Here is a 60948-nt window from a genome sequence, read left to right on the forward strand (position 1 = left end):
TTATAAAGAAAAAATGTCATTAGGGGTTGGGTTTGTAATTAAAACCTGAAATATCTTGCAATACTCTCGTAAAATATTCAGTAACCATAGTTCCAAAACTTCGTCATTAAATTAATACTCATTCTTGTCAACTGATGTGGGATCCGTTGAAATTCATTTAAATGATTTGAAATAGAAGAATTCTCCATGGACCTCAAATTAATCAAGCAATTCAACAAATCTAATTTGTTATTGTTTGACTTAAAAGCATACAAAAACTAAATATTCTCCCATAAAGTTATAGCATGTGTCTCATTAGCAATGTGATTATAAACATTAGTTTCTACATTTTCGAATAAAACAACATACATGTTGGTACTCAAAGTATCATTCTTCATTAGAAAAAAATTGACTTTTGTGTAGCAAAGAAAAGAAGATGTAATTTCATCATAAACATTAAATTTTTCATCTTTCCCTTCCATAATAGATAATTTGTACCATTTAAAACAATCGTCTTTATATTTATCTCCATCATTCATGTAAATAGAACCCCAAACCAAATAGTTTTGATGCCACTTAGATGGAAGAAACAACAACAAAAAGTATCAAAGTATGATGTGGAAATAATTTCTCCAAACTTGCAAGAATCTATGAGAAGAAATAACAAAAGAAAATGAAAAAAATAATAATAACAAAAGAGAACACCAATATTTTTAACATGGGAAAACTCTTTCAATGTAAGAAGTAAAAACCTACATGCAAATACAGTAAATCAAGCTCCACTAAGATCACATATAGGTACAAGATATTCAAATAAAAAAGAACAATAAATTGCCTACAATAAACTAATACGCCAAAAAAATACTGCACTCTACTACGAAGAACAAAGAAAGAGAAATCTAAAATGGAGGAACAATGTAGAACTAGTTTCTCTAACCTTAGACCGTTAATTGACGAAGAACCATATTCACAAACCTTTTATCAAAGTTTATGCTCAATCCAACGATGAATGAAATGAGATTCACAATTTTACTAAAACAGCTCGGTGAAAATGCCAACAACTTTTCTTCCTCTTTTCTCTCTTCGAAAGGTTGCGACTTACATACTCTCTCTTGACCTAAAAGCCCCCTCCACTTTTTAGACACATAGTTGAAAGTTAAAAGCAATAAATTTAAAGTTGTTTAATACATACATACACATATACATATACATACATACACATATACATATATACATATATACACATATACACATATACACATATACATATATATATATATATATATATATATATGTATATATATATATATATATATATATATATATATATATATATATATACATATACACATATACATACATACATACATACATATATATATATACATATACATATATACATACATACATATATATGTATATGTATATATATATATGTATGTATGTATGTATGTATATGTGTATATGTATATATATATATATATATATATATATATATATATATATATATATATATCATGAGATGTGTGTAAACTCTTTTTCTTCGACCAAATTTTTCCCTATGTTAGGTTTTGTTGGGCAAGGTTTTAATGAGGTACAACTTGATTTCTAGTATCCGAGTACAGAAACAACAGTTGTTGGGTACAGAGGAACTCAACATCCCAATATCTGAGTACAAAAGAAAAACAACATTACAATACCTGGATCACCTCCTCTTAAAAAGTTAACTTTGTCGACAAAGCCACTTTATTCCTTTGCTTGTTGGAATTAAGAAACCATCCCGTCAGGTTTTTGGCCAACCTCCACACACAAGCTAGTTAAGTCGTCCATCTTGATCTTCCCCTTTGTCACTTTCACTTGAAGATTCATTTGAAGATTTTTCCTCGATCCCTTTATGTTGGTACACCTTCACGTTTTTGCTTGTCAGTTTCTAGTCGATCTCCAAACACAAGCTAGCCCAATCAATTAGTCTTCACCTCAATCACATTCACTTCCTTCTACAGTAGGCAATTTCAAAAAAGGACAAGAAATAAGAGGACAAGCAAGTTAAACGTCATAATCAATTCGGCCAAAAATAACACCAAGGATCTACCCAAACCAACAACACCTAATTGAACCTGCTTGGGCTGACAATCTAGCATAAAACTTGCTTAAAGTCATCAACACAAGATGGAAGGGTTATTCTTACACAGTAGCTTACGAACAAAGCCCGGTTGAATGACAAATTCACCAGCAAACTCAACTGAATGGCCAAACAATATAAGAGCTTGGTCAAATGCCTAATTCACCAACAAGTTTGGTCGAATGTCTAAACGATATAAGAACTCGGTCGAATGGCTAATCCACCTGTAAGCTCGACCGAATGGCCAATCCACCTGCAAGTTCGTCTAAATGGTCAAACGACAAAAGAGCTCACTCAAATAGCCAATCCCTTTGAAAACTCTACAAGTCGGTAGAATCCAATCATAAGAACGATCAAGAGCATCCCTAAAGCTAAATCAAAATTTCGATACTATATAGATTTATGTACATACCCAATTCAAATATTCTAGGTAACACGTCCCAATAAAGATTCATTACTAAAATCTCGACAATTGTATTATATTTTTTAAATAACTATTATTGTCTTTTAACAACATGCCTCTAATAGATATATTTCTTATTTAAATTACGTAAACGACATTGGATCCCAAAACACTATAAATACATATATGGTCTTTTATAAATAGATTTCTCCACTTTTCAACCTTCAGGAACACACATATGAATTCTCTCAATCCAATAATCTCCTGACACCTATATAAAGGTCACGCTACAAATTTGGGTAAAATATTATTGATTATTTTTATCAAAATTTCGTTTTTTTTTTGTAAATATTTGTGTTCTTTTAATTGAAAGATCCAATTTCAAATTCTTAAATCTTTTGGTTTAATTTTGGTTCCGTGATGAGATCCAAGTGAACAAAAGTTTTTTTATCAAGAAAAGATGGTTCTCTCTAAGTCTTGTAATAATATCTTTTATCCGTTCCATCTATTATGAAGAAACGTTGTTGGATTATTTCACTTGGAAAGATTGTTTCATTGAAGGCGTGTTCAACAACTACCTTTCACTGATACAAAACAAAAGTGCTTGTTGTCAATTTATTCACTATACACAGTCACACATTTTCGTCCTAAGGAGTCCACCCGTGACATTTAAATTTCAATAATTGATTATTTGTTTCAAGATTAGCTCGCTTGATTGGAGATACTTACAATGAATTTAAGAAAAAGCATAAAGCGAAGGAATGAAAAGAAATCAGTGATCTTGTGAACTCAACTATGAGATTTTCATCTAACTAGGAAAAAGTTAAATAAAGAGATATAGGGCAGCTCAATTTAGAAGGGTAATAATGAGAAGGACGATAACCATGAACAAGCAAAAATAGAAAAAGCCAATATATATCATATCACTCTGTCCTTCCTTTCCATATTTTCCATCATGATATGAGTTGCACCTAATTTAGTTTCCGTGTTTTAATTGAGTTGTTTTTCGATGAAATTCTCTACAAAAAATATCGAAAATAAAATTCAGTAAAAATTAGTCAATTTGTGTAAATATTTTTAATTTGAATGGATTAAAGAAACAACACAAATGTAAATATTTTATTAGACTTGCTACAAATATTTAAAAGTGGAGATGTTCATGAGCCCATTTAGTTTTTATAATATTATTTTTAAATTTATTTTTATAAAAAATATTTAATCTTAAAAATAAATATTTAGGTGATTAAATGTATTTTTAATATGTATATATATATATATATATATATGAATTTTAAAATGTAAAATAAATGAAAATTAAATTTCAAAACAAAAATTAGAATATCAACAACTAATATTTAATTTGTTTTTTTTATCAAATTAATATTTTAAATATATTTTACTATCATCAGCTAACTTCTATATATTACTATCAAATTAATCAATTTTATTATTCTACTTACGATTATTTAATACTTTAAATATATTTTAAATTTCTTAACATACAAATTAGATTTTCTCTATTAAAAATTTTGAATATTTTTATTTAATATTAAAAATGTTTTTATATGGTAATCAACGTTGACTCACATATACTAACACATGAACGCAAATATATTAAGAACATTTGTCACATAAACAAACAAAGATCACAATTATATTCATTCATTAACAAAATTTAAAAGTAAAAATAATTCAAAATTTATAAAAAAGATAAAATCTAATTCCACACAAAAAATTTAAGAAACTCAAAAAAATATTTAATCTTTCTTCTATTCTACGTTATCCTTATAGTGATATACACATAATAGATACAACTTTTACGTCTAATAAAACTTTTGCCTAAATGAATATTTATTTTTTTCGAACACGTAATCATTTTTTCAAGCTTTCAAATAATAAAGTGTTCCTTTTTAGCATGTAATCACTTTTGGAACATTCAAAAAATGGTTTATTGTCTTCTCAAATCACATTCAGGAATATAATCCTATATTTCTACCATACTTCAGTATACCTCTTTTAAATACAATAATATTTATCATTATATATTCTTAACTTAATATATTTTTAAAAAGGAAAAAATAAACTAAATATCATATAGATGCAGTTATATAGTAATCAAATTTCACCCTATATTTCATATTCCCTTGACTTTTTTTATTTTTTTTATATATATTTTTACTTCAACGATGTTATGTATCATTCATAACACAACGATAACATGTAAAATTATTTAAAGGGGAATATCCACTATAGGTAGTATACGTTATGTATTTTTATATTTAAATAATAATATTTATATAAAAATAAGGCAGAGACATAGATAATAGAAGATGTATCGAGTTAAACAATAATAAAAAAATATAATACAATTACAATTGAAGAAAAGAATAGAAATAACCTACACTAAGACACTGTCCTTAGATAGAAAACACTGTCATTAATAAGAACAACAAAATTATATGTTTTTTTTCTAAGATATAGCAATCTATCGTATTGATAGAAGATAACAAGGATTTCAATCTATCGTATTTTTAAACACCAATTAATGTTTAAAAGACGATATAGAAGATTGAAAACATTTTTTATGAGTTGATATGTTTGTTATATATTTTCTCCATGTAAATAAGAGATATTTATAAGTAAAAGAGACACTTAGTAATAATTGTAATAAATCTGATTTTAAAATAAAATAATGTGTAATCAATAAAATAAATGTAAGAAATTGTTTATCCATAAATAACATTTACTTATAAAATTAATATTGTATAAAAACATTAGTAACAATAGTATTTTATTTTAATTATTTAATTTTTAAATTATATTAAATATTTTCAACAATCCCCACATAATTTAAAAGGTAAAAATAAAACAAATGTATTTTCGAAACCAAATATTTTATTTCAGCAAGAAACCTTTTGGGTTTGAGCATTACACATTCTTCTAAACTTCCACCGAAAAAATGTAAAAACTTAATTTTCTTGAGCTACATCTCTTCTAATTCGATTTTAGTAAATAACATATGTAATATCGATGTTCATTTTAAGTTTTAATTAGTAATTTATATTACGATCTTGTGTTTGTATATTGTATCATGAGTATCACTTAGCGACTTGTCAATGTCTATGACGAACGACTTTTATACTCATTAGGTAAACCCTTAAAGGGTGGTTTGTAAGTCACACTTGTACAATAATTTTCATTAAGTTTATTAAGAGGTATTTTAAAAATAAACATGATAGTGCACATACCTCAATCTTATTATTGTTCCAATTTATAGTACACCTAGGAATGAGACATAACATTTCATCAAATTAGTTGGTGTAATTTAGTCAACAATTTTTTTTTATTATCCATTTAACTTCATTCCATGAGATCATTATTCACGCAAAAATGGATGTCTATTGTTATAACTAATTTATGAGCTTTAGTCTAATTCCTCTCAATGAATAATATTTGTTAATGCATAAACTATTTGGTTACACATCCATAGTATTTTTTCTAACATGACGAAGTCAAGAAAATTAATATAATTAGTAATTATAAGTTTCTAAAAAATTTATGTTTCACTCCTATATGTTATTTTTTCTTTCCAATTTCTTTCTGGAAACTTTATACATATAAACTTGACTGTCAGACTATATTAATAATGGTAAATTATATAGATAATAAAAAATTTTCACAATAGTATTTACAATGAGAATCTTTGCTTCCATGGTATATCAAACAACATTTTGTTTAGTAGATTTTCATGATACTGCACCTCTATCCAAAATAAAAACACAACCAGTAATTGGTTTTGTCTTACTGAAAACAAAATTCAATTTGTATTAATATATCATTCAATAATCTTAAGAAATTTCATATAATAAACGTCATAGAATATTTTCACTAGAATATTTTTCTTATTAAGAGGTATATTAACCATTACAAGACAATCTCACACTTTAAAATATTTTAAATGAGGGTTTCTTTTATCCATAACTCATAATGATTTTTATCACAACATAAGAAAGTTTATTTGAGAATATTACAAACAAAATATAAAGTTTCACGACATTGCTAACTTTATTATATACAAAAATAATATAATTTGTCATTACCAAAAACAAAATAACTCAAATATCAACCCATTTAAGTTATGTCATTGTTAACCTTTGCAACAAAATTTCTTTTTATACCAAAATACTGTAAATCACACTCATATTCGCTTATACACATTAATTAAATCACCAAAATCTAAAAAATAAAAGAGGAAATTAAACTTATACACATGATGTTGAGTAAAGTAAAATAAAAGTATTGCGTTGATGGATTTACAAAATTGAGTTTTAACAAGAGGAAAGGCATTCTTACCAAATTTTACAAGAGAATGTTTGTGGTGACATTTGATGGATTTGGTGTATTGCGAATTTTATTCACTAGTAGTATTGTTTAATACCCATCAATTTTCACATATTACCTTATTTTTTAGTTGTGCTCTTGCAGCTTAGTGATAACATATGCAAGAATCGATGTAGTTTTAGAGAGTATTTTTGAATGAAAAATTGAAAACTCACGATAAATAGTAAATAAAAACATGATACGAAGTGAATAATAATATTACACTACGCTCTATTGTTAGTGATCAAGACAAATATCTAAGAAAATATTGTTGTCTACATTATTATAATTACATTCTAAATTTGTTTTTTATATCATGACACGATACTTCATATTCCCTTTTCAAAATGGATATGGATAATATTTTGAACAGTGTGTACGGGTGTTGCTCCCTCCACCACCTTTTGCTTCCTTCACCTCCCCATTCATGTTTTATCTGTCCTTCCATTTTTCTATTCATATTTTATCCTTCAGTACAATTTTATTTTTAGGATTAATATTTTTTAACTTCTATGTTGGAAGTCCCACATCGACTAGAGATAAGGCCAATTTATAATATATAAGTGGGGTGCAAACCTCACCTTACAAGCCGGTTTTGTGGGGTTGAGTTAGGCTTAAACCCACTTTCTAATATGGTATCAGAGCCATGATTAGTGCCTATCCTAGCGAGTTCTAAGTGGGCATTCTATTCTTCTATTCCACCCGCAATCGGGCCGCTATTGGACCACCCAATTCTCAGAAGTAATAGCAACTGGTGAACCAAGGGGGTGTGTTGGAAGTCCCACATCGACTAGAGATAAGGCCAATTTATAATATATAAGTGAGGTGCAAACCTCACCTTACAAGCCGGTTTTGTGGGGTTGAGTTAGGCTTAAACCCACTTTCTAATATTCTATCCACTCCAATTCCCTACATGAATGTGATGGTCTAGTTTATGCTTAACCATCAAGAATTTGTTATTGATAGTTATGTTGTTTCTTTCTCTCTTAGATCTCATCACCCAAAGAGCACAACTATTTTAATGGTGGACCCATGTTTCTATGTTTCATTTTCTTTTATCTCTCTGTCTTTTATGCTTCTTTCCGTTGTTGTATCTTTTGAACTTTTTGATTATTTATCTTACTCACACCAACGTACGAAAAGTTAAGCAATCTCACGTAAAAAAATGTTGATACATGAGGAAGAAATATATGTCGTAATGTGTCAGAAAAAATATTGTGGAGGATAGTTAATTTTATAAAAAGGTTGAAACATTTTATATAATCATTTAAATAAAAAATTAAAATATTGAAACTTTAAAACTTTAAGAGAGGAATTTGATCATTTAAATTTAGAAAATTTTAAAATATAATTAAATAGTAAGAATTTTGAACTTTTGAAATTTTTTTAATTAATTCATGTATACATTTTCATTTTTTTATTCCGTTATCATTTTGAAATTGAGATACAGATACTTTAACATATTTTACTAATAATATGAATATTTCTCTCATGTTAACAATCGATTGTGGTTAATTTCTAGATTTATTTTGCAATCATTTTTTTTTACCAACATTAATGATATATGTTTCCATTGATGTTATTTAGAATTTTTTTATCAATGTCAATAAAATTATTTTTTTATGATGTTAGTCATAAAATATTCATTATTGTTAGTCATAAAATGTTCATTATCGTTTGGAACTGCTGCACTGTCGAATGACCACCGCAAACACCCCGCATCGCCGCACCACGAAAAGCCACACCACCACACCACAAAATCAAACGGATATGGAGACAGGAATATGAAGAAGAACCAAATGGACATGGAGAAGAGAAGTAAGAGTTGGGAGATGTGAAGAAACGGATCCGATTAAAGTTGGAGGGTGTGAGAATCTGGAAAGAAAGAAAGTGAGACTTGGAAGAGTGTGGGAGTGGGGTTGCGCGAGTGAAAATGGGTGAGTAAAAATAGGTAGGAATTTAGGGTTTCAAAATAAAGTAAATAAATAGGATTAAAAGTAAAAAAAGACTACTTTTGTAATTAAATAATATTGTAGAGGGTTGGGGAGGTGGAGGGAGCAAGGGGTGGTGGTGGAGGAAGCAACACCCCTTAGTCATACCATTATGCTAGGCTAGATTCCATAACGTAGTAATTTGTCCGTTCAACGTTATGACAATTAAAGTAGAGTATTTATTAGCATTTATGAAGAGTTTTCAATGTTTCTAAAGGTAACTAATGAGAGTCAAGTATATAAAGGAGGCCCAGTTTCAAGTAAAGGTAGTTTAATCTTTCTATTATCATTAAAGTTATCATATACTTTCCTATCATTGACTTGAACGTGAGAGTACTTCTATATACCCTCTTTGGTTCATTATAACCATATTATTAGACAAGGACATCCCAATTTATGAGACAAAGTACATCTCAATTAGCAACCTAGGAATAACACCATACCTTGGAGGAGAAATTGGTTCTATACAAAAACAAACTCAATTGAGTCTCTATATTGTTTAAATAAAGACAATATGGTTTCTTTCGTGAAATTAGTCTTAACATCGTTAATAATGACCACATGTGAATCCAAATCATTTTCTCGCTTTCCAACCCTTCTTTGTTGATGATACAATTTCATTGAGATTACCTTGTTCAAAACCAAAATCATAGATTCAAGATATTTGACTTTGTCTACTTTATTGTCAAAGAAGGACACATGAACCTAATTGTGGATTTTGGATTCGTTCCAAAATTCATGGAGGACAACTGAGTGCAAAAGAGACCATATTGTTTTTGTGTAAAAAATATAAAAACTCAATTGAATCAGAAAAAAAAAAAAAAAAAATATATATATATATATATATATATATATATATATATATATATATATATAAAACAAAAATTACTAACTAAGATTTTTATTGGACTAACACGTGATTACTTCCTGTTGAAGTTAATTTCAATTTTTACATTTATTTTATTTAATAAATGTTAAAATTTAAATAAGTCAAAAATAAATAGGGTCAAAATAAATAAAGACCCAAATATAATTAAATCTTATTTTTAATTTTGCTAACAATTAATACGATGTTATTTAAATAGTTCAGTTTAAGGTCATTGATAGAGAAAGATGGATTGATTAATTTTTTGTTTTTTTAAATTATAAATTAAAATATAAACTAATTTTTTGTACTGTATTATTTTTAAAATATAAATATGTAATGATAACTTAAGTTATTAATGCTTATAATTTAGAATTTTATTATTAACTATAATAAAATAATTTAGTAAATAAAAGTAATAATTATTTTAAGTTATCATCTAGACATTAATTAATTAATTAATTAATTAAAACTTTAAAAAAATCTATACAATACAGTGAATGGACCTGTTAATTTGTCATTTGTCCTTTGACAGGATGAAATAAGATTTTTAGTTTCTTTTGTTACTACAGGTTCCATACCTTGTTTTGGCTGACCAATAACGGTGGATCCACTTGTTTTACTACCTATAGAAAAGTGTTTTTTACGAATCTAAAATTTCAAAGATTAATTTAACAAATTTGTATGACATCCTATTAGGAATAGGCTATTTGTGAACCAACTTTCATGAAGGATATTTATTTTATTTTATTTATTTTTTAAAATGGATAAAGTTAAAAATGATTTAACTAATAAAATTTGATTTAACATGATCCTCTCGAAATTTAAGAGGTGGCCTTTGCTTGGTCAGTATAACTTTTTTTTGTCTTCTTTGAGTTGTTTTTAATTTTTTCCAAATAAATTTTAATTCTTTGTTAATTGTTGAAACTTTTAGTGATTTAATATTAAATTTTCACTAGCCTCAAACCAGCACAAAGTTATCCTACACTTTCCTTCTTAAAAAATCTCATAAGACATCGAACTCCCAAAATTCTCTAACAAAAAAATTCTCAACCATTTTCCAAAGATTGAATGATTCTTGTTGACCATCCTTTTATTTAAGAGTGATAAGCTAAGCTAAGAAAAAACTTAGTTTCTACTGCTTAATGTGCGTTAGAATCACACAACAAAATAATCATGTTTGAACAAAATCAAGAAAATGTTAATCGATTTCTTAATAAAAATTTTGCTTCATATTTTTTTCTATTTTAAAATTTGACTTACTAATAACTATGATTACTTTAATATAATAGCAGATAAATAAAGAGAATAGGACAAGAGAAGGTTCAGATCAAAATATCTTTTATCTAGTTGTTAATTTCTTTTACAAGAGAGATTAACCAAATACTAAAAAATACTAAAAAAAATTAAATATTACCATCACAGTAAAAAAATTTAAGAAAGAAAGCACTCTTTTTAAAGTTACAATGAGATGAAAGTGTTCAAAAGTCTTTCACATTCAAAATTAGGTTTAATTATTTTGGTAGGTCCTTTTTTCGTCCAAAATCTCAAATAGATCTCCTACTTATTCGGTATCTCAATTAGGTCCTTATTTTTGAAAACTTGAAACAAATAGAGGTTTACCGTCAAAATGGACAAACACCATTTAAGAGCCCTTACGTGGTATGCTGATAGTATTTTCGCCTAAGCTAAACCTTTTCGCCTAGACGAGATATGCACTGGAACATTTTCACTTAAGCTAAAACTAAGTTTACAGGTGTGAGGTAATTTGGTGCATTGTCCAGCTAAAAAGAAGTCCATCGACGGCGACGCAAAGAAGAAGAACGTGATGGGAGCGTCTCCGACAACGACGTCAAACACGGCGTCGGCAATGTCTTCGGTTCAACCGCAACGGCGCGGGGGCTGGTGTTGGTGTTGCTCCTTGGTTCTTGGGTACCCTCCTTTCCTTTTACAATAACGCCTATACATCAATTGGTTGCCACGTAATAAAAAATTAGACAGGTCACAACAGCCACATCATTACACCGTTAATTAGCTTTTTAACGCCGTAAGCAAAAAAGATCAACTCTAACTAGTTTTTACAAAATATGGGACAACTTTGAACTTTTTTTAAAATATAGGACAACTTTGAACAAACATCTTTATTCGAAGGACTAAAATATGTATTAAACCTTTTAAAAATTATAAAAAGAATATTTTTACTTATTTATTTTGGTGTTGGTTCGATTCGTATGTTATGACACCCATTTTCAATTTTTTTTCTTAAAAAAGTATAAAAGAGTTAAATAAACAATTTCAAAAAAAAATTAATGTGGTGAGCACTCGCATCATGTACACTCATTTTTAAATAATTCAAATATATACGAGAGTGATATCTTCTTATATTTTTTCAAAATGATTAAATAATGTTTTAAATGTATGAGTACTGTGTAACCATCTGTGTTGATATCGTACTTATTATCTTTATTTTTTTCAGTCATGTCAAAAAATACAAAATCTTTGAAAACTAAAAGACATCAACATTTTTAAACAAATAATCTTTTTAAAGAACTATTGATTTTTTTAAGAATATGTAGGAGAATGTCAATCTCTGTTGTTATTTTATAGTTAGTTCTTTTACTATTCTAGTAATAACAAATGACAACTCCAAACTTCTTTTAAAGTCATTCTTTTATTGTTTATTTTTTCCGTCACAGCTTTGGTTGCAACAATAATAAATGATAATCAATTCACATAAATAGTAATAATCAATTATTTTAGAAAAAAGTAGTTTTCTTTTTAAATGAGATTAGTTGTTATGTTGTTACATACTAAAACTAAACTTAAGATATTACAACATGTTACAAACTAAACTTAAGATATTACAACATATTACAAACTAAACTTAAGATATTACAACATATTACAAACTAAACTTAAGATATTACAATATATTACAAAAGAAATTTAGATCAAAAACAAAATACAAGTCTTTTAATTTATTTTTTACTTCTATTTCATTTTTATACTTGATATCATCATCAAAATTAACTTTCTTGAAGCAAAAAGTCCAAAAACTTTTTTTTTTGTCAACAATGTAAACCTTCCTATAACCTAGAAGTAAACCTCGTCCTAACCTAAAAGTAAAGCTAGTATCCTATAATAGAACCTAATATAATCTTATCATGTTTTTAAATTCAGTCAACTTTTCCATCAACTTTTCCATTGAATATTTAATATTAATGGTAAGAAGTGAGAAACTTTTATTAACATATCCACTATACCTCATGAAATTAAAATGTAAACATCTATACAATTATATAATTATTTATTTAAATTATTCAACACAAAACTTAAAGGAGAATTTTTTTTCAGTGACGGTCTAAATCATATATAATAAGATATCAAGCGGTGAAAATTTGAGGGAAAATTGTCAAACACATTAGACCATGACATTGATGTACAACTTTTGTACAATGCATTCACCTTTTCACACCTATGAAGATGATATTTGTAGATATATAAAGTATTTAGAATGTGTAAATTGTTAGACTTCGACGAGAAATGTTAAACATATTTTTCTAAAAGATGTTTGTATGCACTCTACTTTGTATCATTGATGCATATTTGACCTAAAATAGAGTAGTTTGATCTTTTTATGCGTATCATTATATTTTATATTAACTAAATTGTTAAAAAGTTCATTCTTCTAGTGAAAATGTTTTGTTTTGTTTTTAAAAAAACAAAATTATAGGTTCAATAATCATATCTATAATAAATAAATAAATAAATAAATATATATATATATATATATAATTTTGGTATATTATGGTAAATTTTAAGTAATAATTAATATTTATTTTAGATTATCATAAATATTAAATGACGTTTAATTAATAATTAATTTTTAATTTAAAAAAGATCACAAATAGTAAGTGACATTTTATTAATAAATCATGTTTAATTTAAAATTTATTAAAAAACTTAAATTACATTTAATTATCAATAGTTTTTACTTAAAAAACTTATCGTAAATCACAAATGACATTTAGTCAATAATTAATACTTAAGTAATCTTCGGTGCCTTTCAATTAATGAATAATACTATAATTAAAAGGTTATTACATTAAATTAAATAGAGACGGAAGGAGTAAAGTTATTTGAATATGAAATGTGAACCATGTCAAAAATAATTTATTATTTTATTTATTATATCTATTAAGAAACATATTATACATTAATGTGGGAGTGATGATTTTCTCTCTAGTTACCTTCTGAACATACGTAGCCCCATTGCATTAAACAACCTCTGCATGAGCCAAACTCTCATATTATATATAAAGAAGCAGCTTCAGAGAAATAGCTACAAAGACAAAGATACTCTAAACTTTGAATTAGCGAGAATTTCAACAATTTGCGTTCAATGGAGAGAAAAACCCTAGGAATTATGTTCTTTTTCCTCCTCGTCTTAACTGCTGGTAAGTGTGTGTGTATATATATATATATATATATATATATACATATTATGGTATAATTATAAGGTTTAATCATTGGATATATTTTTGGTGATTTATCTTAAATAATAATATTAATATTGTGTTAATGAATCAGATGTATGTGTAAAGAGAGCAGAGGCAGATTGTTATACACCAAGTGCACATTTCAAAGGAGCGTGCTTTCAGAGTGACAACTGCAATATTCAGTGTACGAGTGAAGGTCATCCCGGCGGCGAATGTCAAGGCTTCATCCCTCGCCGCTGCATGTGCATTTGTGATTAGCTTAATTCCATCATTAATCATCTTTCATTAATAAATGTGTGAGATGAAATACACATATACTTTTCATTTCATAATTAATGGAATACATTTTCACTATTAATCATTTCTTCCTCTTTCTCACATATTAAAACTGTTACTGCTAATTTCATCATATATTATTACCGAATATCAATTAAATTGTTGGATTGAATCTTTAGTCTAAAGAAATAATATAATTATATTTAAAAATTAAATATTAATTTCTATCACTTTATAACAAAGATTAAAGAATGCTAGTCAATCTAACAATACTCTTTTTCTTTATATAACATATATTTCCTTTATTTATAACATCTTGTATATAAATAAATCAATGGATTTTTTATTTTTGTTTTTTTTTAATTTTATCTCTTATATAATTTTTTAAATTAAAATAATTACTTTATCAAGTTTGCTCTTTAAATAATCGTTTCTTTAAATTTAATCACTTTTTTTTATTTGATACTTTTTTTTAAAATTCAAGTATGTTGGGTCAGATTAAATTGTCTTGGCTTTATTTATTCTATAATTTTCAAGGTCCGACCTTTTAAGTTATCAAGCCAGTTAAACTACATATATTTTACAATTTTGGTTCGACAATAAAAATCAATAGCTTATTGTTTTGCATATCGTGACAGTATATTAAAGTCGTTTAGTCGAGGTATCAAAATAAAAATTCTCGTCAACCAATTAAAAATTCTACTTTTAACCTTTTTTTATATTTAACGAAACATAATATATAAAAAGGGTTAAATATGTTTTTAGTCCCTAAACTATTAAGCGAATTTGTTTCTAGTCCCTCTTCCAAACTAAGGTACATTTTAGTCCTCCTCCTTCAAAAAAACCTTAATTTTTAGTCCTTCCGGAAGGATAAAAAATTAACGTTTTTTTTAAATAGAAAGACTAAAAGGTACCTTACTTTGAAAGAGAGACTAAAAACAAATTCGATTGATAGTTTAGGGACTAAAAACATATTTAACCCATATAAAAATAATAAAATCATAATTAAATATTAAAGATTTAATGTAATACTTAATACATAATGAATTAAATAATAAAAATATCATACTAATATACTAAATTTCTCGTCAACTCCAAAATTTCCAAGTTTTAACATTATTATTTTTTCATTAATTTTAATTTTTCCAATTTTTCGTATATTATATATATGTATATATAACTAATTAAAGAATTGAAATTTAATTTAAGATTAAGCTTACCCAAATAGAGAGATTTGCATTGGGTATAATTTTGTGATTCATTGTAAAATTTATTTCATCTTTAGCCTAGTTTAAACCCATTGGGTTGTGTGTTTAGATTTATTTTAACAATGGTAGAAAATAAGGGACAAAAGAAAAAAAAGTAGAACAAAAGAAAGATATGGAAAAGGGAAAGAAAAGAAACAATAGAAGATAGCTCAAGACATACTAAATATTAAAAGCTAAGTAAAAAAAAAGTAAGAGAGAATTAAAAAATGAGAGTGAAAAAAGTCAACAAGCTAATTATTAAAAATAATATTTTTATAAAATTGTTATCTTTTTGTTTACAAAGTTTAGAATTCAATAATTAATTAATTATTAGAGAATTTGTATTTTTTATCGCTTGGACAATTAAAATGAAATTTGGTCTCTGATAGAGTTATTGAGCCAATATTGGAATGACGTGTTATGATGTTTTACGTGAACACCTTTACATAGGTATTGGAAGAGGAAAAACCTACTAATTGGGTCATACTTATTACAATAGACCTATAAAAAGGACAAGTTAATACGAGAGAAATGAAAACCTCTTTCAACTAACAAAAGTCCCGTGCATATCAACATTGAATATCTTAGAGATCGTGTATTTCTTAGACTTTCACTTTACAATGGTATTGGAAGGGGTATCAAATTAGGAAAGTTGACACTTAAGTTCTTTGGACCCATCAAATATTTTTTCTTACATGGTCAAATAAATTGTTGTGAGCACTTTAAGTTTTACACTTTAAAGGTATTCATTCTTTTTTTGGAGTACTCATTTTTTTTCTTTTTTCGAAGTACTAATTCTTTATATCAAGTAAAAGTTATGTAGGCAAGTCAATCAAATACGCCAACAAATAACAAATGTTGTAATTAATGAACTTAATTAACATAATTAGTACAATGTGTTATTTATATCAGGTCCCTCCACCACCCCAAGTGTTTCTGCACTTCCCCACTATTTTTTTTATTCCAAAAATATTCTACACCTCCCAACTATTTTTTTTATTCCAAAAATATCCTACACCTCCCCATTATACTCAACAATCTTTCTCTTTCACTCTCCACATTAATCAAGGATTTACATGGCTCAGATTTAAACTTGTGATATATTGCAAAATTTTATTTACACTTTCCTTTAAATAAGTTTGATTCAATCTTATTTTCACTATTCGATATATATTTTTTTCTTCAAATTACTTAATAAATGGTAAAGTTTTGTTCTAAATTTCTAGAAAAATATTTATATATATGTGTGCTTTTTTACATTTAATATCTATAATTTTTAACATTATATTATTAAATACTTAAAATATAAAATAAAAGTTATTTGTTAAAAATTTGGAATTTATTTAGTTCTTTCGTCATTATAAAGTTAGTATATAATAATAATAATAATAATATATTATTTACTATTAATATTATTATGTTTATTATTTTGTATTTGCATCTAACTTTTAAGTTTATAAAATGGAAGTGGTAGAAGCACTAATATTGAAGTTTCCTCTGAATTTTATATTTTGCAATATATGAAGTTTAAATCTAAGTCATATAAATGCTCCATTAATGCAGAGAGAGAAAGAGAAAGATTGTTTAGAATAGTGGGGAGGTGTAGGGTATCTTTGGAATAAAAAAAAATAATGAGGAGGTATAGAGTATTTTTTGAAATAAAAAAAAATAGTGGGGAGGTGCATAAGAGTGGTGGAGGAAGCAACACCGAGTGTGTACAGACAGGCATTAGAATCTTCTTCTGGATCTGTATATATTTTTATTATCTTAATTACAATACTGCTATTTGCACTCCCTTATTTCTTCCTTTTAATTTTAGTTATAACATCTTCGATAATTTTCTATATAATATAACTTTTACAATTAAACTATGAATTATACTTGATTATGTATGTCAAATCATAGATAAACAAACGACACGATAATCAAATTTTATATATGTTTTAAGAATTATATTAGTTCAATTTAAATGAACATAAAAGGATGTCAAATAATTATAGATTAATATAATTTTTTTAATTTGTTTAGATACATAAGAAATTTCAATTCAAAAGTGAATTTTAAAAATAAGTTATGCAATAAAAAGTTATTAACTCATAATTTACATATTATTTTACTTCAATTTCTTTTCTTTCCAAACCTTCTCATTTATTTTTTCTTTTTCATCTTTCCTCAATTTAAATTTTAGCTTAATATTATTATATTTCAATATTCAATTTCATCGCGTATAAGAAAACTGGAGAACAAAAAGGATACTACATATGTTAAGTTTTACCTTTTGAAATAGATTTATGTTTTCGATATTTAAGAAAATACTTTGTAGGATTAAAAAATATATTGCATAAATTATATTTTGAAATATTATTTCATTTTTATGTTCGAAAAAACACTTTTTAAAATATTAAAATAAAATAAATTGTGTTTTAGAAAATACATTCTTGAAATGTGTTGATTTGTTTTTTAATATTTTGGGATGTTAAGGAAACAATCATATTTTGATATATAAAAAAAAATAACATTGGAAAAATCATTTTCTGAAACAAACTTTTTTTCCTTTGAAATATGAAAATTAAAGGTGTTTCAGAAATAGGTTTTTCAGAGCTGTGATATTTTGGAAGAAAAAAGAGAAGATGATGAGAAATAAGAAATATGTCATTTAATAAAAGAAATAAAAGGGTACTGTGTACAGTAAAATGGTGAAGTGTTAATAGTAGGAGTCTCTTAATTTTGGTACCTTGATCGTTAAATCAAGGCCCATCTCTGAGTTGACCCACTGCTTGTGCTCACATCAAAACCTACATCATTATATGCATAAACCATTTAAGAAGAAATCCTAATTGAAATGAAAATATATTTTGGATAAATAATTGTAATATTAGTTGAGTTATTTTAATCTTATGAAATTAATTTAATTTAAATTTGTATGTTGAAATACTTGTAAAAGGAAGCTAGCATAATTTTCACATTTTGTTTGCAAATAAATATATTCTGAAAACTAACTTCCGTAATACCTTATGAAAATAAGTTTCAGAAAGCTTATTTCTGGGGCTTAAAAAACTTCTTCAAATTAACTTCTGTGAATTATATTTTTAGAATTATATTTTTCTTCAAAAGTAATAAAAAAATATGAAGGAATGTTCTGACGAGGGAGAAGAAGTTTAGAAAATAACAAAGCCCATTTAAGACAAGAGGTAGCCCAACAGTTTAAAAGAAAGTTTAAGGTATTTCTTTTACTACCTCCATACCTTCTTTCTACACCTCAATAAGTGTAGAAAAATACCAAATTATTTATTGTACAATTTGGATCTATCGTGGACTTTGCAAATATTTTAAAAACTTAAATAATTCAAAGATGTATTTTAAATTATGCAGTTGAAAATGAATATTTCGAAATACATATCTGAATTTTGAAAATACATTATGTATGAACTATATAATCTAGAAATACATTTAAGACATAATAAAAAACACATTTTAGGATAAAGTAATTTATAAATTTAAAAATTATTTACATTCTATAATCTAGAATAAAATTTTAGATTATACATTTATTAATATATTTTTGAATTTACAAATGTATTTTAAATTTGATAAATATGAAAAATACATGTTTTCAGATTTATTAATTAGCTCCAAATTTATATTTATTTATTAAATAATGTGTTTCTTCAGTTGAAATAGGTAGTAGGAAAATGTGTAATAAGTTGTACAAGAATTTATACATCATATATTTTTCTCTAAGCCAGCAATAAATCGCTCAGCTAAAAAGATGATTACCAAAACAATTCGTTGAGCGAATTATGGACAGTTAAAGGATATGTAGTTGATTATTCGCTTAGCGCACGATAACTATGCATTGAGCAAATTAATTAAATCATAATTGGCTTTTAAGTTCAAGACAAACAGAAAGAGAAAGGAGGAGAGAAGTTTCGGATAAAGGAAAGAAACAAAAACATCTCAGGAACTTCAGGAGACTACTTCAAGTTATCAAGACATCATTTTCGCAAGGGATTGCGTCAAATGTGTATGTTCCAGATGACTAGGAGTAATTAAATTTCTCATTCGTTGGGATTAGATGTAATGAACTCACTGTGATGTAATTTTCCTGTTCAATATATCGTGTTCATTGATATGCTCTTTCTTTAATTTACTATAATTGTATGGAAATATAATGTTATTTGAATGTCTCTAATTATTGGAAAGTAACTTTTGTATGAAAATATAATGTTATTTGACTTAATAGATAGAGCACTTAAGTGATTTGGGATGTAAGGATAGACTCAATAACTTATCCTTCTTAGCATTTGACTTAATGCAAATTGTATGTTAAATTGACTAAGAGATTAGTAGTTTGATATATTATTTTAGAACTAATTGCTAAGGGATTATGACTAGTATGCCTTGATGTGAATGTTTGAATGAAATAATAAAATATTGAAAAGAGTTTTATATTCACATGATTCATGAAATCCAATTCAAACGAAGTTTTTTTTAAATATAAATTCTTTGCACACCAACTATTTGATAAATAATTTAATAAAAGATATTATGTTAATTTTATTTAATAAAAATAAATTTAATTAAAACAAAAATAAAATCAAAATAAATTATAAACCTAAATATAAACATCAAAATAATAATTAAGCTAAAAATAATCCAAGACGGATTGGTCTAACTAAAGTCTAAATAACACAAAGAACGACTGTGAAAGGCTTGTACCAACCCCAGGTGGACATAAATGAACAAAGATACCCTTACCGCAGGAAAATAAATAATAAATTATAGTATGTTTAAATAAAATTCTTTTCATATTTTAAAAAAATAAGGAGAAAATTTTAATTAAAATTTTAATAAATTAACTTATATATAAGTTAATTTTGAAGTTTATCTTGTAAATTTTTTAAAAAGTTTATCTTTAATTCGTACGTGAATTAATTTTAATTTTATCAAAAGTTCATTTTCTTTTTCTGTTGTATTGCTTTTCCTAAAAGTATTTATAGAGATGTACTTTTTTGTTATAATTTATTTTTGTTTTGAATACCAAGTAATTGTTCTATACTTTTTTAAAATCTCAATTAGATGTCATCAAATTTCCTCATAATTTTGATTGAATATATAATATCTGTCATTTAATGTTTAATTTTTTTATTGGATACCAGTAAGACTTTTTTATATAATTTTTTTTCTTAATCTTTTGAAATTAAAAATTATTAGACATCCGTGAATGTTTTTAGTAAAATTTGATCGTTAAAGTGAATTTGTATTTACTGATAACTAAAATATAAAAGAATTCATCATATCATATTTAAAAAAAAAAACAGCTTAAAACATATACAAATAAACTGTGAACAAATTCTTAAACATCTTCTACCTAAATAAATAAATTTTGGTGTCATACTAAATATTTTGCACTAATTTCCTATAGCCATATTTCCATATTTTCCAGGTTTTAATTTTTTTTACTCTAATATTAAGAACAACCTATCCTATTTCTGTTCAAAATATTATATCTCCCATTCACTTGTCATTTTGTTTGCAATAATCACCTTCATTTACCCAAGATAACCTTCAATAAAAAAAACAAAAAACTTCATTATTTTTTTTCCAGACTTCCATAGTGTTTCGAACAATTTTTTTCTCAACCAACCTCGTGTATTTTTTTTTAATGTTATCCCAAAAGAATATGCTCTCTATCAGAGATGAAAAAAAAGAAGTCAAAGTAAAGTCATTGCCATGTATTCTTCACAAGAATATTTTCCAATTGAGAGATAAAGTTGATGTGGGTTTATTATTAAGCACTTTACTTAAATAAAAGATCTAAAAGACATTATTATATACCAAATTAATAGAAATCACACATTATATATTTGCATGGTAAAAACGTAACAAAAAAAAAGCTAGTCTAGTCAACATGCATGGATGAGACTATATTTTAAAAAAACGTGTAAGAATCAAGTTATTAATGTCAACATTTTGTTAATATTTTTATAATTGTTATGAGTTTTTAGCTATCAAAATTCACTTAAATTTTTGTAAGGTGATAAAAGGATAATTTCTTGTTTTATTTTAATAACAAAGAATAATTTTGTGTAAAAGCATGCAGAATAAGGTTTCTTTAACTTGTAAAAATCCAAGTATAAGTCTAATTAATGTGAAACTTATATATCTTCCTAATGAATAACGATATGATTGTTTTCTCAATACCAACCAACTATTTTATATAAATAGAAAGAAGCTTTTAGTATTTGTAGATAAAAAATGGATCTTTCCCAACTAGTTAAAACCTACTCGACCATCAAAATAATAAAGTTGATATTAAGAAACAAATGTTAAGGCACCCCCTTGTAGTTTAATCGCACAACCAAATTGAGCTCTTGTCATGTATCAAAACCCAAACAAAATCTTTAGAACAATATTAAAGATAAAATAGGGCTTTTTCAAAAAACGTTAATTAGGTACATCTTTACCCCAGCTAGCATCTTCATATTCAAATCAACAGAATTCATTCATTCAATCTCTTCTAATTATTATTGCATGACTTTGGGAACAAGTAATTAAAACTCTTGTGGATGGTCTAAGACCCCTAGGATTTTTCAGGTTCACGTTTTTTATTATTTTCTTCTGTCTATCTTTCAAACAGATATCATAAGAGTTAATCTTCACACGTTTAATAGTAATCGTGATCAACTTAAAAATTTGAGGTTAATTAGACTTGCTGACTTGAATGGAAAAGTAAAAAATGTAGGTAGATGATGGTACTGGGAAATTACAAGATAGTAAAGAAATGGAAATTGGCAGCATGCCACCGCAGGACCAACATCCCTTCATTGTAGGTGAGGCTTGAATACAAAGTCTTAGGCTTTGTTTAAGGCCCCACCTTAGAGCATGATCAGCCTTTGCATTAAAGACAAAAGCCATTGAATAGAGAAGCCAGCTTATGATGAAGGCTAGAGTAGTTACTACATTTAGCTTCTCTTTAGCAACTACATATATGTCTAGTTGCTGCTGCTCAATTATTGCTTCGTTTTCTTCGTTTGAAATGGCAAACACCTCAACCACCAAATACTCTTCCTCCTTATATTTGTCTGCTCTTTCAAATACCTTAAGATGAATAGTGTACTTCTTAAAGGAAACTATAGACATGACAACCAATTGAAACATTCAGTCATTGTGTATTGCTTTCCATCAACTGCACAAGTCAGGACATGTTTCTCTTTCAATAATAGTCTTTTTTCTCACAACAAAGGAACCTTTATTATGCGATTTTTAAAAGTCTACATATTCCGAGAACCTCCCAACAAAGCAAATTTGGTTTTAGAAAAGGGTGTCCATTAATTCAAATTTAATTATACTTTTTTAAGCATTAAATCAATCCAAATATATCGATAGATAATAAATTGAAAGTACTTTAAATAACCTCGATTCTTCACATAAAAAGACCCTAAACTTCAAATACCACAATCAATCCTTGAAAATCTCCATCCGCATATTTATTTATTTTGCTGCATGGAACTAGAAAAGCCATTGATTACACTAATTAATCTGTCTGAATATCCGCATATTTAAAGCCGATAGTCCCTAAAATATTTATTTGTTTCTTTCTTACAACTATTTTCTTCCCAAACAATTCAGTCTGGGATAATTATGAAACATTAAATAATGAACATTTCTTCCAACAAAAATTCAAACTTTGATTCCCAAAGTAGTAAGATATTAACTCTCTCAACTATTGTTAACCCATTGGTTCAAAAGTCCTAAAGTATAATCATCAACGTCATTCAAACCAAGTAACAAACCTAATTTTAAAAATTAAGTAGACCATATGCGGTACATGTATATATATATGAACCCCTTGTCAATTACTTAGTCCGGCATAATTTACTGCAGGGGTAGGTGTGCATTACAAATGACAGATTTTCCTTTTGCGCGAAGCATAATTGATTTTTAGTACTTGTTTGTTTTGTTTTACGTTTGTGTATATTTATTATTTTCCATTTTGCGTTGGTTGGGCAGTGGTGGACACAGTAAATTTTGATGATGTTCTCTGGAACGAAAAACATCGGGACTCAAAACGTGCTTGATACAGATACAATAATGTTGGAAAGGTTTCCGTAAGTGGATGATCTGTGTCACTGGTGGAAGATAAGGCAGTGTTTCCTTTGTCTTATAAGTTTCCTTCTTCTTGGTGGCTCTGGGAAGAGATGTACCTGGCTCTCTGACATGCATGATTTCTCTTCCTATGATTGGTGACTGTGGCTGTAAGAGATACCAACTTCAAAAAGTTAATATGCTTGCAATTTTCGGCATTGGGGTATTTCTTTCGTAACCTTGAGTATGATAAAAATGGGGTGATCTTGCAGTATTTGCTGTTGCTCACTCGGGAACCTTATTTTCACTAACAAACTCGATAAAGATCAAAATTTTGGAAACGTTGAACATATGAAAATGTATTAATTATACTATGTCTGTCGACAGATAATATAAATTTGAGCAAACTTTTGTCTGAACCTAAAAACATAATCATGACTTGGTCCTGTTTTTATGTGGTTTAATAAGGGAAGTGGGTTTGGGAATATAGAGCTTTTCAAGCAGGTGGGTCCCATTTAATATGCATATTAAAGCTCGTTTGATGGAAGAATGTGAGGGTTATAGAAAGATAGTAACACTGTCTATGGCCCTCAATTATTCCTCTCAAAGTTAAACACTCGCAACTTTTCTTTCTTAAGAATGACCATGGAAGGTTTTTAACTTTACTGAATGATTGATGATTCCAATTCTAAAAAGGGCCTTTCTCTCTCAATTTTCTCCAACTGCTTGGATTGTTTAATGCTTAATGCTTTGTCTTTGCCTTCGATAAAGTAAGAGTCTTTGGGTACCCACCACTGACCCAAATAAACTCCACACATCTTACTCTCTTCCTCTTGTTTATTTCAAAACATTTTACATCAACATTTTGCTTCATATGAGAAAATAATTAATTATTTAAAGATACAAGTGTTGGAGACAGACCACAACATGAAATGCTGTGCCTGTTGAGAAAGTGAAAACTAAGAGGAAAAGGGTGTGTTAGTTAGGCACGAAGACTAATGGTGGTGGTGGCATGGGAGCATGCCCCTTCTCGTGAACTTCCTTTTTTTTTTATATTTTTCACTTTGGCTATTTCTGCCATGAATTTAATGAAAGTAAAAGTTGTTTCAGAAGTTGGGAATTATATAAGTAAAACAAGAAAACTAACCCAAGCACTGAACCACTCCAACAGTGATTGTTTGTGGGAGTAATGATGACTATCCCAATAAGTAGCAAAAGCGGGAAGAGAAAAAGGGCATTTTGGAAAAACGGAAAGGTTTGGATGCATGCCGACATAAACAAGATTTATATATGAAGATTATAATCTCCTCACAGAAAGTAATAAAAGTGTCGTTTTTTTTTTCTATTGAGTAGCAGAAAGGGTACTGTGTGGGAACAATAGAGAATTTGTTTTATGAAATGATCAAGCCATAATTTGACAATGATTGGCGTTAATTATCCACTAGAGAAAGCTTTAGCTGAAGAAAAAGGCAGATAAATGGTGGAAGGGGGCGGGGTGGGGAATGCAATGTGGTTAACTTTGTCATTGACAAGACACGATCAAATCAAATCTATAGTATTACGAAAGTGATTGCCATAACTTCATAGGAACATGGCTAAATCAAGTTGCATAGTTAGCTATATATTAGATACCATATAATAGAGAGCCTACAAAACTTAATTCATAATTGAAGTATTTATGTTTCTCAATCATGGAAAAACTGTCTTTCAAGTTCACTGTTAAAAACCCAAAAACAAAAAGAATAAAACTAACCAATGTTTTATTTTATCATAGGAGCAAAATTTAACCATGTAATTCCTCAAATAATTTGAAACTTGCTGCTTTTACCAAAAAATAATAATAAAACATCATAAAATCCCCATTGTAGATAACAACCATGCAGTTATTTTATGAGAATTTGCTTATGAAGAAGAAATTCAATAGGAAAAGCTTGTGTACATAAAAGTAAGGTAATAGATGCGTATTTTTTTGCTTATTTGATGGAAACATTCAATTTCTATTTGGATTCTTAAAAATTTATATAAATAAAACAATTTCTTTGTGTTATTTATTTGAAAAGTGTTATATAATTAGCAAATAAATTAGAAATATTTTAAAAGTAAAAGTTAGTTTTATCTTTCTTCACAAGTTTTAAAATGATTTTAACTTGTGAATGTTTGAATTGTGTTAGATTGAAAAAAATTCAACCTTTTAAAATATGGGTAAAACTTAATCCAACCCAATTAGTTAGGTTAAGCGAATTTAAACTGAGTTGAAAGTTTGTTAATCTATAACCAACTAATAATAACTCTTTAATTATTATTTTTACTATTTTTCTTAAGTTATTTATTACTTTTAGAGATATAGATCGATAATTTGATATTTTAAAAATTATAATATTACTAAATAATGTTTCAATTATGTAAATGTTTAATTTATTTATTTGTTCAATTATATATAGATTGATATTTTAATTTTTAACTAAAAATATTTAGAGTAATATTTATCTCTTCAAACACTTAATTCACTTAACTCTTACCTATGTGTATATTCTCTCTTTTTGAAGGAGTGATATCTCTTTTCAACACACAAGTGAGAGAGTTATGACAGTGAAATTAAATGTTTAGGAATTTATTTAGTAGTTCAAAAGTTGAAATGGTTATACCATATGTACCTCAAAATCCTAGTATGGTAATTTTTTAGTATAAAGAAATCTTATTTTTTTATTTAAAAAAAATATGTTTAACTCATATATTAATTAGTGAGATGAATTCCAGTTTGAATGAATTCAAAATTGAATGCACTAAAATTGGTAGCTCCAAATTATGCTTATAAAAAAAAGACTGGCCAACTTGGTGACATTATATGTGGTTATCTGTGTATTGCATGGAATGCGAATAACGATAGTACTCTTGTTGCTGGCTCCTCCAGCGTGGAAATATTGGATAAAAAAATGCATCCCTTCCTTTTCCTGCAACTCTTGAGAGAGTTGGAAATATTATCCTACCAACTATATGTAGCTGGTTTTTGCTTTTCAGGATGCTACATGAATAAATCAAGCATCAACCATTCACGTTTATTAGGAATACAATACCATTCCCTTGCATTTCTCTCATAGCTAGCTAATAAAACTATAAACTGTAGAATACGATCAGCATCGCTTCCATTCTCCATCAAGGAACATATTCTTCAGTTCCAAGCCTCATTCAATTATATTATCTCCACGTCATTACCTTACCTTGATTTCGCCAAAAACAAAATCATTACTAACAATATTAGCCATTGCTTATTCACCCTAAAACACACACTTTCACACAATGTTATGCGGTCGAGTGAAAATTATCCACACTGGATCACAAAGGAAACGGGTAGAGCCACTGTCATATATTATCTATTTTCTTTTTTTAAACAGATTTTCATTATTCAACCCTTTTTTCTTTCTAGGTTTGAAAATCTATGACGGATTCTGAACAACAATGGCAGAAGACTCTTCCCTAAGAAACCTCAATTGCTTCGCGATGAACGCTTCAATGGCGCGTTGGAACTCCTCATTGCTCAGCTTATCCTGCGGGTACAGATTTTCCTGTGGGTTTTCGAGCCGCTTCTCGGTCTCCGACCGACGGAGATTTCGCCTGCGAGGCGTTTTTAGGCTGTCTCCTTTCCAGTTCTCTGACTTGCTCCGGCGGTACTTCGCGGCGGGTTCTACACTCGGCCGACCCTGGACCGTCTCGGCTATGACCTGCTTGTCATGGAACTCGGGCTCGGGATGCACGCGCGGCGGCGGCGCGTGGAGTACAGTGACGGGGGTGCGGGAGTTGAGGAAATCGTGGTAGAGAGCGTCCGCCGCGGAGCGGGGGCCGGAGAGGCAACGGGACTGGGCGAGGAGGGCGGCGATGATGGCGTTGGAGAGGGCGAAGACGAAGAGAGGGCTGGCGGCGAAGGAGAGGAAGCGGGTGAGGAATTGCGCAGAGAGGGCGAAGGCGAAGGGTAGGCGCGTGAGGAGCCAGGAGAGGAGGAGGAAGAGGAGGCAGAGTTCGAGAATGCGAAGGGTTTTGGAAACGGCGGCGAAGAGGTTTTGTGTTTGAATGGCGTTGGCCTTTTCTGGTTTGAAGAGAAACTGGTCCATTGACGAAGACAGGAAGAAGCACTGACCGAGTGTTGTGTATGAGTTTGAAGAAGAAAAGGTTATGTTGTTGTGTTGGGCAGAAGAAATTGGGAGAAAAGAGACAGAGGGTGAGAGTGGGTTGAAGAAACAAGAGTGAGAGTGAGAGATAGAGAGAGCATGAGGAGTTGTTGCTTACTGTCTGAAAGTTGGCATAGGTGAAGCTTCTTTTAACACATACTTGCTCTTTTATAGACTCCGCCACCTGCCACTCCCACCAACATTTTTCTCTCTTCTCATCAATGTCTTTTATTTTCAATTAATAAACACCAAAATATTCTCCTGTTTCACTTTCTTATAATACAATTTTTTTTTTTAATATTTTGGAAGATAAATTTATTTACATTACTAATTAACGTAAGTTCATTGTTATCAGAATAAAATGAAGTTTAATATAGATTAAACCGCAATTTTACATATAGATTATCTAAAATCAATGACATATTAAACTATCATTATCAAATTATACGTATTGTTTTGAATACGGATGGAGGTCAGTCTAATTTACAGTGAGTCATTTAAAGTCTAAATGTTATTTTAAAGTCTAAATATTAAGTAGAACAAATCGTTCAAATCCTTCAAAGCAAAAAACATTCCAATATCAAAATGAGATTAATGTTGATGATTAAAAATTAATAACACAATAAATACAAATTATTATTTTTTTATCTTAAACCTTTATTTATATATTGGTAATGAATTAATTAGCTTTTTATCAACCAAATTCACTCATAAATCACTAAATAATTCAAAAATATATGATTGTTTATCCGATCCATCACTAAGCGGGCGATTATGTATAGTTTAGCATAATAAGGAAGTATTTAAATATGGTGATTTGCTTGGTCCCGAAACGGTGGGAGATAGCTTAAGATCGAACTCTAAGATACCTTTTTTTTTATTATTTTTTTGGTGTGGAAGATATTTTATTGTGGAGCGGAGAGATAATGAGAAGAATCGGTCTTGGCGAAGGGGTTGAGATAAGATGTGGCAATTTCACGTGAGGCGATGTATTAGTCACACTGCAAGCTGCAAGGGGTTACAGCTTCTGCATTCTGTTCTCGTACTTTTATTGTTGTAAGAGGAAACGATTTTGTTGTACTAATAACATTGTCAGTTTTTTCCTAAACCAAATTTGTCAAAAACTCATTAAAACATAAATATACGCTTTATTAAATTAGCTTTTGGGAAATTTTTATCTTTGATTATAGGAGTCTCCCAATGAGACTGACATTATATCTGTTTCAGATATTATTTTTCTTACCGAGTCAATTGAACGTTGTTCTTGATCTCACGTGGATGCGCAGTGCCCAACTTGAAACATTCCACGCTTCATTTCTCTCTTCTGCTAAACTTTATGTGTCTTTTTGTTCGAACATTTTCCCTCAAGAAGTTGGTAAACGAAAATTAAATAAATAATAAAAAAATAAATTAGTGAGTTAATTAGGAGGTTCGTAAAAGACGTGATGAGTGAGGTCCGTACGGGATTGCAAGTTGCAAAAAGAAAGGTTACATTCATCACGTGTCGCTCTAGTGAAGCACGAAAGCGGGACCAGTTCAAGACGTAACAACAGTAATAATAGTGCTATTTATACATTATTTTAATATTTATTTTCTACTCTTTCACTGCTTCTCTTCGTTTATAAAATCACTTCTTTTTCTGCACTGATTATCCAATGTCTTTCACAAATTTAAATTTTTATGCAATTCACACCTGACATTCACCACATACATGCATGCTTCGTTTACCTTTAATTTAATAAACTTTTGAAAGTTTATTAAAACATGTGTATGGAAACTGTTTTTTGTTAAAAATTATGATTACTTACAGTAATTGTATTGAAATGGATGTCACCTGAGAAAGTAAGGCGTAGGGTTTTTCTACTGTGAAGAAGCTATCAAGTCCCTTCAGATTGACAAGATGTTTCAAAATTCAAAATTTGATTGCATATTTAAAGGAATGCAATGAATGTATGAAGCTGAAGGCAGAAACCAGGAGTTTGACCACGGCACCCAGAAAAAGTTTTGTTGAATGACCGTCCTCACCAGTCATCAAAACAAAATTATGTTTAAATTAATGAAGCAGCTACTGTCTCCGTCTTCATGCTTACAAAAAATTTAACTTCAAAAATTGCAAAAAATTACATATACAATTAAAATTCTTTAGAAAATCACCTACCAATTTCCAGTTTACTGGAAAAAAAAGCACTTTTGTTTTCATAGATTTCCTTTAGCGGATTTTTTTTTTGCACAAAATTATGTAAAAACTCTTACATAGCAGATTTTAAATTCTTACATGTCTAATTGACTACAACCAAATTACTTCCACATGATAGAATCCTAAAAGAGTCCGCAAAATTTTTCTCTCTTATGAATTTATATAACAAAATCGTAAGAAAAATATTATGAAATATTAAAAGTCCAATATAATATTATAAATATGTGGTAAAAAAGCTATATGCATTAATTTAAATTAGAGTATTTTAGAGAAGATGTTATCATTTGATCAGAATAAGGAAAGTGTAATTTTTTTAATACATGAGATATACTAGTGTAAAATGATATTTGAACGTCTATCATTCAAAGTCACTTTAGAAAAAAGTCAATCTAAAAAATTACGAACTATTAAACATAGAACTATTCCGGTAGATATCATATACACTTCAAATGTTGGTCTTATGGGTTCTATAACGTCGTATATGACTTTAAGTTGTTAAGCTCATCCTGTTAAACTAACGAATTCGAACTGTCGAGCTATTAAGCTCATCTTGTTGAGTTTGACTTGCGAAGTTTTGTGCAGAACTTAACATTATGACGTCGAAAGTACAGGAACTTGTTTGATACAAATAAAGTCTCACATCGGATAAAATAAGAGATGGACATGAGTTTATATACACATAAGATATCTCCATTGGTAAGAGACCTTTTGGATTGGTACCAAAAACAAATTCGTGAGGGCTTGACTCCCTTTTTTGTCCAGCATCTAATGTGATATGACGATCGTCCCTCTGATATCATATGTGTATAAACTTTTCAAATCATCTCTCGTAATCATCACTTATATTTGGTAAATTAATATAAACTCTAATCCATATATGAATGCATACAAATCTCACTTTTTTTCTCATAAAAGGTATGACCCTATCTCATTGGAAAATATTTATTTTATTATAATTGAATATTACATAAATTATAATCATCACTCCTTATATTTACAACATTTTGACAATTTTTCGTATTAATCTTGAGGTGACACGAAAGATAAGTGGTCATGCAAAATCTACACGTTCAAATATACACTTGAAAATCAACATAAGGAGCAAGGAAACCAAAATTGAGTAAAATATATTAAATAAGTATTATAATTTATGTACTGATCAATTAACAAAATATGCTCTTCTCAATCTATCATGTCGAATAATTCAAGATTTGATATAATTATTGTGAATACAACCTACACTGAAATTTTAGGTTGTTTAAAATTGGAGGAGTACTAAAAAAAATTCAATCTCGAATAGAAAATTAAGGATCACTCAATGTTTGTCGAAAAGTTAGATGCCTCTTTACTCAATCCCTACTCAATCCTAACATGTTTAACAAAATAAATATTTCTAATATTTCTTATTATTCACGTATTTCAAATTAGAAAGTAAAACATTTTAATATATTATGACAATCACATATTCTTTGCCACCGCTTCGTATATTAACATTTTAAAAAAACATACAAGCTTATCTAACTTTATATTCTATATACTATAATATTTTATATATGGTAACCAAAATTAAATGATAATTAAAATAGAAAACTAATCTGGAGAGCTTTGTTACAACACAGAGGAAGATCATGGAGAAGAAGCGGTGGCGTTAAGTGGCTGTCGCAAAGGCAAAACACGATGTAGATTGGTGGGTGGATGTGCAAACCCTCCTTCTCAGCAATGTGGATGAACACCAATAAGGAGCAGTGACTGACCACTTTCCACTACGATTATTGCGCATGTAACCATTGTTTTATGTGACCAATTTCAATTTTAGTGACGGTTCATTAAGGGAAGCACAGTGATATATGTTTTGTTTAATTTTCAACAACGATTTTAGAAGCAACCGTCGTTATAAAATTTCAATTATTTACAAGTTTGTGATTGCATTTTTTTTAAAACTACAATGGTGTTTTAAATGTGGTCATTTGTGACATTAATAAAAGACATTTTTGTACAATTTATGCTCATTTTTTACAAAGTTAAATGTTCTGTATAGGTTAATTTTAAACTCTAAAATGTAGATTGGATACGCATAGATAGTTAATAATTTAAAATGTTTATTGTTTCAGTAGGGATTTTGTGAGACCGAGACACCAACCTTTGACTTGTGCGCTCCGCTTGTCTGCTTCCAGTCTGGATCGATCTGCTCAACGGTTGTAGGGACCAGACAGTTGAAAGGCTTTCCTACATGTTGACCGTTCGGTTCCTCGCTCGAGATCGTACACCATTCAGACCGATCGGTAGTATATGAGTCCATAGTGAAGTAGATGATTTCCTGCACCCTTACCGCTCGGTCGACGCACCCTTACCGTTCGGTCGGCTATGAGCCCATAGTAACATAAGCTCCCCAAGTCCGAGTTAATCGTTCAGCTTTAGCCGAACGGTTAACTATAGGACTTATGAGTTTCAGGGAGGTTGTTCTCGTTGTATTGAGGAGTTTGCTCTCTGTGTGCTTCAAGTTGTTATATCTTATTGGGCTGAACGATTTCATGTATTGAATCTGGCTGCATACTTGACAGTCCTAGTTGTTAGAGCTTCCTGGTTGATGAGAGTGAAAACTGCTCGATTGATAGGGATTTTCCTCTCGGTCTGACATCAACTCTAGTGGTCGAGAGGGATTTATCTCTCAACCGAGAGGAATTTTTCGCTCAGTCTTTGACTTCAACTTTGACGAGAGGGTTTTAACTCTTGGCCAAGAGGGTTTTACCTCTTGGTCTTTAACTTCAACGAGAGGAGTTTACCTCTCGGTCGAGCGGGATTTACCGCTCGGTCTTTTTCTTTAATCTGGACGATAGGGCTTTACCTCTCGGCCAAAAGGGATTTACCTCTTGGTCTTTAACTTCAACGAGAGGAGTTTACCTCTCGGTCGAGTGGGATTTACCGCTCGGTCTTTGGCTTCAACTTTGACGAAAGGGTTTTACCTCTTGGTCTTTAACTTCAACGAGAGGAGTTTACCTCTCGGCCGAGCGAGATTTACCGCTTGGTCCTTTTCTTTAATCTGGATGAGAAGGTTTTACCTCTCGGCCAAGAAGGCTTTACCTCTTGGTATTTAACTTCAACGAGAGGAGTTTACCTCTCGGCCGAGTGGGATTTACCGCTCGGTCTTTGGATTCAACTTTGACGAAAGGGTTTTACCTCTCGGCCAAGAGGGTTTTACCTCTTGGTCTTTAACTTCAACGAGAGGAGTTCACCTCTCGGGCGAGCGGGATTTACCGCTTGGTCTTTTTCTTCAATTTGGACGAGAGGGCTTTACCTCTTGGTCTTTAACTTCAACGAGAGGAATATACCTACGGAGATGTCCCGCCCGAATAAGACTTTCTATTTCATTTTTTAATGTTATGCAGTCTTCTGTAGTATGTCCATGATTTTGATGGTACCGACAACTCTTCCTTTTATCTGCGTTTCTTGGAGGTGGTTTCCTTCGAGGTGTGAGAAGTTTCGCGTTGAGGGCTTATTCGAGAACTTTTGCCCTAGGTGCATTGAGGGCTGTATAATGGTGAAACTTGAATGTTCGAGGAAGCTCCCCACTCTTATCGTTACCACCGAACGGTCGCTTGCCATCCTTTCTACTTCCGCTTACATCAGCCTCTTGTTGCCGCTTCCTTTGTGCAAACGCATTTCCTCCATACGGATGAACCTAGTTGCTCTCTCTTAAAGCTCTTCCATAGTTTTTGGTGGTTGTGCATACAATTTTTCCGCAAATATCCTAGTCTCATACATGAAGGCAAATTGTTGATGATAAAAGATTGATCGATCTCTTTAACCCGTCGCGCGGTTTCAGTGTACCTTTTCATAAAAGCCTTCAAAGTTTATCCTTTCTTCTGCTTAGTATTTATCAATTCCGCCGGTATTATCTCCTATTTTCGATTGGATGCGTATTGTTTTCTAAAGAGGTTTTCCGCAATAGCGAAGCAATCCACTGTGTTGGGAGGAAGAATGTTATACCATTCCAATGCCTCTTCCTTAAGTGATAATGAGAAGGCTCTGCACATGACTGGGTTGTTGTTTGTATAGAATGCCATTGCATTACCGAACGTCCTCAGGTGATTATCCGGATCAGCTGAACCATCATACTTATCCAATACAGGAGGAGTTTTTTCTGGCATTGGAGTTTGCATGATGGTCGCCGTAAAGGAAAATAAACTGGTAGGTCGAACAGTCTACATGGGTGTTGGTTCCCTTCTAGCTCGACCGTTCGGGTTGGTGTGATTATGGCTTGCTTCGTTAGCATTCTCTCGATTCGAGGCAGACCGCTCGGGAGGGACCCGTTCGGCCCTTAGCGCCCCCATCTCCTCTGCATGCCTCCGCTGCATCTCTTGCTGCGCATGCGCCTGCGCTTGTATGATCTACGTCTGTGCCTCAATCTGGGCTTGTAACTCTCTGATTAAATCTCTGGTGGTCTGCTTTTCCATATTTCTTGTGGTCACCATTAGGTGTCTTCAGCTTGCTTTCGGCCCCACGGTGAGGACGTCAAAATGTTTCGGTAGGGATTTTGTGAGACCGAGACACCAAGCTTTGACTTGTGTGTTCCGCTTGTCTGCTTCCAGTCTGGACCGATCGGTCACCTTCAATACTGGTCGTTCGATGAACTTCAGTCTTGACCGCTCGGTCACCCTCTTGGCAAAAGAGTGGAGGTACCTGCAAAAGACACTCCGACGCTCAAGTTAGGAGCGGTTTTATGAACTGTTTGTTACAGTTAAATATTGAAGTCCTGATCGGACGTGAATAGGGCATAGTGAAGTGTGAGTTGAATGTGTCCTTACCTCAAGCCTAAACTCTTATTTATAGAGTTTAAAGGAATCTGACCAATTAATTTACCTCTTAATGGTCATTAATACAAACCTTAATTGTTTAACGGTAGCTGTTATCACATTTATTGCGCTTTAACTCTGCTCAACGGTTGTCGGGACCAGACAACTGAAAGGCTTTCCTGCATGTTGACCGTTCGGTTCCTCGCTCGAGATCATACGCTATTCAGACCGATCGGTAGTATATGAGTCCATAGTGAAGTAGATGCTTTCATGCACCCTTACCGCTCGGTCGGCTATGAGCCCATAGTAATACTTATAAATAATAAAAAAATCAATATATAACTTATATTTTTAATTCATATGTTAATATATAGAAAAAAAGTTCCTTTTGACATCAATAATTATCATTTGACAATTTATTATATACTTTTGTCTTTATAAAAAAATATAATGAAAAATAGTATGAAATAGAAGTAAAAAGTATTTGAACGTGAGATAGATATCGTTTTCCTTAATATTTTATTGATGATAAGAAAGCGTGACGCTTGATGTGGTAGGGTAGGACTGAGAAATACAAGGTGACAGAGTACATAGAGAAGAAGAAAAGATGAAAAACAGATATCTGATGAGAAAAGAGTGGTGAAAAATGGTGAAGAAGAGTATTAAAGTAGAGTAGAGTTGGTAGTTTGTAGGAATATGATATGTAGCTGTTTGCAGTGTTACTTTTGATATTGTGTAGAATAATAATAATAATAATGCAGAAAGGCAAGCGATCGACATGCATGTATGTTGGCCCTCCCATACATTTTCACTTCACTTCAATCATCCTTCTGCATATATTTTCAAACTCTGCATTTATTATTAACATTAAACACTTTTCTTTTCTTTTACTATCAAAAACAACAAAACTCTATGCCCCTTTTCTTTTAAACAATTCGGATAAGAAATTAACGATCTCATATCATTCTTCAGTCCTTTTCAAATATTAGTTTTTCTTATTGAATTGTCCCACTTTACTTCTTATCTTGATAAGTTGGTTTCTGACATTTTAAATATGAGACTTATTCTTTAAACGCACGAGTCCTTATAGCTCGATTCTTTTCTCTTTTTCTTCTCGGAAAAGACTTTGGGATTAGCATTTTTATCTTATCTAGAATCAAACATCATTTCAAGACTTCCATAAATTATTACTTAGTTTAACTTCTCATATATTATTTTGACAACTCTGTTCTTTTAGATGATTCAGTATATTTTCAAATTTTATTTATGTTAGTTATTATCATTTGGATGTAATAGTTTATTATTAAAAAATAATTGTCATCTAGTTAGTTAAAAAGTTATTCTCAACATATTATTTTACCCAAAGAAATTCTCAGCTGAACAATTTAATCAACTCAATAATAGTCTATTTAGGATTTAGGTTTAGGTTTAAGTGGTGAAAAAAAATATATTCTTAAATCAAAAGTTAAAATGTTAAAAATGTACTACAAATAAAAAAAATCTTCAAATTATCTACATGTCTACCGTACATTATTTAATTATTATTATAATAGATGCAGTGGTCTTTAGGTAAAAAACAATATTTTATCACAAAAGTAAGTTATCAATTTAGTGGGAAAAAGTTACTCTCCCATTTCTAATTATGGAGTCATTAACTTTAGTGGCATTTTTGTTCTTCTAAAAGTTGCATATAAATTATTAACGTCATTTATTTTTGACAAGATATTGGTTATGCATGCGCCTATATAACGAAAAGTATATTATTTTGGTTTTTTCATATTATTATTGATTAGGTAAATATCAATTATAATTATTTTATTAAGAGGTTTGATAGGTTTAAAATTTAATTAGTTAATATTAATACATACAAGGAGGTGGTCTAACAGAACATTTCCAGAATTCTGTTAAAGATAGGAGTATCACATACTTTAATTTTAGTTGCTAAGCTATGTTAGAAATATATCACCCTTAATTAATATGAATTGTTAATAGACATTAAAATATGACTAAGCATACCAAATTGAGGATATTATTGATTCAATTATAAATGACTGATTGGAGAGCAAAATGTACGACATCGGAATATAATATTTTGCGAAAGTACGTGTGTGTGTAGATATGTTTAGTACTCTAAAAACTTGTATGCATCCTTATTTAATCAACTTTATACAATCAATGAGTTAAATGATAAAAAAATTCATATAATTGGTTCTCTTGCGTATGATGGGGAGATATACATGAATAGGTCAAGATTCAATTACATACAAGAATATCTGACATTAATTTTAATCCAAAATTTTAAACTAATGCGTTTTTGGTTTTTTTTCCCCTATGTATTGTTCATCATGCTAATTTCTATTTAATGTAAAACTCTAAATCGCACCTCCAAGAATCTCTCTTTCAAATGTGAGTCCTTCCATCTTGATACATGTTCCCCATCCAATAGAAGCACGAAAAATACCTTTCATAATGAATTATCCAAACATACTAGTTAGTCACCATGATGAAACTAGATAACTACTATAGTTTGTTATGCATAAAGAGAAACATGATATATATATATATATATATATTACTCTCAACCTACAATATTAAAAGAATAGGTTTTTTAATCTTTGTTCTTATATATTATTTATATTTCAATTTTTATCTAATATGAGACTCCAACACACTTGATTGCATGATCACATTGTTGTGTGGTTTTCTTATTACACAAGTTCCTCCATACTTGAAATAAAGAGTAGATTGACATGGAAATTTGATTGTTTAGGTTTATTTAATTAACCTTGGATATATATAATTCTACCTTAGTCCATGTTTTTATTTTTTGAATGTCTGCTACAAATATAACATTGTTGAGGGTATCAAAATCAAGACATTGAAGGAGGTTATTGAAGTAGAAAAAATCGAAAATAATGATATAAGAAAGATGACGATGTTGAGAACAAAATTAAGAGAATGATGTCACATTGTATATCAAAGAAAAGGGAATCGAAATAAAAGCCAACATATGAATTGAAGTGAAGAGAGAATGATAAAGAATTCAAGAGGTGCATCGTGAGAGGCATTCGCAAGATGGAATCGAAAAGATGGACAACGTGAGATTGAAGAGGGAAATTAGTATATGATAACTACTTCAACATGGACTTGGTAGCTGTAACTAACACAACTTTAGTAGTTTTGAAGCAATTATCACAATTTATGTAATTTTCTTTTATTTTTGTTTAACGTTAGAAAAAAGAGAAAAATATAAATAGGTTATTAATGTAAAAATGGAGTGAAAAATTATAATTACAATTCAAAGATTTTAAGAACGACACAAACAAAATGACATATTTGATTATTGTTGCAATTTGAGTCACTACTTTCATATATTTCCTTTATCAATTTCCACTTTACTCTTAGTTATTTAATTTTTTGCAATTTACATATTATACTTTAAGTTTCCAGTTTAACCACTTCAATCCATCTTCATTTTCTTCATTTTTCTTTGCTACCATTTAATCTCCACACGTCATTCCACCTTAATATTAAAATACAAAAAAAAAATTATTATTGAAAAAATATACATAAATTTCTTATTGAAATTCATATTAAAAGAGAATTCAAGGAATTGAATATCTTTATGAATTTAATCCACAATATAAGCGGTTTGCATATAAATTTGGTTTTAATTATAGAATTTTAAAAATCATTGCACTGTAATTTTTATTGAAAAATAATAGTTCCTAATCCAATAATTAAAAATCCACAAAATTGATTTGGTTCACTAAAATTATATTGGACAAGTTATCTAACCAAAATATTTGAGAAAACAAACATATACAACAATATCCAAATGTAAGATCACAAAAATTCGCATGTACAACTCAAGTACTTTAACAGCATATTTTTGTTCTCTTCTATCTCTCTTAATTGATTTAATTATGTTCTCTTTGACTTGCAAGATATTAAAAAAATCACATTAAAAGACTATAAGTGCAACTACTATATAATCCATCAACCTTTAGCTCAATTTTAATTATAACCATCATCGTATATGTGACTTTCAACAATGAATTTTACAACATTTAATTGAAAGTGGGTCATAGAGAGATTATTTAATATAATGATATGCTAAAGAGATAAGGATAAGAGGAAGATGAAAAGTGAAACGGCATGCAGCTCCATTGATGGTGGAAAATAGCTTAACCGGAATCTTAAGACAGAGAAGGAAAAACCATGAAAAAATTACGTTCAACTTTAGACAACGATCTTCAAAAGCGATTTTGTTTTGAAAACAGAAGCTTATTTTGAGAAACAGATGCGACTTTCTGGCCTGGAAAGTGCAAAAGATGGGAAGAGGAATATTTGTAAATGTTTTTAGAAGATACTATGCAGAGTTAATTAAACACTTTATCTCAACTACACTGCATTGATAGTTACATAGATATTTCGTTTTCCAAATCGTTTAAATTGGAATAATCGATCGTGCGGTTTAAGTGGGTTCTGCAAAAGGGTGACATTGACCATTTTCTCACCAAAAATGGTGATGTTCTTTCCATGGCATATTCTGTTTGCTGTTTTTGTTGTTTAAACTTATTATCGTGTTGTTCCCTATGGGACACGATTCTCTCTCCGCTTATTTCACGGACAAACCAAACATGTTTCTTGGTTTCACAGCCACACTACTACTACCACAAACTTTAAAGAAAACGATTCAGCTATGTAGCCCATAGCCCATAGCCCATAGGTACAGGCTTTGAAGTTGAGCCCGTGAATATGAGCAACTGTAGTCTTAAAGTTCAAAAGAGTTGGCTTGTTCCCTATATATTCCTACTTGAGTTAAAGCATACTACAACAAAATTTTAGTTAAAGCCCAATTTTACTTTTAGTATAACTAGTGCTTCAGTAGTTAGTTTTAACTACATAACAATTACTATTTTTAGTTTTTGTAAAATTCATTCAAGTTTTTGTGTTTCTCGTGCATTTATAGAAACTTTTTTTTATAGGGAAATATGATTGAGGAGAATTAATGTCATATATTAAAAGTGTTAAGGTAATGTTTTTCAAATAATTAAGATGGAGTAGTATAGGGGTTAAAACTGAAATTTTGTGTAATTTAATGTAAATTAAATTAGAATTCTGATATTGCATGAAGAGTGTTTTTACTTTTTAAAACAAATTATGTAAAGTGAAAGTTTTCTATTTGGTTGATTCTAATAATAAAAGCATGATTTGGAATTTAAAATTTTACATTCCGTTTTATTTTTCAAAAATTTAATTATCACCCCTAATTTTGGGTAGTTAAGATTGTGGCGTAATTGACAAAGAAGGAAAATTTGCAAAGAGTGGTCTAGTACTGGTGACTCTAAGAGAATATTACATAACTAGAAATTACAGTTTTATTTCTAAAAAAAGCATCAGAAAGAAAGATGAGGAAAAAAAAGTATTTAAATTACCTTTGACTTTAAAAATTAATATAGAACTATTAGACATATGAAAACAAAAGTATACAACTTTGAAAAAAGATAAACACTTGGATGCAATTTTGTGATTTCATATTCTTCGGAGGCCTAAAATGAATGACCTTTAGTCGACGTGTCTTTGATATTTCTCTGTTTGGTATTTAATCCAAAATGTAATTGCAACTTCATTGCATGTTTTCATATTTGATATTTCTCTGTTTGGTATTTAATCAAGAAGCAGAATAACTTATAGAAGTGAAGCACAAATCCAAATAGAAGCTCAGCAAGCCAGTCCCTTGCAAAATTGCTAATGAGTCATATATTGTTTCTTTCTTATCCTTTCAATTGAAAACAGTAAGAAAGACGGACACAAAGTTAGAATGAAACTGTTAATGCGTTTTCCGATTTAATTGGCACCTACTTGTAAGATTGAGCATTACATTTGATCTCACAACCCCAACTTAATTTTTCTTTTATATGTTTAAGCAAGTTTTGGATACTAAGATTATTATTAGACATCCTTTAACTTTCATAACAATTTCAACTGTGTAACGCAGCTTACATAAACTGTTTATAATTGAACAGCTAGAGTTCAAAACATAGACGAACCCTGATAATAGTTTTTCCTTAAAAATAGTTGTATGATTGAGAAATAGATGGTAATATGTATGAGTAACACTGCTGCTACTCCCATTCCTACAATTCAGCGGAAAACAAAAATAAATGTAAATGTGGTAGGAGAAAGGAAAGAGAAGCTAATGTGAAAATTGCTTCCATGTCTTAAATTTTCCATTCAAAATATTTTTAATTCACATTTTTACCAAATAGCGATTAATTGACAGGCCTACAAGGAATGGAAGAGGGTCAGTGTCAACCAAAATCATATACAGCTGAAGTTTTTATGCAAACCGTGGCGAGAGATCTTAACTTACATATTATACTAGATGTCTGATGAACTTTTTTGTTTGCCATCTTCACGTTATATAACACGTATCTGACCCCCATAACCATAGTGCTTTAGAAGCCCTTCATCTTGTCGCCAATTTTCTCTAACCTTTACTTCAATCTGTTCAGAGTTCAGACGCCGGTATATATACAGAGTAAACATTCCAGTCTAGAGGGAAAATGTATGCCACACTACCACTTGAAAGCAAGGTTAAGTAGGAAAATATGCAGGTCCAGATTCAAAACGAGTAGCACAGATACAGAATAAAAAATTTGGCACACACCTCAAGATAAACTTTCTTCTGTAAAAAATCTTCAACATCAAGGCGAGCAGCCATTGCAAGCAGTTTCAAAGCCTTTCCTTCCTGATGTATTTGAGCAAACATAGAAGTCGTTATTGTTCATATTCATCAGCTAACTGCTCATTGAAAAGCGGGAAGAGGCATCTTTAGCAGTAATTTGATTTTTTACAAAATAAAGATAATTTCTAAGATTAGAGATGAATAAACATATCAGGAGTCTAAGATTACTTTCAGTTGCAATGCATGTCCAAGGTCACTATCAAGACAGATAAAAATTCTTTTTAGCAACAATGTTATCAATTTCGGTGTTATGGAGTACACAAAGCCAGAAAAGCAGAAATAATATTGGCACTGTTGCTGTGACTCTATGACTGTACAAACAAATTCCATAATTCCACAAATGATCCACTGAATTCTGGTACAAGTGACATACTTTTCCAATAATGATAATCTTCTGTGAATTTTTCTCAACCAAAATCTCTACTTGTATGTAATCTTTTGCATTTGGCCGAGCTTTATAGTTTACAACATTTACCTGAAAGAATCGGATATAAGAAAATATTTGCAAATATTTTTACAAAATGAAATTAGTTATTCTTTCAATTTGAGAGAGGAAGGTGGGCTATATCACATAAAAATGAAGATACCTGACATGCGTATGGAATTTCATTTCGATACTGTATAAAAATCTTTTCTCTAACAATTTCAGCCACAAAAAATCTTTCTGGATGCTCACTGACTATATCCTGCAAATTCAGGCACGTCAAAGCAGCATAGAACATAAAAGAAACAAGTAGGCAGAAGAAATGGCAAGGGGGTATATTCAGGTTCTTATTGTATCCAAAGTTTCTAATAACATGCTATACTGATAGCGGAGGGATCTGCACTACAATATACCAGTGTATGAAATCTGTACAGAGCAAGACGAAATATCATACCCTATTTGTAATACTTGAACAATATTGATGGGGTGGTATCTACAGAATTGGCGATTTAGTTATGGTGCATTACAGCTTACATTGTTCACACCATGGGAGGTCGATGAGACTTGTATGTGAAATATCATCTCAAATGCCTTATTTTTCCAGTTCTGAGGGTACTGAAATCATTCAGAGATAATGTGTAATTAGTTACACATTAATTGGGAGAAAGTACTAACAACCTTCTCCATACCATTACTATGTCACTACCAGTCTGTAACTGCATGCCACTCTATTCCTATAGGTGGTATGGCATATTGACAAGATTATCACAATGGGATTGCTGGATTGAAGGTCACAAAATTAATCAGAATACATGTGCTAAGCTTCAAATTGATAGTGTGACTTCTCAAGTAGGATGTATATAAAGTTTGACCTGTCATGGATGAATGTCACTTTATTTTCTTTATAACACATCTTTATACAAGAAAAATTAACATGATTCATGACAACATTGTGGCATCACAGGATCTATAAAGCTAACACCACATCACTGGGAAAGGCTCAGTTACTTGTTTGTTTGACTGTCATTATATAAAATTTAAAATTTATCGGAACTGTTATAAATCAAGTAAAATAATGTGTATCTGCGACTGTCGTGGACATTTATATACAGCCTAGTTCACTTCAATGACCTTAAACATAAAGCCTAGGCAACTACTGGTTTTTATTTCAGTTTAAACAGCAAATGAAAACTCTATTTTACTCTTTCTGTAGTCAGGTGTGGAGTAGCAGAAATAATTATTATTTTGTGGTTTAGTTTAATGGGCTCCTCCTTTTATCTCAAACTGTGACATGAAACAATGGACAGAAAACATGAAATTTGAATGAGGAAAACAAAATTCTGACTTTTGACATGCCTTTGGATAATAAGCTGGTCCATTGGGAATCTTTGACAGTATCCAGTCCTTTACATCTTCAACCCCCTGACCATATTTGGCACTAACAGGTATAACCTCATCAACATCAGTAAATTTCTCATACCACTGCAAGGAATTTTAAATAATTAGGACATAAAATTTTAGAAAAATAAACATGCCAAAACCAGTGAATTACATCTGAATATAAATACTAATTATTTTGTTCCAACCTCAAGTTTCTTTGCAAGTTCCCCAGGTTTAACAAGGTCCTTCTTGTTTATAATCAATAGAGTGGGTGGTTTATCTTTGAGGTCTCCTACTCCTTCTTCCAACAATCCATCAATCTAGAGATAGGAAGCAATTTGGAAAAGCAGGAAAGAAAATAAAACTAAAATATTCTTGTAAAGGAAGATCTTTACTTTTTCGGGAGCTTTACGTGCGTCCACAAGAACCAACACACAGTCAGCATTAACTGCTGCACTGCGAACATTTTTCATCATCATTGAGTCTAACATGTGCATTTCCTTCTGTAGAACACCAGGTGTGTCATAAAGTATCATCTGCAACAGATTCTAAGGTCAGAAAATGAAAAAAATATAAATTCAGGTGTACATCCAATAAGATTGCAAATTCAGTATTAACATGACTCAAAAATAACATCTTTTAGTATAATGTTGAGCTTGTGTTTTAGTATAATGTTAAAAGAGAACAATTTATTAATTTAAATTACCCCCACGTCTTTTAGTTTCAGTTTAACAGTTGAAATGTCAATATGAGAGATAATTTATCTCTAAAAAAGGCACTAGGATTAGAATGTTGTTACTCGTTACTTAATCTAAAGCTAGGATGACAAACATCCAAGAAAACTAGCATTCATGTAATTGGATGTCTCTTTTCTAGTTAATGATTTAACTAAGAAAAGTTCCCACAATAAGAAGCCAATGACGCTCTTTGAAATGTGGACAGCATTGAGCATGATATATGAAGTGAAAGATCACTTTGATTTTGGAATGAAATAAATCATCAACTCAAAAATATGCTCCAAATATGATTTTGGATGGTCCAACCTGAACCCAAATAAGTATTATCCCACATTTAAGAAATAACAAAAACAGGCATAACAACTTTTACCGCCCACACACCACATCAGGAGCAAGTAACCAACTAGACAAGCTGACAAAACCAAACAGACGAAGTAAGAACCAATAATAAGATTAAAACCTGGTAATCCGTGCCAGAACATATACACAGAATTCGATGCCGGGTTGTTTGAGGTTTATCAGTAACTATTGACAACTTTTGGCCAAGCATTTGGTTCGCCAGTGTACTCTTTCCAACATTTGGCTTCCCAAGTAACGCCACATATCCTGCATTTGAAGAAATGTAAAAGCATGAACCAACTCTAAAGCCACATATCAGGCATTTTAGATTTTCAAACATGTTTTTGAACCCTGTCCAAACATAATCCTTTTGACGCACTCTCTATCACGGTTGAAACTTATTGGAAATTCTATCAATTTCATTAAGTCCAGGTCATCATTCAAGCAGCCTCTCCAAACTTGGTAAATTTCACTTAAATTTATCCGATATCATGTAGAAAGAGTGTATCAGGAAGATTCTTGATGAAACTCCTTTCTGAACGAAGCAAAATAAATTCAAAAAACCCTAATGCGAAACACTGACCGCTCCGATGGTCGGGACCGGTATCGAAGTCGAGCTCCTCGGTCTCGTAATCGTCGAGCAAGGCCATGTTCCGGTCGGGCTTGTCGCTGAGGGACAAGAAAGACGAGTCATCATCGTCCAAATACGAATCTCCTTCGTCTTCTACTGCTTCCTTTAATTGTAGTTGCAATTCTTCTTCGCCGACCCAGAGCTGGTCTTGTTTGGAGTGGAATGATTGGAAGCGACGGTGTCTGGTTCTGGAAGAGAGGTGGGAGAGGGATTCGGTGCGGTTCCGGTGAGAGGTAGCGAAGGCGCAAACGGGAAAGAGAGAGTGTTGAAGTTGAAAGAGGAAGTGTTGCGTGGGAACAGTTGCAGTTGAAGAAGCCAGCTTCTCCATTGCCAATGTCTCTGCTCCGCTCCGCTACTTCTTTTTATCCAACTTAGAGGATAAAATTAACTATTAACTATTAACCACTTTTCTTACCACGACGTCGTTTCTCTTGGTGAGCGCTTGTAATGGATCTCTATTGTATTCCTATATATGTAGAATTTTTTAAAGGGTTAAATATGTTTTTAGTCCCTAAACTATTGACCGTTTCTGGTTTTCGTCCCTCTTCCAAACTAAGGTACGATTTGGTCCTCAATCTTTAAAAAACGTTCGTTTTAGTCGAAAAAACGAACGTTTTGAGGACTAAAACGAGGACTAAAAACAAAATTTTGAGGACTAAAACGAACGTTTTTCTAAAGAATGAGGACCAAATCGTACCTTACTTTGGAAGAGGAACGAAAACCAGAAACGGCCAATAGTTTAGGGACTAAAAACATATTTAACCCTTTTTTAAAATATCAAAATAGCGTTTTTTATTTTCCTATAAAATATAGTATATTCTCCAAGCCAAGAAAATAATAAAAAATAAAAAATGAAAAGCATCAATATCTTATTTGCCTTGAACAGTGCTGCCAAGGATAGTAGTACCTTTGTGGTGAACTCTTTTTTTTTTTCTATGAAGAGTATTTGTCGTTTACAAATTATAATATATCATTAAATATCGATTGGTTATTATAATCTTAAATACAAAACGAAAAATTATGACTATTTTATGTCAAAAGAGTGGAGATAAATTAAGAAAATAATTATATGTAAACAAAAAAAAATTGTTAAGAAATAAATTCTAATTCTTATTCAATTATATAAAAGGAGGTTTGCACCTATATATATTTATAAAACTTCCAACAAAAATAACAGAAAAATTTAAAATTTGAAAATAACACTTTTTATGATACTTTTTAGGCTAGTTTATATATATAAAAAAATTATTTAATTAGTACTTTGGTTATCAAAGATAAATATTTAATGCTTTTTATTTAATTGAGTTATGATTATATTTAAAATTGTATAATGTTAATATTTCAGTTAAACTGATATAATGTTATTTTTGTGAGTGTTACATGTTATTATTTTAAATTTTCATTTTTCTAATTCTTTTATTTTTCTTTTTATTCATTTATCTCTTTTCTTTTTTTATATCATATCTTCGTTTTCTTCCTTTTTAAGATTATTTTGAAGATTAATACTATTATTCTTATTGGCAGTTCAAAAAGTATGTTCAATAATAATAGTATATACAACCTTTATATCTTGCCATAGACGATGAGCTAAAAAATATGTATTTTTAATATTTAAACTTAAGAAGTCAAATTCACAAGAGTCAAGCCCAGTTATTTTGTCATAAGAAAACTACTAATTAAGCTAAATGTAGTAGATAAGTTTTATTTTCTAGCTAAATACTAGTAACATGCAAACCACCATCCACGTTATAACCAAACAAGATAAACTATTTAATAGTAAGTAGTTCTCATTTTTGTGTATCTTCAGTGCAAACAAAATTTTGAATCCACCATTCATTGAGAAGAAGCTTAATAAGTCATTTATAAACATGAAAGTTATAAAATAACAAGCCAATAATCACCAAATTTAACTGAAGTTTACCTATCATACTAATCAACTTTCTTTTCAAAAAAGTAAGTTTCACAATTCTTATCAACCAAAGAATGAAAACATTGTCTTAGGAACTCCGACAAAAATTGACACACATAAATAAGTAAAAGAAATATATCATTGAAAAAAAGTTTCTTGACGTCTAACAAAGGAAGAAGTGTGTAACAAAAAATATCATCAGCATAGAGAATATAAAAAAGAAATTACATTCTCTTATGACCAATAATGAAAAGCTTATTTTTTTTTTTACAAATAACATCTTAAATATCCATATTTAAAACCTCCTTAACAAAAAAGAAATAAAAATATATATATTATTATTTAAATTAAATTATCAAAATAAAATGTTAGTGAAAAAATATTAATCAAAATAATTATTTAATATTTGACTTCACATATTTTTTATTTAATATTACGAAATTAAAGTTATGCTTTTAAAAATTAACTTTTTAAAATTTATATTTTGACAAATAATTTAATTTTACCTTTTAGAAAGATCAAATTTATTTACATTAATATTTTAGTGATTAATTTGATTTGAGTTCTACTTCAAAAAATATTTTTTTTATCTAAGTCTATATTTTACAAATTTATTTTTTAACAATTTTATTTAAAATTTTAAAAAATAAAATATAAAATATTTCACAAGTATCATTAAATATTTGTATATATAAAACAAACCCACTGGACAATTGTTTTTAAACAAAACAAATATCAAGTAAGCATTACCCAGACTGAGACCAGTCCTATTGCAACGTATTGCTGATCTATTTAATAAAAAAGTAATGTAAGATTTAAATAAACTTTTCATAAGAAAATAATCAATAAATGAATTGCAGTCATTTTGGAGTAGTAGTTAGTTTAGGTAAAGCCAATGAATAAAGAGAAGAGTTAGCAAGAATTTTCTAATACATTTTCTATTATTAATTAAAAATTATTTATAAATTACAAAATCAATAATACAATTTATTAAACAAAAGTAAAACCTAAATTTCTTAAATAATTTAAGAGAATAGTTTAAAACCCCGTTTTACAAAATACAACATTTATCGGAGTTTGAGTACATCTACCGTTCATTTAGGTTAACCTCACAAATTTAACTTTAGACTAACAATAGCCACTCTTACTTTTTAATCTTACCAAAATTGAGAAAGACTTTTCTCCCAAGTAAAAATATATCTAACACCTAACTAACATACACATAAATATATAAGCAGCATCCACTCAGGATAACGTAATCTGCTACATAAACAAAGCCAATATAGGTCATGGAAAAATTACAATAACCAATATTTTATTTCAAGCGCTAACCGAAAAATAATAAACCCTCCTCACCCACCCTTGGCATGCTCTTATCATGTATCAAATTTCTTCAGTGGTGTCAAAATGCTTGGAGCAGCAAGCATAAAGAATTAATTAAAAATATGCTCTGTGATAATGTAGCGGGTGAAAAGAATACTTTGCACCCCAGAATATCCATAGGAAATTATGGTGTATTATTATTTTCATCAACTCAGACTGAACCCTTTTACTAATCTACTGGCTAGACATTCCAGTAATAGGGACATGTTAAATAAATTATGCACATACTCCGGACGCTGCAAAATTGTAATGATCAAGAGATATGTTAGCCACACAGAAGCACGTATAACTTTTATTCTCCTCCTATACCATAACTCGGCAATGAAGTTAGTATGATGGTATACATGGTATATTAGTTGGCTGCATCATCATGTTCAGGAACCGGATCATGAGCTGCAGAAGTTGATCCTCTACCCACCGGAAGATAGGACCATGCTATTGCTGCAGTACCAAGTACAAGCGTGGTAGTGATGGAGCCCCAAATCCATCTCAGCCTCCTACTCCTCCTTTGTCTCTCACGCCGCGCCATCTCTAAACAAGACAGAAATAACATAAATGAAACAGAATAACAGATGACACAAGCCTAGCAAAATACCGCATATATTTTAGGATGAACACGGTACCGAAAGAAAAACAGGAATTTTCCCAGTTGCATGAAAATAAGTCACTATGAATGCGTGCTTGTGCAAGCCTTAAGCAAAAAAGTTCATCGCATTGCATACCCATTAAGGAAATTCTGCCATTGCGGGACAGTTGACCACTAAATAAAAATAGTTTTGGACCAGATCAGCTATAACTTAAAATGGGTAGGCATCACCGGTATGTATATTGCAAGTACAAAACACTTGTATATTGCAATCACACTAACAAAGCATAAGATATGAGCACGTATAATATCGTCACAATTCATAACTGTTCAATTGATCTTCACTAGACAATAATAATAAATTCTTTCTGTAACCTTTCCTTTTCTCCCAGTAATTCTCTCGTCTTGGAGGTTTTGTGTGTATATAGCCCATATCAACATTATTAAGCCACCAAACAGCCTAACATCTTACTTTTTTACATTATCATACAGAAGGCCCAGTTATGGACATAGGACTCTATTACTCTTATCGATAAAACTATGAACCACATTCCCATTCAAGGACCATAAAAAGCAGATACTATGCCCAAAACCTGGTTTTTATTCAACCATCTCTAAACAAATATTTGTGTCATGTGAAAAGGAAAGCGAGAGACTTGTTTGGAGGAAAAATAAAATGACAAATCAAACCAATTATAGCTTTAAGCAAAATGTACATCTATCAAACATTAACGGCAAAATAGTTATATTCAGTTTAAGATAGAAGTATAAGCGTGATATTAATACACTTGGAGACAAAAATATGACATAAATCTCACCTACTGCTTCCTGGTTCCTCTGAGACATCTCCTTATTCATGGTCTCATAACAGTGGAGTCTTTCCAATAGTCGAGCAATCTCAAAATTCTTCAACTCTAATTGAGCTTCCATCTCCATCTCCACTTCTGCCCTGGCAATCCCTCTCCCAATGCTGTTTGATATAAACCTAGTAATGTAAAGTTGCTGAAATACATCTTCCATAGGATCAGAACTCAGCTGCCCACCCTCAGTAGTAAGGTCAGCAGGCAAAACAATTCCCACATGCGATAACCCTTGTCTAAGTTTCTCCCACTGGCTTTGCATGCTGTTAAGGGATTCTTCAACTTGTTTCCTCTTCTCAATCTCCATCAATAGACTCAACCTTATCTCACGCAAATCAGCTTCAATGTCATGTTGAAAATTTTGAGTCCCACTGTCAGACGAGAGTTCTACAGGAAGAAAAGAGCCAAGATAATTTATATCATGAAATACTTTCAAGACATATACTGATGATGCCCTTCCTCACATTTAATCATCATTCCAACTATGCACTAAAACAGATCAATCGATGGACAAACTAGGATATCATTTTATCACTGCAGCAATGACCACAATAGTAACATGAAGAAAATATGGAAAAACGGAAAACAAAAGTTATTATAATAAAAACAGTAATAAAATGAAAAGCAAAATGACCCTATACATTACACCCGACTTCAAACTCTATAGGACAGCACACCCCTCTATGGTTGTATTTGCCTACATGCTAGAATCAGTTCCAAAGAAATAATTGTCAGTAAAACTAGCTCAACTTACCTTCCCAAGCATCAAAAAATTCTGCCCGTTTCATAGCTTGTTCCATGCCTGTATCCTCACCATCTGTGCAACTTTTTATACTCATTGAATCATGTGGATCAAAAAAGTCTTCACACTCACCAGCTCTTTCCAAATTTGATGCCACTACCTTTTCCATACGTGATCCATTAAGAACGCCACTACTTTCACTTTCCCTTTGTCTGTGCCCAAGGTCACCATTATTGTTGCTACTAAGGCCGGTATCATGTACTCCATTCACCAGCACCTCCTTAACAGTAACAGGTTCGGGGTTTGCAGAAGTAGTGACTTGGAGATCACCGTCAGAGCAGGCAACCACAGAATCATTGCTCTTACCATTAGCATTCGCATCATCAAGATCCTTCTGCTTGGCCTGTACATTGGCCTCAGAAGAACTTTTCATGAGGCGTGGGCCTCGGCGTTTGTGATTCACAATGTACGGAGAAGGAGGGAATGAAGAGGGTGCATCTGGAAGCGGCGTCACCTCAGGTGTGGCATAGAGTGCTGGCTTTAATTGAGGACGAGGAGCGGGCTTCTTCGTTACTGCCGGTTCACTACTCCGCCTCTGGAGCTTCTTTGGGACAGGCATCGGCACCGGAGCAGATTTATAAGAAGGTTTCGAGGCTCCAGGCTCTATCAACCTATCAAATGCTATGGCAGTAAAGGTCGGCATGGCTGTACAAAATCATATCAAACCGACCAAGAAACAGACGTTAGAACAGGAATAATAATAATCATGACCTTACACAATTTTCAAATAAGCATAATTTAATCTAATCCATAGAAATTAAAATAATCGACAGCAGCGTACGCAAAGAAATTAAAATCCAAGCAGCAAAAAGATCAAACAAACGCAGAATCCCTAACCTAATATAACGCCTTATACTGTCCTTAAAATACACCAAAAACAGAAAGAAACGCTCCCACAATTGTAACCTAAAAATAATTTTCTTGTTCCAAAAGAAAAAGGAAAAAATCGATGAAAGAGAAAGTAAAAGAAATCCTAAACAATAATAACTATAGAGGGGAAAAACTCAAAGGAAATCAATGTAGCCTGAGACCTAAAAAACGGAATTCAAATACCGGAATCCGAATTGCTATTTCACTGTAGAAGAAATAAAAATCGAAATCGGTACAACAGTTTTTCTCTCTGTTTTTTATTTTTCCATTTCCTACAAAATTGAGGAGAAAATCAGAAAGGTGAATAGAAGAAGAAACAAACCTTGAGAGCGAAGAAGAAGGAGAAAGGAAGAGGAGGAAAAGGGTGAAGTGAAAAGAACTAAGTGATTAGAAGGAAGGAGAAGGAGACAGCCCCTGAAATGAGAGGCGTGAGAAGCTGCACATATTTTGGATATATTTTAATTTTTTGGTTGTTAGAAGAACACACTTCCCACACCTCTGGAATCAATTTCAACCTTCAACCCGACCTTTCCTTTCCTTGCCCTAATTCATTTCCCATTTTTTTACCTAATTTTTGGGTGCCAATATCCTCTCTCAAATTATTCTTCTTCTCTATTATCCTTATATTTATTTATTTCATTGTTTAAATATTACAAAATTATTTATTTTTAATCTTATCACTTTATTAGGTATTATTCAAATTAACTCTGAATATCTAAAATAACTTAATTTAATACATGTGATATTCAAGAAATAAGTATTCATTATACATTTTCATTATAATGGGCCCGGGCTATTCTCACTGCATGAAAAATAAGTATTGAATATAATATTCTGCAACAAACATTGACTTTTAATGAACACGAAGATGTTTGAATGGTTTTTTTGTTTGGCTCTATGAGAAGGGAAAGAAGATTGCTTGCAAGAGAAACAACAATGATAGGGAAGAGTGGTTTGTCACGGTCTCTCCTTCATTCTTTAAGACAAGTCTTCCTTTGATTTCTGTTCAATTGCTCCAACAACACGTTGCAGTTTTAATATCACTGTCAATAAGGTCAATAAACTGGAATTTTAATTTAGGTTTGCATAACTTCCTCATGCACGAAATTTGCTTTTCTCCTTTTTGCTATTCATTTCTTTTATTTAATCAAATTTAACAAATATTTATTAAGCTATAACAATATATATATATATATATAATTTTAATATATTTTTAGTTCAAATAAATATAACTCTTTTACATAGAAATATTTATTAACTTTAAATTAAAATGTTTTTAACCACATGTAGCCTTTATTACTAAGCATTTTATTTTTTATATTGAATATTAAGTAATATAATTAAGGTGATAAGAAATATTTCAAATTAATAGAATTAAATTTGTAATATACATTATTAATATACTTCTTATTAATATACATAACATATTAATATATATTATTTCAATTTTCGTTCAATAGTTACTCTTCATGTTGCATTTTTTTTATTAAAAATAATTATACTTTATTTAGATGTTCATAAGTTATTTTTATATGTTAATTTTTTAATGATTAGAAAATATATTTTTTAATATTATAAAAAGAGATTTTAAGAAAAACAAATCATAAAACATATTTTATGTTTTTAGAAGTAATATTTGTAATATTGAAAATTAATTGTTGCATTTTTATCTTTACATAATTTAAAACTAATATAAAACAATAATATTTAAGGTTAAGTTCGGTTTTAGTCTTCAAACTTACATCTAAAATTTGAATTCTGTTTCTGCTGAGTCCGGGCGGACCCTGTAAAAACACACAAACTTACTGTTGAAGACGAACGGGCGGGCGGCGAAGATACATGGACCGGGCGAACACTGCTGAATCCTACGAACCGGGGCTAGCTGCATTGACGGGCGGCACCAAGATGGACGATCGCTGTTCCATGGCGCTCCAAACCGGGCGGACGTCCTCCAATCCAGGCGCTCTCTCTTTGCTCCAAGCCGGGTGGACGTCCTCCAATCCGGACGCTCGCTCTCTACTCCAAGCCGGGCGGACGTCCTCCAATCCGGACGCTCGCTCCACGCTCCAAACCGGGCGGACGTCCTCCTCTCCTGGCGGATGGTCCTTCGTTCCCTGCTCCAAGCTGGACGGGCGTCCTTCCGTACTTAGCGCTGCTCCACACTCCCAGTTGGGGAGGGGCCGGGTACCTGCTAAAGGCACTCCGACGCTCAAGTCAGTAATATGACAGAGCGATCGTGATGCATGTATGCATCCTTATTCGAGTTGGTTAGAGTTCATACCTGAGGCCTTTATTTATAGTGAGTTGTAATGGGCTTTTACCTTTTGGGGGCCTGGGGACGGCCCAATAATACCTTAATCTTCGTTAAGGACTTTAATGTGTCATTAGCATTTAACCGTGTAATCAGCAACGTGCGTCGGTTGGGAATGATGGTCGGTCAGGGATGTTACCCTAGGTGGGCGTCCAGCTCTCGGGCGGACGTCCAATCCTTGGGCGGACGTCCAGCTCTTGGGCGGTCCTCCATTCCTTGGGCGGTCGTCCACTCCTTGGGCGGACGTCCAGCTCTTGGGCGGTCGTCCACTCTTTGGGCGGACGTCCAGCTCTTGGGCGGTCGTCCACTCCTTGGGCGGACGTCCAGCTCTTGGGCGGACGTACAATCCTTGGGCGGGCGTCCAGCTCTTGGGCGGTCGTCCACTCTTTGGGCGGACGTCCCGCTCTTGGGCGGTCGTCCACTCCTTGGGCGGACGTCCAGCTCTTGGGCGGACGTACAATCCTTGGGCGAGCGTCCGGCTCGTGAATGCGTACCAGATTATTGGGCGTACTGGCGGATGACGGACGTCCTTGGACGGACGTCCGGTTCCTAAGGACGCTCGGTCCAGACTGTTTGGCGGACGTCCGGATTATTGGGCGGACACGCCAACTTAGGCGGACGTCCACTTCTCAAATGGCTGGCCGCTCGTTCGGTCCAGCCTCCGGGGCGGACATTTTACCTTGCACGGACGTCAAGCCTCGGGCGGACGTTCTACTTTGGGTAGACGTCCTCTATCGGTACATATGGCGCCGTCTATGTGGGCGTCCTTCCGTACGGCATCCGGCACCTCTGGTACATAAGCCCCCCAAGTCCTAGTGCACGTAGTGTGCGTAGGATTATGAATAATCATCTAAAACAAGAGAAGATTTGACGCCATGGTCATACATATTTCCCAGACGTTTCGTCCCTCGGCATTTTCCTGAAGAACACTTTTTGTGAGTGTAGAGAGTGCGGTGCTATCTTGTGGTGATAAAATTCCATGTGAGTTCTTCAAATTTTCTCTTACACACAGGGGTTCTACCCGGTTGGCGGATGGGCATTTGGCCATTTAGGTGACGCTTTGCACTCCCTGGTACATACGTTCTGCCTTGGTTGGCTGGACGCTCGCCACATTGGACGGGCGTTCCATCTTGGGCGGACGTCCAAATATCTAGACGCTCGTCCTGAATTCCATCTTTGGGCGGACGGCCCCTCTTTGGGATGACGTCCTGTCTTGGTTGGCTGGACGCTCGTCATCTTGGGCGGACGCTTGTCATTTTGGACGGGCATGCCATCTTGGGCGGACGTCGTTGGACGCTCGCCACATTGGACGGGCGTTCCATCTTGGGCGGTCGTCCACATGGCTGGATGCTCGTCCTATGCCGGGAGGTCCTGTTATTACATAAGCCCCCCAAGCCCGAGCATAATTTTATTGTGCGAAGGGATTTTCTAGATGGCCTCCGAATTGCGGGGTCCTCGTGGAGGTCGACTTGGCGTACCCTGGAGGACAAATGGCCGGACGGTTGACTGCTGAATGCCAGATTTGGCTAAGTTACGGACGGCCGGTTATTGCTGAATGCCAGATTTGGCTAAGTTATGGGCGGCCGGTCATCGCTGAATGCCAGATTCGGCTAAGTTATGGGCGGCCGGTCATCGCTGAATGCCAGATTCGGCTAAGTTATGGGCGGCCGGTCATTGCTGAGTGCCAGATTTGGCTAAGTTATGGGCGGCCGGTCATCACTGAATGCCAGATTCGGCTAAGTTATGGGCGGCCGGTCATCGCTGAGTGCCAGATTTGGCTAAGTTATGGGCGGCCGGTCAATGATGATAAATGCCAGATTTGGCTAAGTTACGGACGGCCGGTTATTGCTGAATGCCAGATTTGGCTAAGTTATGGGCGGCCGGTCATTGCTGAGTGCCAGATTTTGCTAAGTTATGGGCGGCCGGTCATCACTGAATGCCAGATTCGGCTAAGTTATGGGCGGCCGGCTCTTCGGTCCTTCGCTTCGTTGCCCAACCAAGCTGAGAGTCGTTCTCTTTGGAACGCTCTTTTTCACCAGCTTGGGTTTGGTAGGGCGGACGGTCCTTCGCTTCGTTGCCCAACCAAGCTGAGAGTCGTTCTCTTTGGAACGCTCTTTTTCACCAGCTTGGGTTTGGTAGGGCGGACGTCCCTTCGCTTCGTCGCCCAACCAAGCTGAGAGTCGTTCTCTTTGGAACGCTCTTTTTCACCAGCTTGGGTTTGGTAGGGCGGACGTCCCTTCGCTTCGTCGCCCAACCAAGCTGAGAGTCGTTCTCTTTGGAACGCTCTTTTTCACCAGCTTGGGTTTGGTAGGGCGGACGTCCTTTCCCTTCGTCGCCATTGTTGCCGGTTACCTGCACCATGAAGGGAACATAGCGAATTTCAAGTTTAAAGAAAGATGTGTCCGTACCTTGTAAGGCCGAAAATATGCTATGACCAAATGGCCGAGACTAGGTTGAGGCCGAACGGCCGAGACTATGCTGAGGCCGTACGGTCTTAAATGTTGAGGACGAACGGCCGAGACTATGCTGAGACCGAACGTTCTTAAATGTGGAGGCCGAACGGCCGCGATCACGCTGAGGCCGAACGACCAAGGATAGGTTGAGGCCGAACGGTCAATAATACGCTGGGGCCGAGCGGGCCGATAATATGTTGAGGACGAACGGCCGATAGATGTTGAGGCCGAGCGGCCAAATAGATGTTGAGGCCGAGCGACCAATAATATGTTGAGGCCGAGCGGCCAATAGATATTGAGGCCGAGCGGCCAAATACATGTTGAGGCCGAGCGACCAATAATATGTTGAGGACGAACGACCGATAGATGTTGAGGCCGAGCGGCCAAATAGATGTTGAGGCCGAGCGGCCAATAATATGTTGAGGTCGAGCGGCCAATAGATATTGAGGCCGAGCGGCCAAATACATGTTGAGGCCGAGCGGCCAATAATATGTTGAGGCCGAGCGGCCAATAGATATTGAGGCCGAGCGGCCAAATAGATGTTGAGGCCGAGCGGCCAATAATATGTTGAGGCCGAGCGGGTCTGAAAGGCCAATTGGTACAATTTAGAGTACGTACCTTGGCGGCCAAAGGGCCGGACTGCGGATGTCAACTTTAGCTAAGGTTGAGGCCGAACGGCTAAAACTTGAGGTCGGACGGCCGAGAATGGGGGCCGGTTGCTCATATCTCGTGGTCACCACTGGGTAACTGAAGTCACACGGCCCCACGGTGGGCGCCAAATGTTTCTGCTGAGTCCGGGCGGACCCTGTAAAAACACACAAACTTACTGTTGAAGACGAACGGGCGGGCGGCGAAGATACATGGACCGGGCGGACACTGCTGAATCCTACGAACCGGGGCTAGCTGCATTGACGGGCGGCACCAAGATGGACGATCGCTGTTCCATGGCGCTCCAAACCGGGCGGACGTCCTCCAATCCAGGCGCTCTCTCTTTGCTCCAAGCCGGGCGGACGTCCTCCAATCCGGACGCTCGCTCTCTACTCCAAGCCGGGCGGACGTCCTCCAATCCGGACGCTCGCTCCACGCTCCAAACCGGGCGGACGTCCTCCTCTCCTAGCGGATGGTCCTTCGTTCCCTGCTCCAAGCTGGACGGGCGTCCTTCCGTACTTAGCGCTGCTCCACACTCCCAGTTGGGGAGGGGCCGGGTACCTGCTAAAGGCACTCCGACGCTCAAGTCAGTAATATGACAGAGCGATCGTGATGCATGTATGCATCCTTATTCGAGTTGGTTAGAGTTCATACCTGAGGCCTTTATTTATAGTGAGTTGTAATGGGCTTTTACCTTTTGGGGGCCTGGGGACGGCCCAATAATACCTTAATCTTCGTTAAGGACTTTAATGTGTCATTAGCATTTAACCGTGTAATCAGCAACGTGCGTCGGTTGGGAATGATGGTCGGTCAGGGATGTTACCCTAGGTGGGCGTCCAGCTCTCGGGCGGACGTCCAATCCTTGGGCGGACGTCCAGCTCTTGGGCGGTCCTCCATTCCTTGGGCGGTCGTCCACTCCTTGGGCGGACGTCCAGCTCTTGGGCGGTCGTCCACTCTTTGGGCGGTCGTCCACTCCTTGGGCGGACGTCCAGCTCTTGGGCGGACGTACAATCCTTGGGCGGGCGTCCAGCTCTTGGGCGGTCGTCCACTCTTTGGGCGGACGTCCCGCTCTTGGGCGGTCGTCCACTCCTTGGGCGGACGTCCAGCTCTTGGGCGGACGTACAATCCTTGGGCGAGCGTCCGGCTCGTGAATGCGTACCAGATTATTGGGCGGACTGGCGGATGACGGACGTCCGGTTCCTAAGGACGCTCGGTCCAGACTGTTTGGCGGACGTCCGGATTATTGGGCGGACACGCCAACTTAGGCGGACGTCCACTTCTCAAATGACTGGCCGCTCGTTCGGTCCAGCCCCCGGGGCGGACATTTTACCTTGCACGGACGTCAAGCCTCGGGCGGACGTTCTACTTTGGGTAGACGTCCTCTATCGGTACATATGACACCGTCTATGTGGGCGTCCTTCCGTACGGCATCCGGCACCTCTGGTACAAATTCGTATTGAAAAAGTAATATAAAACTCATTCTCTTACTTTCATAAGACATAAAATACATCATCAAAAGCAAACAACATTATCTTTTAGTAGACGTGTCTAACATCACTTAAAAGTTAATAAAAAATTATATTTGGATGATGTATTTCATTCGTTATTAGATTATAGGGAGAAATTTTACATCAACTTTTTAATAGTTCAAAGAATAAAAATATACTTTCATCATAATACTTATAATATTAGCCTCACAATATTTATAATATTGTATTTAATGTAATTTAATATGTGAAAAAATAATTAACGTAATTTAGTGTCAAAAAAATTTAATGTACAATTAAATTAAAAGACTATGTCTATTTATTTTGAAAGTTTAAAACGAAGCAAAATTCAGAATATAAATAAATTCTAATTTTTCATTAAAAGTTAAGAATTAAAAACATGTTTAAACTTTTTATTATTATTTATTCTTTTAATATCAGAATATTAGTGCTCTTCGAATTTTGAATTCAAGCTGTCAAAGAAAGCTAATCACAAAATCTTAAATTAGAAAATTTTGTTCCTAATTCGATAGTTACATGATCCCAATTTGAGAGTTACATGAGAAGTTCAACGAAATAACTTCACAAAAATAATTTAACATGCAACAAAATAGTGAAACAAATATAACATTCAAAAGACATGGAATGGTTTTAGTTTTTGCTGAAATCGCTAGTTATAATCAGTTGCAACTAACGACATCAACTATAAGTGTCGTAATTTAACCAAAATAGAATAAAAAACATAAAGCTGCCTATAAAAACAAGACATCATATTCTTTAGATATTCATTTTCTCTCAATCGAACACCTAGGATTGAGTACAAGATGCAATGTTGTTTGGAGATGTATGTAGGTGACAACAATTTGGAGTATTTGAAAAGATGAACAATATCATATTTAGAAATGCAAAAGTAAATTTGAGAAAATATTTTAACACAAATTACAACATAGGCTTAGGTTGGATCACAAATAAGAATTCAAAAGCTTTTTTCAGTATTCTGAGTGATGCTTATATCAAATCACATGTCTAAAATCACTTTAATTTTAACATCTAAAACTTCTTTGATCTTTTAAACACGTTTGAAAATTATAATCACTGACTGTCATCAATATATGTCTTTATGCCTTTTGTTTTGTTTGATGTTGTGACTTTTTTATTGTGAGATTCTTGGTCGTGTTTCATTGTTATTAGATTTTTTTTTTTTTATGTTCCACCGGAAATCACAAAGTCTAAGATGAAAAAAAAAACTGATTTGAATACAAATGGAGATATGATCTTTTGAATAAATACTTTTGAATCGTTATAGAATATGAACTATGTAAATTTTAATCTTCACTAAGTTTGTTAAATGATGACAACCCATCAAGAGAATTTGTTATATTGTTCTTTTTTTTCATAGATCGAGGCAATCCAATTATGTTTATTTAATATATTTATTTTTCTGATAAAAAATAAAATTGAAGCACAGACATCATTTTATAACAAGTGAGTATAAAAGAATATTTTTGTTCTATTAACATCTCCAACCCACAGAGAAAAAATAACATCTTTATATTATACGAGAACCTATTGAAAACAAGCTGATGAACTTTACATGTTCCCAATCGATTCAAATGTAACCAGACTCTACGAATTCTTACACGAAATATACTAATATTCTGCATTGAAACCTGAATCAAACGTAATGCATGACAGGTTTATTGGAGTTCAAATCCCACATGCCTCCTTCCTTGAGATATTCAAGATACCTTGCAAATTCAGGCCTTGCCGTTGTTTTCTTTTTCCTACGAAGAGCCAAGAAGCTCAGAAGAGGGTGACTCTTCTTTTCACTGCTGCTTCCCTTCTTTGTGGGGTTTCTCTGAAGATTGAAGTCCCCAAAGGTTGAACCCAAAGCTACTTTTCTTGAAGGGTTGGATCCCCAAGAAGGCAAACTGGTGCTCCTCTTGAACCCCTCGTTCAAAAGTGCAGTGGAAACTGATTCTTTACCTAATCTCTCATACCTCCCAGGACCTCTCCGAGTACTCATGGATCTAAACATGGTTGGATCTTGTTTTCTGAAAGACAAGATTTTGAGTAATATTGGTGTAGTCTCAGTAGAAAGTGAGAGCAAAAGGGTTGGTGGAAATGGTAGCTGAGAAAAGTTGGAGTAAGAACAACAGAGTGGGTGGCTTTATATACGCACCTGTAAGTCAAGTTTGGATAGCTAGCAGTTTGGTCCTTCATGATTTTATATTCAGCAATATTACAATAATCACGTTTTGGATGTTTACTACGCCCATGTGATTTGAAAACATTCAGGTTGTTGTGCAACTTTTGTTGACTGTTTTGGCGTCCCATAACTTCAATTTTTCCGAAATATGTATCACTTTCC

At 32.4% G+C, this 60948-nt stretch overlaps 4 protein-coding genes and 1 long non-coding RNA gene across 8 annotated transcripts; 1 reads left to right on the top strand and 4 right to left on the bottom strand.

Annotated features, from left to right (window-relative positions):
* Positions 1-14085: 14085 nt before the first annotated feature.
* LOC148206689 (uncharacterized) lies at positions 14086-14593 on the top strand. The gene is made up of 2 exons (XR_015786295.1): positions 14086-14197; positions 14331-14593. It is a non-coding gene; the product is annotated as an uncharacterized LOC148206689 (long non-coding RNA).
* A 12097-nt stretch (positions 14594-26690) lies between these two features.
* On the bottom strand, positions 26691-28195 carry LOC124842748 (uncharacterized). The gene has a single exon (XM_047319306.2). It carries the CDS (start codon positions 27954-27956, stop codon positions 27285-27287), a length of 672 nt encoding a protein of 223 aa, XP_047175262.1. The 5' UTR covers positions 27957-28195; the 3' UTR covers positions 26691-27284.
* A 12776-nt stretch (positions 28196-40971) lies between these two features.
* On the bottom strand, positions 40972-45632 carry LOC124842750 (GTP-binding protein Era-like protein). Of its 3 annotated transcripts, none has more exons than XM_088104610.1 (11): positions 45221-45632; positions 44759-44904; positions 43957-44097; positions 43768-43881; positions 43538-43663; positions 42716-42796; positions 42345-42443; positions 42131-42232; positions 41680-41760; positions 41383-41516; positions 40972-41146 (listed from the first exon to the last, which is right to left on the bottom strand). In XM_088104610.1, the coding sequence occupies exons 1-10, from the start codon at positions 45594-45596 to the stop codon at positions 41430-41432; spliced, it is 1353 nt and encodes a 450-aa protein (XP_087960736.1). In that variant the 5' UTR covers positions 45597-45632; the 3' UTR covers positions 40972-41146; positions 41383-41429. The 3 variants fall into 3 exon arrangements, with proteins under 3 accessions (XP_087960736.1, XP_087960735.1, XP_047175264.1); XM_088104609.1 differs by lacking the exon at positions 40972-41146 and adding an exon at positions 41212-41294; XM_047319308.2 differs by lacking the exons at positions 40972-41146; positions 42716-42796 and adding an exon at positions 41212-41294 and having other exon boundaries at positions 45221-45629.
* Positions 45633-48577: 2945 nt separating this feature from the next.
* Positions 48578-52244, bottom strand: LOC124842747 (uncharacterized). Of its 2 annotated transcripts, XM_047319305.2 has the most exons (4): positions 52001-52244; positions 50761-51453; positions 49965-50393; positions 48578-49091 (listed from the first exon to the last, which is right to left on the bottom strand). In XM_047319305.2, the coding sequence occupies exons 2-4, from the start codon at positions 51449-51451 to the stop codon at positions 48913-48915; spliced, it is 1299 nt and encodes a 432-aa protein (XP_047175261.1). In that variant the 5' UTR covers positions 51452-51453; positions 52001-52244; the 3' UTR covers positions 48578-48912. The 2 variants fall into 2 exon arrangements, with proteins under 2 accessions (XP_047175261.1, XP_087960737.1); XM_088104611.1 differs by lacking the exon at positions 52001-52244 and having other exon boundaries at positions 50761-51456.
* A 7865-nt stretch (positions 52245-60109) lies between these two features.
* On the bottom strand, positions 60110-60704 carry LOC124842751 (uncharacterized). Its single transcript, XM_047319309.2, has one exon. It carries the CDS (start codon positions 60613-60615, stop codon positions 60253-60255), a length of 363 nt encoding a protein of 120 aa, XP_047175265.1. The 5' UTR covers positions 60616-60704; the 3' UTR covers positions 60110-60252.
* Positions 60705-60948: the final 244 nt, after the last annotated feature.

This window comes from Vigna umbellata, chromosome 1, assembly GCF_029865625.1.
Source record: "Vigna umbellata cultivar VRB3 chromosome 1, Vumbellata_1.0, whole genome shotgun sequence".
Classification (NCBI taxonomy): domain Eukaryota; kingdom Viridiplantae; phylum Streptophyta; class Magnoliopsida; order Fabales; family Fabaceae; genus Vigna; species Vigna umbellata.

What these genes read in the sequence shown, in the direction of transcription:
- LOC124842750 (XM_088104610.1), bottom strand. Translation starts at nt 45,596, where the DNA reads ATGGAGAAGCTGGCTTCTTCAACTGCAACTGTTCCCACGCAACACTTC. An exon ending in CACGTAAAGCTCCCGAAAAA is followed by an intron (nt 43,882 to 43,956) that starts GTAAAGATCTTC and finishes TCCTATCTCTAG; the next exon opens with ATTGATGGATTGTTGGAAGA. An exon ending in AGAAGAAAGTTTATCTTGAG is followed by an intron (nt 41,517 to 41,679) that starts GTGTGTGCCAAA and finishes AACTCTGAACAG; the next exon opens with ATTGAAGTAAAGGTTAGAGA.
- LOC124842747 (XM_047319305.2), bottom strand. Translation starts at nt 51,451, where the DNA reads ATGCCGACCTTTACTGCCATAGCATTTGATAGGTTGATAGAGCCTGGA. An exon ending in ATTTTTTGATGCTTGGGAAG is followed by an intron (nt 50,394 to 50,760) that starts GTAAGTTGAGCT and finishes TTCTTCCTGTAG; the next exon opens with AACTCTCGTCTGACAGTGGG. An exon ending in GAGGAACCAGGAAGCAGTAG is followed by an intron (nt 49,092 to 49,964) that starts GTGAGATTTATG and finishes TGTCTTGTTTAG; the next exon opens with AGATGGCGCGGCGTGAGAGA.
- LOC124842748 (XM_047319306.2), bottom strand. Translation starts at nt 27,956, where the DNA reads ATGGACCAGTTTCTCTTCAAACCAGAAAAGGCCAACGCCATTCAAACA.
- LOC124842751 (XM_047319309.2), bottom strand. Translation starts at nt 60,615, where the DNA reads ATGTTTAGATCCATGAGTACTCGGAGAGGTCCTGGGAGGTATGAGAGA.